Source organism: Nycticebus coucang, chromosome 17 (genome assembly GCF_027406575.1).
Source record: "Nycticebus coucang isolate mNycCou1 chromosome 17, mNycCou1.pri, whole genome shotgun sequence".
NCBI lineage: Eukaryota > Metazoa > Chordata > Mammalia > Primates > Lorisidae > Nycticebus > Nycticebus coucang.
The window spans coordinates 30,275,654-30,347,742 of NC_069796.1; the positions used below are offsets into that span (position 1 = coordinate 30,275,654).

General features: G+C 45.0%; 1 protein-coding gene across 8 annotated transcripts; it reads right to left on the reverse strand.

The window, feature by feature from the left end:
• Positions 1–9,080: 9,080 nt before the first annotated feature.
• On the reverse strand, positions 9,081–52,777 carry P4HA2 (prolyl 4-hydroxylase subunit alpha 2). Of its 8 annotated transcripts, none has more exons than XM_053566943.1 (18): positions 52,653–52,719; positions 52,000–52,127; positions 44,505–44,556; positions 44,308–44,381; positions 44,013–44,112; positions 43,259–43,355; positions 42,719–42,870; positions 38,515–38,652; positions 35,586–35,825; positions 34,071–34,264; positions 33,157–33,333; positions 29,276–29,346; positions 28,932–29,031; positions 14,511–14,564; positions 13,816–13,881; positions 11,647–11,715; positions 11,175–11,271; positions 9,081–9,555 (listed from the first exon to the last, which is right to left on the reverse strand). In XM_053566943.1, the coding sequence occupies exons 5-18, from the start codon at positions 44,107–44,109 to the stop codon at positions 9,485–9,487; spliced, it is 1,623 nt and encodes a 540-aa protein (XP_053422918.1). In that variant the 5' UTR covers positions 44,110–44,112; positions 44,308–44,381; positions 44,505–44,556; positions 52,000–52,127; positions 52,653–52,719; the 3' UTR covers positions 9,081–9,484. The 8 variants fall into 8 exon arrangements, with proteins under 8 accessions (XP_053422918.1, XP_053422919.1, XP_053422914.1 ...); XM_053566944.1 differs by having other exon boundaries at positions 44,505–45,147; XM_053566939.1 differs by lacking the exon at positions 44,308–44,381 and having other exon boundaries at positions 52,000–52,124; positions 52,653–52,777.
• Between the last annotated feature and the right edge of the window lie 19,312 nt (positions 52,778–72,089).

Genomic DNA, 72,089 nt, shown 5'->3' on the forward strand with positions numbered 1-72,089 from the left:
ATGATCTTAATTTTTTAATAACTTCAGTTTACTGATACTTATTTTGCAGGATGCTCCTGTGACTAGTATTGTTTTTAAAAAATTCTCAAGACCATTTCCAAATTTGGGTAAAACTAAGAAAAATTCATGAATCCATTTTAGAGAATCCAAATTACTGATAGTGAGTGCTATTTAAAACTACTTCAGATGAAATTTCCACAAAATTTAAGTGGTTGGACTATGTAAGAGGCAAGTCAGTGGCCACTTCTTTGTACATCAGATATATTCACAGAAAATAACTTTTCTCCAAGTAAAAATTCAAAATCTAAAGATACTTTACTTGGTTTTCATATTTCCATCTCTCAGACATCTATAATCTTTTTTTTTTTTTTTTGTAGAGACAGAGTCTCACTGTACCGCCCTCGGGTAGAGTGCCCTGGCGTCACACGGCTCACAGCAACCTCTAACTCTTGGGCTTATGCGATTCTCTTGCCTCAGCCTCCCGAGCATCTGGGACTACAGGCGCCTGCCACAACGCCCGGCTAGACACCTATAATCTCTTTAATAACTATTTGATAAATAATTCTCCCACAATAATTGACACTCATCCAGTGATTTGTACATTTCTGATTTCTTTTTTGTTCAAGTATATTCATATCTCTTGCTAAAGTTTTACTTTAATCAAATATACTCTTAGAGTTCCTTTCTCTCACCTGTTAAAAGCAAAGAGGCCTTTGATTATGCAACTTTGTTTTTTTGTTTGTTTGTTTTTGAGACAGCCTCAACCTGTCGCCCTGGGTAGATTGCCAGTGGCATCACAGCTCACAGCAACCTCCAGTTCCTGGGCTCAAGCGATTCTCCTGCCTCTGCCTCCCAGGTAACTGGGACTACAGGCACCCGCCACAATGCCCGGCTATGTTTTGGTTATAGTTGTCAACGTTCTTTGGCGGGCCCAGACTAGATTTGAAACTGCTGGCTCAGGTGTATGTGGCTGGCACCTTAGCTGCAGGCGCCGAGCCTATTATGCAACTTTGTATCATAATCATTTTTATTGTAGATATAACTTTTTCTACTTAGTTCAAAATATAATCCCGCACAGATAAATTTCATAAAAATTTGTAATCTATTAGCACCAAAATGCTTTCTACTTCAGGGTATTTATTTTGTCAATTGATTTTTCTTTTTTCTTTTTTTGCTTTTTGCCTGTGATATTAATAGTATATCTGCTTAGATGTTACATCTTTTAATATTTGACAAATATCCTTAATGTGTGAAGTGCCTTAACTATATTTGATCTTAATGCCTCTCAGGATTCATATGTGTCTTCAATGTACTTTTTAGAATAAGGATAATAGTCCATCTGCTCAGTAAATTCACAAAAAATTATATAGCCTTTGTACAATACTAAAATGATTATATTTAAATTCATAAAAGCATTTTTACATATTAATGTCATAAACTTATTTGGCATAACCATTTTTAAAATGGCTGTTACATCTTTATATACACACCTGCTAAATTTGTTTTGTTAGATCAATGGTCTCAAAGATACTTCATGTCAATAGCTTTTTCTTTTCTTTCTTTTTTTTATTGTTGGAGATTCATTGAGGGTACAAGAAATCAGGTATCTTTTTCTAATTTATTAGTAATTTCATAAGATAGTCCATATCCTTTTAAAAGTTCATTTCAATAAAATTTTTAGTGTTATAACCTTCTTATAATCATACATATTTAATCTAGTGTTACCTTATAAACAGACTTAATAATTTGACACAATTGTTCATGATAGATTATAACTGATGTCCAAAGTGTAAGGAAAAGTATTTGCTTTTTTTATTCTTAAGCCTTTCAGATCTAACATTTCGTAGTGGTATATGTGTTTTCTCAAAATTCATATGTTAAAGTCCTAACCCAATATGTGACTCTATTGGAGATAGAGTCTTAAAGATATAATTAAAGTAAAATGAGGTCATATGGGTGAGGCTTAATCCAATATAACTATTGTCTTTATAAGAGATTAGTACAGACAACACAGAGACCAAGGGGTGACCATATGAGTCAAGAAGAGAGGCCTCAGAAGAATACAACCTGTTACCACCTTGATCTTGGACTTCCAGCCTCCAGCACTATAAGAAAACAAATTTCCATTGTTTAATCCATCCAGTCTGTGGTATTTTGTTCGTCAGCACAAACACATTAATACACATGATTAATTTGAGTTTTATTAGACAAATAAGGCACAAATTAGACAAATGAGACACAAATTCCTTTTTATGATTAGCTACATGAATACAATGACTAAGTTCAACTAAATTAAGAAATGCAGTATCCGGGTTTTCAACTTTCAGAAGCAACTCACCATGGATAGTAAAACAAGGAAGTGTAACTGACTGAAGCTGGGAGGTGAAATTATATGTCATAGTTAATTTTATGTGTCAGCTTGGCTAGACTGTGGTGATCAATTGGTCAAATGCTAGTTTCACTCTTTATCTCATATACCAGAATGTCAGAAGTACCATCATAGGTTTACCAAACAAAAAAGTTTATGTTGCTAGGCAAATGAGAGGCTATAAATAATATATAAATATCAAGAAGTAGCAAAGGCAGGGGGGATTATGGGGGATCGTGAATAGGAACTAAAAAATCATCTCTCATATTTCCAAAGTGAAGTCAGGCACAGTGACTCATACCAGTAGTCCCAGCTTCTCAGGAGGCTGAGGCAAGAAGACTGCTTGAGCCCAGGATATCATGTTTTAAGTGAGCTGTTTGTGCCACTGCCCTCCAGATCCTATCTCAAAAAAAAAAGAAAGAAAATCCCCCCAAAAACAAAAACACTTAAACTTCTAAAGTGAAAAGATTAAGAAACCACACTTAGGGCGGCGCCTGTGGCTCCGTGAGTAGGGCGCCAGCCCCATATGCCGAGGGTGGCGGGTTCAAACCCAGCCCCGGCCAAACTGCAACCAAAAAATAGCCGGGCGTTGTGGCGGGCGCCTGTAGTCCCAGCTGCTCGGGAGGCTGAGGCAAGAGAATCGCGTAAGCCCAAGGGTTAAGAGGTTGCTGTGAGCCGTGTGACGCCACGGCACTCTACCCGAGGGCGGTACAGTGAGACTCTGTCTCTACAAAAAAAAAAAAAGAAACCACACTTAATAAGCAGTTGACTTATAGTCTGAAAACAAAGATAACTGAAAGAGGTTCTAGGCAGGGAGACTAGGAACAGGAGTAGTAGAGTGGTACAGAATTATTCATGGTAAGTTTCTCTGTCCTTTATTTTTTAAACCATGTGCCTGTATTTTAAACTGGGATAGCAGAGAGAGCAAATTCCTACTTGTGCTTCAAGACACAGCTCTGAAGAGGGGCCAACTCGCCTGGTCAAAGTTCACACTCACTCTACCATGCTCCTCTAGCAGTAGGTTCTGTGTTACCACATTTCACACCTGTATTTATGAGTCTCTTCATTTGGTCTGAGTTCTTTAAAGGTAAAGACAGTATTTTATTTATCTTTGCTTTCCCATCAGATCTTTAATAACTGTTGAAGGAATGAAAATATAAATTTTTCTTTTCTTTTAAAGCAAAGGTTTTGGGAAGCTCCCAGATCAGGGTTTGATTCCCAGGTCTTCCACTTACCAGCAACTAGACTTCATGTGACCTCAGATATATCATCTAACCTTTCTGAGCTTCATTTTCTTCCTTAACTATTCTGAAGAGTCGTTTCATGTGATAACAGACTATCACATCCCTGGCACAATACCAAATTCCTACTGAAACACTCAACAACTCTGTGCTGCCACAGTGAACGTGTTAATACCATGCTAAGTAAATAAGTTAATAAGGATTGCTAAAACCAGTGTCCTATCTCTAAGGCAGAAATTATCCCATCTCTGTTTCTAGGACTATGCTGAGAATAATGGACAGACACCAACACAGAGCAGATTCCTTAGTGGCTGATTTTATGTTTAATGCAGGAAATGCTCAAGATCAATATGGAATATTTCATTATACCAGATAACAAAGGGAGATATCAAATACAAGGTTTTCTGTGTTGGTATTTTATTTTACACAAGAGAGAATTGTAAAAAAAAATAAAATAAAATGGAAGACTTCAACTTCCAGCCAAGATGGAGTTGCTCGTGGCAGACCAACTTTCATACCTTCCACCTGAAAAAAAAAAAAAAAAAAAAAGCTGGATAAAATCTCTTAAAAATCTGTTTGTTTTTTTGTAGAGAGAGTGTCACTGTACTGCCCTTGGGTAGAGTGCCGTGGCGTCACACGGCTCACAGCAACCTCTAACTCTTGGGCTTACGCGATTCTCTTGCCTCAGCCTCCCGAGCAGCCGGGACTACAGGCGCCCGCCACAACGCCCAGCTATTTTTTTGTTGCAGTTTGCCCGGGGCTGGGTTTGAACCCGCCACCCTCAGCATATGGGGCCGGTGCCCTACTCACTGAGCCACAGGCACCACCCTTAAAAATCTGTTTTAAGTCACTAACAAATTGCTGAAGCAAAAAGAGCTTGAACATTAAGATCCAGGGGAAGGATAAATCTCATGTTGGTGAGCCAAAAAGTCTGCTTTTATCTTTAAATCATTTACTGATTCTAGGTATGGGGTAATAATAAGGGTCCACAGCACTGTGCAACTGCTGAGAGGCAGAGAAACCAACAGAACTTTAGCCAGTATCAGAAGGCACTGAAAAACAAAAATTAAACTGTAGCTTGTCAGAATATTGAGTAAGAGGGAGGGGTGGAGAACTTGGCCAAACACTTAGCCTGTTTACCCATTAAGACATTTTCTGAATTCTGAAGCTGTGCAGATGGAAAGTTAAAAAGCTGAGCAGAAAATTGCTTAGATTCAAAAATTCAAATTCTCTGAAAAGGTGAATACATGTTTTGGGAAGAGTCTAGGTACAGAGAATACAAGAATTAGTGTTGAAGAACTTCCAGTGGGGACAGATCCAGTGACCTGAACACTCTAAGCTCTCAACTAAAAACCCCCTAGAGGACCACTTCCTATAAGGGAGAAAAGGAGATTAAACTGAATGTAGTCTTACAAAAACTAAAACCCAGCTTACTTAAGTCAGCTAAGGCCCTAATTAGATTAATGTAGTCATTCTCCATTCTTCCCAGGAAAGGTTGAGATATTTGTCTAAAAGGTTATCACTATCCAGAGCCTGTACAATTTGTTATACACAGTGTTTATCATTTGATAAAAAATTACCAGGCATGCCAGCAGAGTGGACCAAATAACCAGAAATCAAGGGTTGTGGGTGAATGACAATAGAGAGCTGTAGAAATACTAAACCATGGAGTTATCAAACAAGAACTTTCAAGTAATTGATTTATTAGTCCAAGAAAAATAGAGAAAACAAAAGATAAATTCCCCCAGAGAATTAAAATCCATTAAAAAGAGATGAATGGATATGCTAGAACTGAAAAGTATAACAAAGGAAATGAGGAGTTCAACAGATGGGGTTAGCAGTAGAATATATAAATAAATTGGAAGACAGATCAATAGAAAATATTTAGTCTGAATCGCAAGGGGGAAAAAAGCCTGAGAGACACAAAAGAGAGAGCAGGAGATACATGAAACACAGTGAAAAGTTCTAACATCCAAATTATTAGTGTCAGAAAGAGGGAGAAAAAGAGATAGAAGTCATACTTAAAATTAAATGCCTGAGAAATTTTCGAAACTGATCTAAGGCATCAACCCACAAATTCCAAGACGCTCTGTAAAAGCCAAGCAGAAAAATAAGTACTCTAAGTACATTACAGTAAAACTATTGAAAACCAAGATGAAAAATAAAAATCTTTAAAGTAGCCAACAGGGAAGTGATGAGAGAAAAATTATTTTCAAAAGAACCATGAAGCTGACTAAGCCAGAAAAACAATTGAATTACATCTTTTAAAGTCTTTAAAAGGACCACACCTACAGTCCATCTTGTAAGGGTACATGTGAAACTTACTAAATGTAGAATATAATGTCTTAACACAATAACTAAGAAAATGCCATGAAGGCTATGTTAACCAGTGTGATGAAAATATTTCAAATTGGGCAGCGCCTGGCTCAAGGAGTAGGGTGCCAGTCCCATATGCCGGAGGTGGCAGGTTCAAACCCAGCCCTGGCCAAAAACCACAAAAAAAGAAAAGAAAATATTTCAAATTGTATATAAAATCAGCACATTGTACCCCATGATTACATTAATGTACACAACTATGATTTGATTTAAAAATAATAATGATAATAAAAAAAGGACACAACTCTTGGATTTTAGCTAAAAAAAAAAAAATGTTGCCTAAATGTATTTATTAGTAAGCTACAAGACAGCTATATATTTATACCAAAATATAGCACATATATAAAAAATATGACAGATTAAGAGACATGGATAGAATATGATATAACTTGCATTTAGTCAGAGTTCCAAAAGAAACACAGACAATATTGGAAAAGAAAATGGTTTTAAAATTTTCTAACACTGATTAAAGATACCATTGTACAGATTCAAGAAGCCCCCCAAAAATCTCAAACAGGAAAAAGAAACCACAAACAACGTAGTGTGCTAGTCACTTTTCTGTTGTTTCTCAGTTACTTCTCGTCCTGTTATACTGGAGCTGTGACTCTGCAGACTACATTTCCCAGATTCCTTTGTCAGCTGGCTTCCTGTTAGAGTCTACAAATGGAAGCCACTAGAGGGAGATGAGATAGCAGTAGATAGATTACAGTTGCCTTAGACCTGGAGGTTTTTTTAGTACAAGAGTCAGTGTTGTATATTAAGCCCCTGAGATTTAGAGTAACCATAGCAAAACTAAAACCGGGGAAAAAAATTAAAAGCAGACCCTTAACAATTCATATCATATAAAAAGATAAAACTACTGGAAAGAGACTATAATGTATCCAGAAGAGAACACAGGAAAGGTCTTCATGATAATGAGGTATAGAAGGATTTCTTACATGACACATAAAAAGCATAAGTAAAAAGGTTGATACATTTTACATAAAAATTAAGAACTTCTGTTTATCAAAAGAGAGAACCAAAAGAGTGAAAAGACAAATGATAAAACAGAATATATTTGCAAAACATATACCCAACAGTTTGTGTACATAATGTATTAAAAATTCCTGTGAGAAAGACTTGAAGGAAAAAAACCTAATAACTAATAAACACACAAAAAGCTGTTCAACATCAATAATGTTAAAATAGATAATAGATGTATTCTTACTCAGACAGAGTAAGAATACCAAAATACCATATGCTAAGTTAAATAAAACATTTATTTCTCACTGTTCCAGAGACTGGAAAATCCAAAATCAAATGTCTGAAAGCCCACTTCCTGCCTCTTGGGCAGTTACCTTCTTGCTGTGCCTTCACATGGTAGGAAGAGAGCTGAAGTATTCTCTGGGGTCTCTTTTAAAAAGGCACTAATTGATAGGGTAAAGTGGCTCACACCTATAATCCTAGCACTCTGGGAGGATAAGATGGGTGGATTGCTTGAGCTCAGGAGTTCTAGACCAGCCTGAGCAAGAACAAGACCCTGCCCCTTCTCAAAATAGAAAAACTGAGGCAAGAGGATCGCTTGAGCCCAAGAGTTTGTGGTTGCTGTGAGCTATGATGCCATGACACTCTTCCAAGAGCAACAAAGTCAGACTTTGTCTCAAAAAAGAAAAAAAAATACAAAGAAGAAAAAGGCACTAATCCCATTCATGAGAACTATGTTCTCATAACCTAATCACCTCCAAAGGCCCCCACATATTGTATCACAATATTGGGTGCAGGATTTCAATATATGAATTGGAGGGATGGGGGACACAAACATTTAGTCTATAACATGTACCAAGCTAGCTAAAATGCAAAAGTATGAAAATACCAGATATTGAAAGTTAGGGTAACAAGAACTCACATTCACTTGTGGTGAGAATGTGTACAAGTATAACCATTCTTGAATACATTATATGGTGAAGCTGAAGACTCACCTACTAAGATTTCACATTTCTACTCCTTAGATTTATATCCCATAGAAATATGTATTTATGTGTACCAGGAATTATGTATAAAAAGCTTATCACAGTATTATTTATAGTATACAAAGACTGAAACCAACTCCAACATCAAAGGTATATGGGCAGAATTAGCATGCAGTCCCACAATATATAACAAAACTGAATCAACTATAAAAAAATGAAAACACACTACAGCTACACAGCAACAAATATGGATAAATCTTAAAAATAATGTTGAACAACAGAAGTCGTACACCCAAGCACACACACTCTGATTTCATTAGTAACAAGTTCTAAATCACAGGAAACAGAAGAACTACTGATTGTAGAGATTTCATCACAAGTGGTAAAACTACACATTGAGCAAAGATGGCCACAGATCACCAAACAATGGTTACCTCCCAAGTGCTGGGGGCAGAGAAGATGTGATACAGGAAGGGCTTGCAAGAGGCTCCTGAGGTGTTCATGTGCAAATGTTCTCTTCTCTGACTTGGATGCTGATGACACCGGTGTGCCTGCTCACCTTCACATCCCTTAAAGCAGTGGTTCTCAACCTTTCTAATGCCTCCTAATGCCACGACCCTTTAATACAGTTCCTCATGTTGTGGTGACCCCCAACCATAAAATTATTTTCCTTGCTACTTCATAACTGCAATTTTGCTACTGTTACGAATTGCAATGTAAATATCTGACATGCAGCATGTATTTTCATTGTTACAAAGGGGCCACAACCCACAGGTTGAGAACCACTGCTTTGAAGTATACTTCTGTGTCATGTCATGAATAATTCTGTATGCATATCTCAAAATTTTTAAATACATTTCAAATCACAACAGCATTATAATCATGAACATACATGCTCTCTAGGTTTTCTAGGAGACAAAGAGAGACTGTTTACCCTACTTTCCTTAAGTACACTGAATCTTGGAAGAGATACAAGTATTGAAACCAGGTCTAGAATCCAACACCAGGGTTTTGCCATTAAAACACTGTCTCAAAAAAAAAAAAAAAAAAAAATTCCTTATCCAGACTCTTCCAACACAGAGGAATGCATAGGAAAAGATGAACTTCGTAAAAGTTCCCAGTCTTAAAAAATACTCCAAAAGATGCTTTTTAAGGCTTCTGGCAGGGACATTTTATTTTTTGGTTAAAGCCACAATGGACAGAGATGCCATAAAAACAAACATGTAAACAAGGTATCAGAACTTTGGTTTACTGAAACATCTCACACCTAAAACATCTGAGGTACAAAGGCACTTAGCTAGGTGCTAGACAGCCTCATTCTGCTGCAGCCACTCTGACCCTAGCCTCTGGGCCAGAGATGGCACAGGCTGACTGGAGAGGCTGAGACCCTGGTCACCTAGGACCTGTCCCAGTACGGTCTCCCTCCACTCTAGACAAACACTGATTCCTCCAAAGACACGCCTGAGAAACTGGTACAAAGTTGTCTGTCACGCTGAACTTGAAGATGACATGGGCTGAGAGGCCAGGAAGGGGAAGCACAGAAAGGGACGTCAGTCAACTTCTGTTGATCCACAAGGCCTCAAGAACTCTTGTCCTCGTTCGTGGAACCACTTATTGGAGACTGTGAACAGAAAGCAAGTATGTTACCATTTTATTGGTCAGTTCAGCAGCCAAAATAATGACTCTTTTATATGACTGTGCATTGTGCCCTGGGAATCAGACAAGAGTAAGACAGTCTCAGGCTTCAAGCTGCTTATGAATTGTCGCGGAAGATGCATGTGTAAACAGATTATTGTACAAAATTTTCCCAGGGACACAGATATATGTGTGCAGGTTGCCATAGGAATGTAGCATCTAACCATGAGAGGGAAGAAGAAATCCCAGGGCTAGAAATAAAGCTGAACAGAAGTTACCCTGGAGAGGAGATGAATACACCCAGATGGCTCTTTACCAAGAAGGTCCTAGGAAGTGGGAACAGGATGAGAAAGTCAAAGCAGAAAGCACCCTAGCATGAGTCAAGGATCTCAAGAAGCCTGATGTTACTGGGAGGTAGCAGGTGGAACTAAGAGGTAGGTGTGAGGAAGCCTATTAGCACTGTGGAAGGCTTGGACATCACCCTCAGGTGCTGGGCACAAGAACACTGTCTGCCACCTGAAACCATGTCTTCAAACACACAAGAACCATAATTCCATTTCTCAAGCACACTCTCTCATAATGAATAAAAAATATATTTCAATGTGCTATTGAAGTCATCAAGTTTTTAAAATATAATGTATCTTTCAATAATACACATATTTCATTTAAAAAATCAAGTTGTCTGCAAGGCTTAAAATGATCAACAGCCATCTCCTACTTTTTCCTACCCCAGTCCCTACTCCCAGAGAAACTTCTCTAGCTGTTCCTTCTGATAGTTAACCTCATTCTTCTAGATAACGTGCTTATAGTTCTATTTCTTGACTTTCAACTTGGAAATCTCTCATTTTACCCTTTGAAATACACACTTATTCCCTCCTGTCTTCCCAATATAGTTTTGTCACAACTTTTAAATTAACATTCAGTGTTTACATTATCATGTTACGTAAAAGTTACCCCTGAGCCATCTAGTACATTATACTTCTATGTCCTTTCTTTTACAACTTTTTTCTCCTGAAGTCAGCAACTGTCTCATTTTCCTTTTCATTTGCTTAATTTTCTGTGAACCTACTGCTATGCATCTCTTTGCCATCACTTCCTGTCGCATCCGGGCTCAAGACTCTCCATGGCTTCCCACAGCTGCTCCCAGGATAAGGTTCAAGCTTCAGCCTCAAGTCCCAGCCTTGTCTCTTGGCCCCTGTGCCACAGGCCTCCCCTTCTTCAAGAGACAAGGGCAGCCAGCTGTCACACTATAAGGCCAGCTTTAGTGTGTGCCTCATTCTATATAGACCTTGACTGCCTGGGACACTCTTTCCCCTGCTTTCAGCTCTCCCTTCTGCACTACGGTGCTATGAAGCTTTTCTCAAAGCTTCCTCAGCTTTCTGGGCATCTCTGAGTGTTCCCAAACAGCTGTCTTGGCACATAACCAGCTGGGTGGACAGCTACATGGCTGGATAGCACTACCATTGGCCGAAAGAAAATCTCAGAGAGAAGATAGTTTTGGCTTTGTGCAAATTGGGCAGCAATTTCCCAGCTCAGAATGTAAAGCCAAACATCAAAGCCCAGGCTGAGGTCACCAAACCCTACAACGCCCCTTAAGCCACTTACCCCACTTGCAGCCCACGAGCACAGGGCAGGCAGCATGTCTTGTTCGGTAGTCACCTTCTCCACTCCGCAGGAGGTTGTACCAGAATACAGCTGTACCCTGGGAAAGAGACAGACTGTCAGAATATATTCTTAGAGACCAGTGCTTGGGACCTGACCTCAAGGACCACAGAACCCCCACCCTGAGCAGAAACACCCCCACTTTCCCATGTATAGGGGATAGAGATTTGGGACTCCAGTAAGGGAGGTTTCCCAGAAAGCCCTTTCCTTTCACAGTAGTCTAGAAACCCACTTGTCCCTGAAGGCACTTCGCTCCCCACTCTTGCTCCCCAGGTAAAAGCTGGGATCACAAAGTCAGAGCCAGGTAGAAGGGGGCTAAGGCACATGATAGTGACAGTCAAGCAGGCCAGGGAACAGGATAGGGGATAAGGCTGAGATCAGCTTCCATCTCTGACCTACAAGAATTAGAACTTACCTTCTTAGGCCAAATTGCAGCCCCCAGATCAGGGAAGACAGTGGCACCACCAGCTTCTACATCACTCATCTGGGAACATAAGGCATAGAGTTTGGCCCTTCTACCCAAGACTCTCAGAGCAACTGCGTCCTAGGGATTGTGTTATTAACATGCCACAAAGGACATGACCAAGTGTACAGATCACCCTGCTGTGAGCATGAGTGACACTGCTTAGAAGCTCTGCTCCATGGCCAGGCCCGCTTTCAGTAAAGGCTCCTCCCATACCTGCTTAATTTATGTGTTTCATTAAGACAGTCTCTACATATTTGGTGCTCAAAAGCTGAAGTCTGCAGGAGAGCCACATCCAGGCTGCCCTCAGATGAGAACAACCTGAGTCTGTACTCATAAAATGCCTGTGAGCACCACCCCCCCATGAGTCCCTATCTAGTATGGGCCTTGCCTAAGCCATGGTGCCCAGTGAATTGCACTGATGGGCAGCTGCCTACTGCTTTCAGCACCGTGCATGGTCCTGGTAGGGCTCTGTCTGGCTCCAGTAGCTTGCTGTCTAGTCAGACCCTCGCCTTCCCAGAACAGCCCCTCCCAGGAGCCATCTGAGTGGACAGGTGGGACACTGGATCTCCAGAGGCTCTGTTTTCCTCCAACGGTGAGCCCTTGAACAAAACAGAATCCAAGTTCCACAGCAGCAAGGCTACTATCATGCCCACAGACTGCATCTCAATTCATGCCCAAAGCACCTCTCCTTTCACATCCAAAACTCTCACTTCAAGTTTTTTGTCCATAATAAAAATTGGGGCTAAAAAATATTTCCACAGGACACATAATAGACAGACTGGAGGGTGCTCAACAGACACGTGGAATTATAATTAAAAAATAATAAAAATAAAAAACTCTGATGGCTTCTCACAGCCCTAGGGATAAAACCCAGATTCTGTCTTTAAACCCCAAGGCCTGTCAAGCTCACTAGCCTCTACTACCAGACACACGGACTTTTTTCTATTTTTCCAACATCCCAAGCTCCTTTTTTTTAAAGGCCCAGGCAAATTCTCTCCTCTGCCAGAAACTATGTTCCGCCAGCTAATTTCCACTCTATCTTCAAGTCTCGACTGACATGTTACTTCCCAAGGGAGGCCTCCTCTGAACGCCAAGACTGGGCTACTCCTTCATAGCACCTGTCTCCATGACAACTAAATAATCATCTCTCTTGTGGTTAAAGTAAGTTTCCCATATTAGACTTAAGCACCACAAGAGAGAGAATGTATCCTGTACCGGCATGTCCACAGCACAGTCCCCAGCACACAATAAAAACTTAAAAGGAAAAAATGGATATGGCCCTATCTCTTAAGTTATCTGATAACCTCTACACCTCTTTAGGGCTGGCTCTCTCAGAAGAGGGGAGAGGAAACTGTTCCTCATGTGAAGCTAAATCTAATAGCCTATGAATGGAGCAGAGGCAGCAGGTGGGAATCAGGCCACCAAGCTTTGGGGAAAACATAGGCAGCTCTCAACAAGGAGAGCTAAGACTATCTCTTTGCTTTGATCCCAAGAAGGGAACCCTCTAGGCACCCATCTGAAAAGTCCAGTCCCATCAAAAAGGAGCCAGAATATGCTACAGCATGGATGAAAATTGAGGACATATGTAGCAGGTGCAAAAAGACAAGTATGCTGTGATTGTGTTACGTGAGTTTATACAATGTAAGTAATTGAAACCATAGAGACAGAAGATAGAATGGTGGTTGCCAAGACTCGGGGGTGGGGTGAGGGGATCTGGGATTTCTGTTTAATCAGTATAGAGTTTCAGTTTTACAAGATAAAGAGATGGAGATAGGTGTCAGCAATGCTTGTGCACTGTGAATGTATTTAATACCACTGAACTGTACACTTAAAAATGGTCAAGATGATAAATTTTATGTTGTGTGTATTTTACCACAGTTTTTAAAATTGGCAAAAATAAAACAGCTAGGGATGTGAAAGTTCTATCATGAGGTGGAGATCACATGAATGGGAACAAAAGTCAACTCTGTCTTCTCCAGCCAAGAAGGGAACTGAGGGCCAGAAAAACTTGGCCATAACTCAACAGCTGGTGGTCATCAGCCCTGACTGGGTTGGGATCTAAGATAGCTTTCTGGACCCAGGGTCCCCTTAGGGCCCACCAGCACACATCATACTCACGTAGTTTAAGAATGTGGCCACACGATTGCCCGTCCCTAAACGCTTGAAAGCATCTCGCTCATGGTTCTATAAAATTAAGTGAGAGTAAACAGGAGGTCCTGGACCCAATACTTACGTAGTTAAGAAATGTGGCTACCCTATTTCCCTCCGTTTTGAGGCCGCTGTCAAAAGGTCTCTGCAACAGACAACAACTTTCATCCAAGTTTGCAACCAACTTCACCCACTGCCCACTGGACTAGGGTAAAAAGGGACCGGGGAAGGTAGTAAGTATGTATTCCGTAAATCAGTCTGTAACGTGTGCCAAGGCTACAAAAGAAATACTGGCCAGGGTATGAGGTTGGCAGGAAGAGGAAAGGCACCAGGAATAATTTTTGCAAAGACTCAGTGAGGCCCTTTGCTTGAGAATCAAGGCAAAGAATGACAGGGTTTGGACAGGGTTGGGGAGACCCACGTCTGCAGGGGAAAAAGCCTGGGCACAGGCTCCGTGGTTCCAGACTTGGGCTTTGACAGTAACAAAGAGTTTCCTGGAGCGAGGTGGAGGTCAGTATGGGACTGGGAGGGGGAAGGAGGTGTGGGGTGAGGAGGGCTGCTGATATGGAGGCTGAAGTGCTCCTAGAAGCTCTAGCCTCCTCAGGGCCCTTAGAAAGTACCCACAATTCAAAAAAAAAAGAAAGTACCCACAATTTTCACCTTACCCTGGAGAAGTCAAAGTGAGGCTCATACTGTCCTCCCACTCCATAATTAGCCACCTGGTGGAAGTAACAGAAGTGGACCTTGTTAGCAGCATGACTAGCCCTGTAGCAGCCTGTCTCTTCAGGGAGATCATCTCTCCAGGCTTGAAAACAAGAACCCCCAAGAGCAGCCTTTCTAACATCGAGGAAAACCATGCCCTTCCATGCAGAGCAAATATCGCAAACATGTCTACACTGTGAGCAAAAGTAAGGCTGCAGCATACATGAGGTTTCCCCAACAGAACAAGATGAGCAAACTGCGGAGAAGCTCTAGCCCTTCACTGACACTCACTCAGACAGCAGCAGAGGCAGCCAGCCCTTCTTGAGGAAGACCCCAGCCTAGGCCCTATTTTGGGGGGAGATAACCCAGAGGAAAGTCAATAACATACTCAAGACTGGAATGGGGGTTAACACTAGTTTTGGAGCTACCAATGCCTGGCAGTGCTCTTGTTATCTCTGCCTGCATGAAGTACTTCTACATCCAAGTGAAGCAGGACACAGGTGGCTGGCTGTCAGATGGCCAAGAATTGCTGCACTACCTCAGCACCCACAGCGTGAGCCTTGACACATGGTAAGACCTGAGCCACCCCAGCTACAGCAACCATCAGGTATCATTAATTGGATTAGAAATTACAAATGCCGGGGCAGCACCTGTGGTTCAGTTGGTAAGGCGCCGGCCCCATATACCAAGGGTGGCAGGTTCAAACCCGCCCCCGCCAAACTGCAACCAAAAAATAGCCGGGTGTTGTGGCGGGCGCCTGTAGTCCCAGCTACTCGGGAGGCTGAGGCAAGAGAATCGCTTAAGCCCAGGAATTGGAGGTTGCTGTGAGCTGTGTGAGGCCCCGGCACTCTACTGAGGGCCATAAAGTGAGACTCTGTCTCTACAAAAAAAAAAAAAGAAATTACAAATGCCTTTGTGAAAAGACTGTCTGCACAACATAAAGTCCTAAATCACACTGATTATTTTAACTTCAGTAGATGGAGTGAGACACAAGGTTCAAGATGAAGTGCAGAATCTGATATGGAAGCTGAGGGATCAAGTGGCACCAGCAGTGTCATTCTGGGAACAGTAGGCTATTGTGTCTTCCTGGAACCACAGAAACCTCTGGGCTTTGCCATTAGTTCTCAGAAAGTGGATATTTTTTATATATTCTTTTTGGAAATTCTAACAATTAGGTGAGAAATGCTACAAAGTGGGCAATAACAGAGATCTCCAGAAATGTGAGAGAGAAAGGGAGGGCGGGCTTCACAAGAGAAGAAATCCTGTTGGAGCACAACAGGATTTGCCAAACATGAAGAAGTGCACAACTTGGGCAGCATGATTTTCAGTGTCTACCAAAATAACAATTTTGATATAAAGGATCAGTAGATGAAAATATGCGGTTGTCCCCTGCTTCAGGCTTCAAGGTTCCTGCACCAAAATTATTGGGAATCCTGTCAACAGTGCAAAGAGGCCTGGTTCAGCAGGATACCCTAAGGCTTGAGGCAAACCTAAGGTGCATCAAAGCTAACAAAGTGCTCAAGTAGGAAGCTTGTGTGCTGCACCCGCAGCTGATCAGGCGCTCCTGGGAGGGCGAGACGAGCAGAGCTGCCGGGCGCCGGAGCTGAGGCTAGTGCCACACGCAGTGCTGCTAGCTTTCCACAGAGGCTCCTGTCCAGAAGGAGAGTTAAAGGACAGAAATTTAGCAAGTAACCTGGTGGATTAGAGCTGCACCAAGAGAGAAGGTTGAAGAACGCACATCAACCAAACTGAGGCAAGCTGCGACCCCAAGGATACAAACAAAAGGTACAAAATCCATCACCAAGCGAACGGGAGTCCCCTCCCCCATGAGAATGACTCGGAGTGCCCCACAAACAAACGAGCAGAGTTCAAAGGTCCTCCCACTACACTCCACGGGAGAGACCCTCTAAAAACTGGACCTACCTCCCCTACTAGGGTGCCACGGAGTTCTCCTGCCAGGCATAAAACTATATAGAACTGTATATGTTCTCTACCTGCAATTCTGAGCTCCCAGCACTCCCCTCCACTCTCACTCTGAGGTCTGGAGGCCTGTGCCCCAGGAATCCAGATTCTTGGGTGATTTCTCGAGGGGTGTGGACAGGGCCTAGGCAGCTGCTGGTCAGTGCTGATTCTGTGGCATGGGAATGAGGAGAGGACAGTCAGCTGAGAGGGAACCACACTGGAGCGGCAGTGCCCTGAGACGCACAGCAGCAGCCACTTTTGGCAACAATAGGGCTCACTCCCAGATATTCTGAAGCCAGACTCCCTGTCTTCCTGGGCAACCAGAGGAGGCCGGGCATCTTCTCAGGTGGCAACCACCGAGGAACAGATCTGGGATGGAAACGCAGGCCTCGTAAGTAAAGGGTTTGCCTGAGGCGGTACTGGCCTGGGTGGAGCACGGGGACTAGAAACGCACACGCAGAGCTGAGAAGTTCCCAGGGCGGGGCTGACCCAGAGGACCACTTTACTGAGCCTAAGATGAACCCGGCCCTCAGGGAATCATCAGCCTATAGACAAAGGACGGCAGGAGACTAGAACTGACAGCTAACTGAACACAAACCTGCAGGAGCAAAGACAGGGCCTGCGGCGCAGGCTCTGGGAACACAAAACAGCTTCTCCTCTGCAGGGGAATTTAGCAGGGTCAGAAACAAATTCCCGCAAAATTGTTCTGTTCTGTTCTGACAGTAACATCAATCAGGGGCAGGGCTGGAACTGAGTAAACATCCCCCAGCTTCCATCAAGCACCCAAGGTTCTCAGGCCTCACCTCCCCCTGCTGGATAGAGGCAGAGCACAGTGGCCTGGCTGACCAGAAATAGATTTCCTTGTGATTCAGGCAAATGCAAATAGCTGGAATATCTGTTCACTAGAGGCAACTGGGTCACAGCCCTGAGGGGCTATCAGTGACTGGGTGTGACAGAGGTTCAAGGTGGGGAAGGAGGCATCAACCTTCCAGACTAATCTATTTGCTGGATGGGTCTTCCTGACTCCACGGAGCACCGGAGCAAGCCATATCTGAGTTGTCACCAGACCCCTGCAATTCAGTTGCCAGAGACCTTTTAAACTCTCCCACCTGAGACAGGTGCTGACTGAGACAATTGATTTGGACCTTTTGAACTGAGCCAATCGCCCGAGGACTAGTCAAGTGGTGCCCTGGGTATGTGGTTGTAGGAAGGTTTGATTTTCCTTTTCCAATTGTTGCCTGTAGGGGGCAGGGTGACTTAATTGCTGGTATTTCTCCACAGCTGAGACTTCAACCCAGAGTAACTGTTTCACTAGGGTCGAACAGAGACCAGCTGAAAACAAGACAGAACCACTTAGCCCCACCACACCAAACAGGTCCCCAGTTTCTCAGGCCATAACACTGTATGGGTCCTTGACAAAGCTCCATGGGGCGGAATCAGTGGGAAAACTCTGGTAACATGAATAACCAGAATAGATCAACCCCCCCCCCCAAGGAAAGATATGGCATATGTAACTGAAGATCCCATTCATAAATAGCTGGCCAGATGTCAGAAATCGAATTCAGAATTTGGATTGCAAACAAGATTAATAGAATGGAGGAAAATTTGGAATTAGAAATTCGAGGAACAATTCAAAAGTTGGAATTAGCAATTCTAGGAGAAATTCAAAAGTTGTCTCAAGAATTTAACGAATTTAAAGACAAAACCACCAAAGATTTTGATGCACTGAAGCAAGAATTTGCAGCCCTCAAAGATCTGAAAAATACAGTAGAATCCCTCAGTAACAGAGTGAAGCAAGCAGAAGAAAGGATTTCTGACATTGAAGACAAAGCCTTTGAACGCTCCCAAATCTCAAAGAGGAAGAGAAATGGAGAGCAAAAATGGATCATTTTCTCAGAGAGCTCTGGGATAATTTGAAGAAGGCTAATATCTGCCTCATTGGAATCCCTAAAAGTGCCTCGCAAGGCACAGAGGCCCTTCTCCATGAAATTATAAAAGAGAATGTTTCAGACACGCCAAGAAATTCTGAAATTCAGATAGCAGACAGTTTCAGAACCCCAGCACAACTCAATCCAAATAAGACATACCCCGGCATATCATACTTAACTTCACTAAAGCTAATATGAAGGAGAAAATTCTGAAAGCAGCCAGACATAAGAAATCCATTACCACAAAGAGAGGAATATTAGAATGACTGCAGATATCTCTGCTGAAACTTTTCAAGCCAGAAGAGGGTGGTCATCGACTTTTAATCTCCTAAAGCAAAATAACTTTCAACCCCGAATCCTGTATCCAGCTAAACTGAGTTTCATTCATGATGCAGGAATTAAATACTTTAATGACATTCACATGTTGAAGAAATTTGCCATAACCAAAGGAGCTCTTCAGGATATTCTCAGACCTATCCTCCATAATGACCAGACCAATCAATCCTCTACCACAAAAGTAAACTCACTCCGAAACTTTTGATCAAACTCCAACTTCCACAGTGGCGAAAGGATTAAAAATGTCTACTGGACTTTCAAAAAACTAGATACCCGGGCGGCGCCTGTGGCTCAGTTTGTAGGGCGCTGGCCCCTTATACTGAGGGTGGTGGGTTCAAACCAAGCCCCGGCCAAACTGCAACAAAAAAATAGCCGGGCGTTGTGGCAGGTGCCTATAGTCCCAGCTGCTCAGAAGGCTGAGGCAAGAGAATCACGTAAGCCCAAGATCTGGAGGTTGCTGTGAGCTGTGTGACACCATGGCACTCTACCGAGGGCAATAAAGTGAGACTCTGTCTCTACAAAAAAAAAACAAAACTAGATACCCAAAATTTTACCAGACTTATCAATATTCTCCATTAATGTGAACGGCTTAAACTGTCCTCTAAAGAGGCACAGGTTAGCTGACTGGATACAAAAACTCAGTCCAGATATTTGCTGCATACAAGAATCACATCTTACCTTAAAAGATAAATATAGACTGAGGGTAAAAGGATGGTTGCCATATTTTAGGCAAATGGTAATCAGAAAAAAGCAGGTGTTGCAATTCTATTTGTAGACACAATATGCTTTAAACCAACAAAAGTAAGGAAGGATAAGAATTGTCACTTCATATTTGTAATAATCAATATGATGAGATTTCAATTATTAATATCTATGCACCCAACCTGAATGCATCTCAATTTATAACAGAAATGCTAACAGACGTGAGCAACTTGATTTCCTACAGCTCCAGAATAGTCAGGGATTTCAACGCTCCTTTGCCAGTGTTGGATAGATCCTCCAACAAGAAGCTGAGCAAAGAAATCTTAGATTTAAACCTAACCATCCAACATTGGGATTTAGCAGACATCTACAGAACATTTCATCCCAACAAAACTGAATACACATACTTCTCATCAGCCCACGGAACATACTCTAAAATCGATCACATATTAGGTCACAAGTCTAACCTCAGTAAATTCAAAGGAATAGAAATTATTCCTTGCATCTTCTCGGACCACCATGGAATAAAAGTTGAACTCAGTAACAACAGGAATCTGCATACTCATACAAAAACATGGAAGTTAAATAACCTTATGCTGAATGATAGCTGGGTCAGAGATGAGATTAAGAAGGAAATTGCCAAATTTTTGGAACAAAACAACAATGAAGACACAAATTATCAGAACCTCTGGGATACCGCAAAGGCAGTCCTAAGAGGGAAATTTATAGCACTGCAAGCCTTCCTCAAGAGAACGGAAAGACAGGAAGTTAACAACTTAATGGGCCATCTCAAGCAACTGGAAAAGGAAGAACATTCCAACCCCAAACCCAGTAGAAGAAAAGAAATAACCAAAATTAGAGCAGAATTAAATGAAATTGAAAACAAAAGAATTATACAACAGATCAATAAATCAAAAGGTTGGTTTTTTTGAAAAGGTCAATAAAATAGATAAACCTTTGGCTAACCTAACCAAGAAAAAAAGAGTAAAATCTCTAATTTCATCAATCAGAAACAACAAAGACGAAATAACAACAGACTCCTCAGAAATCAAAAAAATCCTTAATGAATATTACAAGAAAATTTATTCTCAAAAATATGAAAATCTGAAGTAAATTGACCAATACCTGGAAGCATGTCACCTTCCAAGACGTAGCCAGAATCAAGTGGAAATGTTGAACAGGCCAATATCAAGTTCTGAAATAGCATGAACCATGCAAAATCTCCATAAAAAGAAAAGCCCGGGACCAGATGGCTTCACGTCAGAATTCTACCAAACCTTTAAAGAGGAACTAGTACCTATATTACTCAACGTGTTCCAAAACGTAGAAAAAGAAGGAAGACTACCCAACACGTTCTATGAAGCAAACATCACCCTGATCCCCAAACCAGGAAAAGACCCAACAAAAAAAGAAATTTATAGACCAATATCACTAATGAATATAGATGCAAAAGTATTCAACAAGATCCTAACAAACAGAATCCAGCAACACATCAAACAAATTTTACATCACAACCAAGTCGGTTTTATCCCAGGGTCTCAAGGCTGGTTCAATACATATAAATCTATAGGTGTAATTCAGCATATAAACAAATTAAAAAACAAAGACCATATGATTCTCTCAATTGATGCAGAAAAAGCTTTTGATAATATCCAGCATCCCTTCACGATCAGAACACTTAAGAAAACTGGTATAGAAGGGACATTTCTCAAACCGATAGAGGCCATCTACAGCAAACCCACAGCCAATATTGTATTGAATGGAGTTAAATTAAATCATTTCCACTCAGATCAGGAACCAGACAAGGCTGCCCATTGTCTCCACTGCTCTTTAACATTGTAATGGAAGTTTTACCCATCACAATTATGGAAGAAAAGGCGATCAAGGGTATCCATATAGGGTCGAAGAGATCAAACTTTCGCTCTTCGCAGATGATACGACTATATATCTGGAAAACACCAGGGATTCTACTACAAAACTCTTAGAAATGATCAAGGAATACAGCAGCGTCTCAGGTTAGAAAATCAACATTCATAAATCCATAGCCTTTATATATATACCAATAATAGTCAAGCTGAAAAAACAGCAAAGGACTCTATTCCATTCACAGTAGTGCCAAAGAAGATGAAATATTTGGGAGTTTATCTAACAAAGGACGTGAAAGATCTCTATAAAGAGAACTATGAAACTCTAAGAAAATGAGGCGGCGCCTGTGGCTCAGTGAGCAGGGCACCGGCCCCATATGCCGAGGGTGGCAGGTTCAAACCCAGCCCCGGCCGAACTGCAACAAAAAAATAGCCGGGTGTTGTGGCGGGCGCCTGTAGTCCCAGCTACTCAGGAGGCTGAGGCAAGAGAATCACCTAAGCCCAGGAGTTGGAGGTTGCTGTGAGCTGTGTGATGCCACGGCACTCTACCAAGGGCAATAAAGTGAAACTCTGTCTCCACAAAAAAAAAAAAAAAAAGAAATAGCTGAAAATGTTAACAAATGGAAAAACATACCATGCTCACGGCTGGGAAGAATCAACATTGTTAAAATGTCCATACTACCCAAAGCAATATACAATTTTAATGCAATCCCTATTAAAGCTCCACTGTCATACTTTAAAGATCTTGAAAAAATAATACTTTGTTTTATATGGAATCAGAAAAAACCTCGAATAGCCAAGACATTACTCAGAAATGAAAACAAAGCAGGAGGAATCATGCTACCAGACCTCAGACTATACTATAAATTGATAGTGATCAAAACAGCATGGTACTGGCACAAAAACAAAGAAGTAGATGTCTGGAACAGAATAGAGAACCAAGAGATGAATCCAGCTACTTACCGTTATTTGATCTTTGACAAGCCAATTAAAAACATTCAGTGGGGAAAAGATTCCCTATTTAACAAATGGTGCTGGGTGAACTGGCTGGCAACCTGTAGAAGACTGAAACTGGACCCACACCTTTCACCATTAACTAAGATAGACTCTCATTGGATTAAAGATTTAAACTTAAGACATGAAACTATAAAAATACTAGAAGACAGTGCAGGGAAAACCCTTGAAGAAATCAGTCTGGGCGAGGATTTTATGAGGAGGACCCACCCGGGCAATTGAAGCAGCTTCAAAAATATACTACTGGGACCTGATGAAACTAAAAAGCTTCTGCACAGCCAAGAACACAGTAAGTAAAGCAAGCAGACAGCCCTCAGAATGGGAGAAGATATTTGCAGGTTATGTCTCTGACAAAGGTTTCATAACCAGAATCCACAGAGAACTCAAACGTATAAGCAAGAAAAGAACAAGTGATCCCATCGCAGGTTGGGCAAGGGACTTGAAGAGAAACTTCTCTGAAGAAGACAGGCACACGGCCTACAGACATATGAACAAATGCTCATCATCCTTAATCATCAGAGAAATGCAAATCAAAACTACTTTAAGATATCATCTAACTCCAGTAAGATTAGCCCATATCACAAAATCCCAAGACCAGAGATGTTGGCGTGCATGTGGAGAAAAGGGAACACTTCTACGCTGCTGGTGGGAATGAAAATTAATACATTCCTTTTGGAAAGATGTTTGGAGAACACTTAGAGATCTAAAAATAGATCTGCCATTCAATCCTATAATTCCCCTACTAGGTATATACCCAGAAGACCAAAAATCACATTATAACTAAGATATTTGTACTAGAATGTTTATTGCAGCCCAATTCATAATTGCTAAGTCATGGAAAAAATTGCAAGTGCCCATTGATCCACAAATGGATTAATAAATTGTGGTATATGTACACCATGGAATATTATGCAGCCTTAAAGAAAGATGGAGACTTTACCTCTTTCATGTTTACATGGATGGAGCTGGAACATATTCTTCTTAGTAAAGTATCTCAAGAATGGAAGAAAAAGTATCCAATGTACTCAGCCCTACTATGAAACTAATTTATAGCTTTCACATGAAAGCTATAACCCAGTTATAACCTAAAAATAGGGGGAAGGGGGAAAGAGAGGGGAAGGAGAGGGGAGGATGGGCAGAGGGAGGGTGATTGGTGGGACTACACCTGCGGTGCATCTTACAAGGGTACATGTGAAACTTAGTAAATGTAGAATATAAATGTCTCAACACAATAACTGAGAAAATGCCAGGAAGGCTATGTTAACCAGTATGATGAAAATGTGTCAAACGGTCTATAAAACCATTGTATGGTGCCCCATGATAGCATTAATGTACACAGCTATGATTTAACAACTAAAAAAAAAAAACTAACAAAGTGCTGTTACAAATGCTTTTACAAATATAAATTTTCTTTGGATCCATTCTAGTAGAGAACTTGAAGAACATTTTAAACATGGCAGTGACTACCACACACAAGCGCTCAGGGAAATTCAATCCCTGCTTGTTGCTAGAGCTGCAAAGTATGCCTACATTTTCTAATATTTCCATTTATTGGATGGGTTGTTTAAACTTTCAGATCCCTGGTAGTGGAAGAAGCCACACTACTATAGCTGGCTCAACTTTTAACAGTTGGGAGAATTATGATCCTGATCCTGGTGCTGAAGCCATTATACCTAAACCCTTTTTTTTTTTTTTTTTTTTTTTGTAGAGACAGAGTCTCACTTTATGGCCCTTGGTAGAGTGCCGTGGCATCATACAGCTCACAGTAACCTCCAGCTCCTGGGCTCAAGCGATTCTCTTGCCTCAGCCTCCCGAGCAGCTGGGACTACAGGCACCCGCCACAACACCCAGCCATCTTTTTGTGGCAGTTTGGCCGGGGCTGGGTTTGAACCCGCCACCCACGGCATATGGGGCCGGCGCCCTACTCACTGAGCCACAGGCGCCGCCCATACCTAAACTCTTGAATACTGTCCCTAAGTAAGTATAAATATCATGGTAACATCTGGATTTGCAACAGTAGGATTCATGGTCCACGCATTCTGAAGCCCCAAGACTCACACCTTTAATAACAAGCAACTGTACATCAAAACTGATTCCTTTGAGAAGGTATTCATTTCGATCTTTAGACTTGTTACAAGAGTAGATTCAGTCATTTGTAAGACCTGTGTTTTTATGATGCTAAAGCCAGAATGAAAGCAAAAGGAAAAACAGTTAGAAATCAATTTTCTGGTGAGGCTGAGACATCTTCCAGCCTCAATCTTAGAGAATCCTACAGGTGTAGCACTTCTTCCCTTATCAGACAGGCCCTCGTCCAATTCACCAGAAAGCCTTAATTGCCCTTTTCTTCCAAATGGTCTATAAGCAGGGGTCCTCAAACTACAGCCCATGGGCCACATGCAGTGGTGTGATTGTATTTGTTTCCATTTTGTTTTTTTACTTCAAAATAAAATATATGCAGTGTGCATAGGAATTTGTTCATAGTTGTTTTTTTTTAAACTATAGTCCGGCCCTCCAGTGGTCTGAGGGACAGTGAACTGGCCCCCTGTTTAAAAGTTTGAGGACCCCTGGTCTATAGCAAACATATCGACTACAGCTGAAAGAGTACTGACAGATCCACCACCAGCTGCTTTCCAGATGCCAATGGCATTCCCAAGGGTCCCCTGGTGTCAGAGCTGTTGCCAGTGGCAAGGCATCTGTCACACTGTGAGTAGTCTATGTGGAGCAGGCACTTAGGGACAGTTGCTGAAATCCAGGTTCCTGTTCCCTGATTGTGAAGGATCAAAGCTTTCAACACTGCTGTCTGGCAAAGGAAATGCCAAGGCAGTCCCTAGAAGAATGCAAACAGAGATGGCGTCTCAGCCACTGACCATAAAAGCCCCTCCACGGAGAGGTCTGGCATTCAGATTCCAGTCACTTGAGCTACAAAACAACAAGAGACCAGTTAAGATGAACTCAGGGTTGTGGCAGAGAAGCCGGTTCATAGCCAAGAAGCTGCTGTCTTCCACGGTTGAGAGTAAGGCAGGGGGACAGAGAGAGAAGCTGGGAAGGTAGCCAGGGGAGCGGCAGAGGCACAGGTGCTGCCTCCTCGGCCCCTCGCGCCAGGGTGTGGAATCAGCCAATCAAGCAGGCTGTTGTCCTTATCAGGGCCATAGGCGTTTGGAACACCAGCTCTGATGTGGGGGAAGCAGTGGCAGATGTTTAAAAAGAAAGCTGCCTCAAGAAGATATGACTCAAGATAATGCCAAAGGATGTATCTAGTCCACCAGGAGGCTCCCGAGAGGCTGGTGCTCTCCTACACACGAGCAGGGGGAGATGTGACACAGGTCCTCTGCGGTTGTGCCTATCTGCAGAACTTATTTAAAAATTACAGAACACAGAGTTGAACTGAAAAAATTATACAAAAATCTTCAAAATACTGTTTGCAAAGTAGTTGGCATGTTTTTCAAAACTCTGGTGGGAAAACAACAACAACAACAAAAACCTCTGTGGACTTCACACAAATCCATGAAGATGATCTCCAAAATTGATTTTCCAATTGCCAGTGCAGCTAAAGAGAAACAAGTGAATGCTCATTTGTGTTGGTGTGTTCAGGCAAAAGTCCAGAGAATCTTTTCCAAATGATCTTCAGTCAATATCCTAATGAGATCTCTGGTTGACAAGACACAAACACCAAGCCTAAAGGTAAAGGTTGCTACCTTTAAATACTCAAAAACTACAACCAAACAGATCCAGGGAACTCTATAAAGATGCCAGCAGAACTTCCCTGATGGTGTCCCAGGTCAGCAGTCTACAGCAGAACCCAGAAGTTCTTAAGTCCAAAAGAGAGCATGGCTAGATAGAGCTCCATCCTGCTTCTTTTGGTGCACCTTCTTTGCAATCAACAAACCTTCAGATGAAATAGTTAGCAAAAAAGTGCAGATGAAAGTCACAGCTCTGGACAGGGAGATGTGAATGGCATGATCAAAAGGTGTGAAACCTTGACCTTGAAGAAGCCAAAAACTTTTCCCAAGGAACAAAGGAAAATATTTCCACTGGCCTGATCTGAGAGGATTGCTGCAAGTGCTTAAAAGAGAGATGTATGTCAGTGCAGAGCTGAGGGAAGCCTGCCGCCACTTGGTTTACGTGACGCTGATTCCAAGGAACAAATCAAATGTCATCATTTCTTCAGATAACAGAGAAGTGAGATCTGGCCAGGATGACTGGGACCCTGAAGAATTGATGGACAATTATGGTATCCTGGGTGCTCCACATTTCACATCAAGGAAATGGTACTGGGAGGTAGATGTGACCAATAAACGTTCTTGAATCCTGGGTGTATATGTTAAACACGGTCTCCCATTCAATGAGAAGGTTCGTAACACAGCAAATGTACGTTATCAACCTAGAAATGGCTACTGGGTTATAGGGTTAAAACATATATCTCAATATATTGCTTTTCACGATTCTAGCCCTTTTGGTCCTTTACCCCTCTCCCTGACTGTCCCTCCTAATTGTATTGGGGTTTTCCTAGACTATGCCACTGGCACTGTCTCATTTTTCAATGTCACAGACCATGGGTCTCTCATCTATAGATTCTGTATACGTTTTCAACATCGTATTAATCCATATTTCAATACTACAGCATGTCAAGTCCGCATGACTCTCTGCTGACCGAGTACCTAAACCTTATTGCATACTTGGCCACTTCTCCGCAGCACCTCTTGCTTGCCTGGGTGCATGTCATACACCTGAACTCATTGGTGCTATTTTAACCATCATTTCCTTGCCATCTTCCTTCTTTCCATTTGAACATCCTTTTCTTAGCAATAAGATGTACAAACTGCCTCATGCTATGTTCTTCTGAATATTTTCCTTACATGTCATGGCAAATTTGATTCATTATTTTCCATACTCCCAATGAAAAATGACTGAGACATAATAAAGTATGACAATGTTGAGATAATACTCCTGCCAAATCCTCATAACCCAATTCTCTCTGACACTGACTAAGAAGAAAAAGGAAAACTTTTCAACAACCTTTCTATATTATTGTGCTCACTAAAGAATGAGCTTTCCTAGCATGTACCTTATTCAACAAAGAGTTAAGGAGAAACTGTCATCAACAGCATATGCTCCAAATAGATATTTCATATCTAGAGTATCTTGAGTTCAAATCCTGTCTCTCCATACACTAGCAGTGTAATCATGATTAATATATTCATATGGCTGTGTTTATTTTCTCAAAATAATTTTGGCATTGAAGGTGTCAGCTGAAGTATTGGTGTTCTACTGCATAGTAGAATGATTAGAGTTAACAATAACATGTCGCATGTTTCAAAATAGCTAGAAGAGAGGATTTGCAATGTGCTAATCTGTAAGAAATGACAAGTGTTTAAAGTGCTGGATATACTAATTACCAAGATTTGATATTTACACAGTGTATACTTGTATGGAAAAACCACACTGTACCCCATAAATATGTAGAATTATCATATGTCAATTAAAAACAAAATAAATGTTTTGGATCATTAAAAAAAAAAAAAAAGAGAGCATGGCTAGTGAAAATTTGAACTCAATGCCTAGGAGAATACCTAATTAAGGAGCTTTACCCCAAATCTTTCAGCATGGTGCTGCCATTTTTCTTCACAATCACCTTTGAAATAAAGGAAGGAAGCCAAAGTCCCAACAGGAATTATTTTGACGAGAACATTCCACCTTCACCTGCTGACAGGTCCAGGCCTCTCACTTACTTCTACCAACATATAACAGTGTTGGGTGCCCCATTTCTCCTGCTTCTTTGTGTGTCCTGACCAAAAATCACAGAGTGGCAGGTTTTTCCCAGCAGGCTTGAACATTCCCACGCAGTGATAAAGGTAACTAAGTTATTGCCCAAAACACTGAAAGAAACTAGCCCCACTCTGAGCCAAATTCCTTAAAGCCTCACATAAAGGGCATACTCTGACCCCTTTGCTGCAGACAGACATAGATAGAACACCCCTGTTCTCTCACTATCTCTGGTGAGTACTACTGCAGCACACACTCTGAAAGTTCTCCTAATACATGCTTTGGACTGTCACCAAGCATTTAGTGCTTCTTTCTTTTGAATCCCAAGTGGCCCCATCTCAGGATGGTTTGGGAGAGTTCCTTGTGGAAACTCCTCTGGCACCACTTTGGGGGCAATCCTAGCCACAGGTTCAGTGGGACAAAACACACAAACAAATGCATTTGTCTATGACATGGAACCATGACCTCTGAAGATACTTTTAAGCTCTCTTGGAGGTGAGAGAGCTTAAAAGTATCTGGAACAATTCAGTTGAGTTTCTGTAGTCAGAAGACATGAATGAGTCTGCCACACCCACCATCAGTCCCTAGCTCCCAGCATACTTAGGTACACAGTAGATGTTCAATGGATATTTGTTGAACACTAACTATTGAATGCCAGTGACTTAATTTTGGTTTCCCAACATGTGATCACTCCATATTCACAGCATCAGGCAATTACATGATTGACTAGGCAAGTCTCCCTTCACCTGTTCCTGGGCACCCTGGGAGTCCATCTAGCCAGAAATACCCATCTCCCAACTCTCATGATCCATACCTGCAACAATTCTGCAGTTTTTACTGTTAATCCAGTGATGTGCTGCATCCGATGATTTACTCGGGCCACTACAGGGTCGTCATCCTCCTCCAGCCAGGAGCTGGGCCAAAAGAAAAGAACGGAAAAAAGTTGATGGGGAGGGCAGGCTTAGACAACATTCTGCATTCTCACTGCCAGCACTAACAGGCAGTACAGCAGGAGTGCCAGAGAAGGTGAAGAAGTGTCAGAGGCAGGCATAGCCAAGCCACCCTCCCTTGAGTAGGACCTGGGAAGCCCTCAGGAACTTGAGCTCTTTCTCCTCCTCTTCCCCTTCCTCCTCCACTAGCACCATCACCTTTGCGTACCTTTTGGAAACCCTGTAGCTGGCGACAGTGAGGACACCTGTCTTGGGATCACGAACAGTGGCTCGTGCAAGCTGGAACAAAGGAAGAGAAGGCCTTGAGTACTTTCCCAGGGAGCACTGAAACCAGATTTGCTGCCATGTTAGCAGGGAAAGAGGCTTTGCAGGCAGTGGCTTTAGCCAAGGACCCATGATCCTGCAGACCAGGTCAGGGCAGAACTCTGAGGCCTCCACATTTCCAATGTGCTATCAGACCCTGTCTGGCCACTGCCCTGCTCAGCCAGTGCTCATTCGTCCTCCACAAGGTCTGTGCTGCCTGCAGAACTATGCCTATGGAGTGTGCTTTGTCTATCTACACAGCTGCCTGGCCAGGCCCACATACCAGCCCCTCCAGAGAACAGCCTGAGCTTCGCTGCTCCCACCACATTCAGAGTGCACCATCATCCCTGAGCCTCAACCTTGTGTACTTCTCTCAACTTAGTAAACTTCCACAATCCTTCTGAACCTCAGTGGCTCCTCCACCAAGAAACCCATTCACACTCCTGCTGCACAACCTCACACCAGGTGCCCACTGCCGCAAAGAGCAAAGACAGAAGGCCCAGTTTTCATTCCTTGGGACCCTGACAAAATCAGGTGATAAATCTAAGTTAAAATAAATGAACTGCTGTCTGGAAGCCATCCACTCTCACATACATGCTCATGCATATACACACCTCTCACCTACCTCATCTCCCCCACGTCCCCACAGACAGGCTTAATGATAGTCCCAGGAGGACCATGCTGCCCAGAGACAGGCCCCATGGCAAAGGCTCACATGCTTCAGCAGTGGACTAGCCTAATGACCTTACATGGTGGAGCCACAAGCCCAGACACTCCTACCCTAACAGCACTTCTCTTTAATTTCAGTAAATATTTGATGAGTGCCTACTAGGGGCCTGGCACCTCATCCTGGTCATGAGACATGATCCCTGCCCTCATACAGCTCTGTCAAGTGGCAAAAGCAAAAAACTAGCCAGGTAACTTCAGGATGACATAGGTCAACCTAATGTCCTCCAGGAGCTTGCTTATAATAGGGTCAAAAGTGGCTTCCCAGAGGAGGGGACCTCCTAGCTGAGACTGAAAGGTAAACGTGAGCTAGCCAAATCAGGGAACATTACAGGCACAGGGAAGGTGCAGCAGTGCAGAGGCCCAGGGATAAGAGTGTGGCCCTGGCTGTGGATTAGCAGTTACGGGAAGTAGTAAGAGATGAGAGTAGAATGGAGACAACTGGGACTGGGGTCTAGATGCCACCCTGTGGCCAATGAGAAATGCAAAAGGCTTTATAGGGGAGGGGCACTCACTTGGAATGTAGGAAGGATCACTATGAACACCATACGGAGAGTTGACTAAAGAGGGGCTGGAGTGGGAATTGGGAGGTTGGTTAGGAAGCCAGGCAGAAGTCAAGGTGAGAGATGACAGCAGCCTGGGCTGGGGGTAGAGGAAGGGATGGAGGGAGGTTGGTGCACCAGAAGGTCAGTGAGGGGTGAAATCAACCGACCTGGACACTAGCAAGATGGCCAGCACACCCAGGACAGACGGCTTCCCTCACCTCCCCTCTGTGGGCCCTTCCTGAGCTCCAGCTCGCATCAGTCCCTCTCTGATGACAGTGGCAGCTAAAACAAGACCCCACCAGAACATCTGAGCCTCAGAGAAACCACAGAGAAGCTCTGGGCAGCTGTGTTTGGCCCCTGCAGATAGACAGGGCAATTCTAAAAGCAGGCCAGGGACCCACAGGCAGCTGCCAGGCATTCCCCACAGGCCAAGTTAAGCTCATTGGCCCAACTTCAAAGGCAGAACAGCATCTGTCCCTCACAGGCTCCGGAAAGGAGAGGTCAGCTCATTGTGGCCAGTCTGTCTGGCTGTTCACATGGCTTCTATTCAAAGACAAGTTTTCCCAACAATCCCTCCCTGGCCCCTGCCATACACACAAGTGCAAAGGTGTATACACACAAAGGTTCTCAGTGTCTGGGACTGAAGGCAATCTGAAGGTATGCAATCTCTCAGGAAATTCTGGCACCACAGTGGCTCCCTCACCTGGAAACTAGCAAAGGAGTTTGGTTCACTGAAGGACTTTGTTTTTTTGGTTTGTTGTTTTTTTTGTAGAGATAGAGTCTCACTTTATGGCCCTCTGTAGAGTGCTGTGGTCTCACACAGGTTACAGCAACCTCCAACTCCTGGGCTTAAGCAATTCTCTTGCCTCAGCCTCCCGAGTAGCTGGGACTACAGGTGCCCGCCACAATGCCCGGCTATCACTGAAGGACTTTGGAGCGGACCCAGGGAGTGGAAAAGGGGGTCCTGGTCCCCATTCTCCAACACACTGGCTAGAGCCAGGGGTCCTCAAACTCCACATGAGGTGGTGTGACTGTATTTGTTCCCTTTTTTTTTTTTTTTTTACTTCAAAATAAGATATGTCCCAATGTGCATAGGAATTTGTTCATTTTTTTTTAAAACTATAGTCCAGCCCTCCAGTGGTCTGAGGGACAGTGAACTGGCCCCATGTTTAAAAAGTTTGAGGACCTCTGGTCCCATCTGCCACATTAATGATACCAATAACTGACTCTAAGTTCTAGATATCCTCAGGCCAATGTTGTTCCAAAATGAAGTCCAGGGGGCAGGATAGGACCTATTTGAGGCCTCTCAATAAGCGTTGGGCCTCCCGGCCACCTTGGCCACTACAATGCTATTAGGAGCAGAGCAATAGAGAATCCAGCTAAATCTTGTCCCCAGCCATCAGTGATGAGAGCAGGGTGAGGATATGGCAGCAAGTAGTTCTTTGAAAGATGTCAAATAGGAACAAATGGGAATATGATAAAGATGAACTAGAAAAAGAACAATTTTATAACAGGACACATATACAAAATCAACAGCCAACTGCATACTTAGCAATGAAATACCAGAGGAATTTCCAGGAAATTCAGGATTGAGACAACGATGCCTATTGTATCAATGCTCCAGAAGTCTGGGCAGTTTAATACGACAACAAAAACAAAGGAACTCTAAGTACTGGGAAGGAGAAAACAAAATTTTCCTTATTGGCAGATGATAATACTATCACGCAACCCAAGAGAACTGGCTCAAAATCAAAATTGAAAAGGTAGTTCAGCCACAAGCTGTGACCTGTACAGTCTCAATTTCCTCATGGGTAAAACTAATATAGTGACATGGCCACTTAAAAGACAAAGCAGCAAATGTACGTTAGGCACTTAGAACAATCGCACTTATGAACTCAGTAAATATTAGCTACTACTATGAAATATTTTTAAATAGTTTAGCATATAATATGATAATGTAACCAGTTAAAATATAATGAGGAAGTAACAAAGTTTCATAACAAGGAAACTGCCTAGGAATAAACTTGAGAAATATGTAAGGCTGATACAAAGAAAACTTTATAAGATGGAAATAAACGGAGAATGAAAAACCGTATATCATAAAGATGTACATTCTCCTCCAAGTCCATCACTTCACTTGCAGACCTAGTCAGGGGCTGCACAGCACCCAGCTGCACAGCACGCTGTGAAATCTTCCCTACAAACTCACCCACACACCAGTCTCCCAACCAGGTGAAGTGACATTTCTCACTGCGGGCCTGCCTGTCTCCTGAGGTGACCTTCTATCATGGTACTTGGCTATCTGCATTAGTTCCCCCATTTTTCTTCCCCACAGACTATGAACCCACAAGGTCAGACTGAGTCTTCAGTATCTTGTACCTCTACAGCAGACTCATACCAGATATGAGTAAAAACTATCTGGGTACACAAACAAACTTCCTCATCGTGCCAGGGGCAGACAGGAAAGAGGATCTGCCCCTTCAGTGTGACTAGAAGGACCCGCAAAGACACCTACTTTGGGTTTTGCAATCTCCTTGATCCTCTCGATTTCCTCGTCTGACATGACATCATAGTACCTGACGATGTGTGGGCTGTCCCACTCGTCCTCCTCTTTGAAGGGGGCGATGAGCAGCTGTGGAGCCCTGTTGCCATGGTGGTACCTACAGAAGAGCCTCTTTTGCCTCCGGGGTGTCTGGGGAACACAGAAGCACAGATCCTGAGCTGAGTAAGCCCCAACCCTCAGTCCCAGTCTGCAGTACAGACACTAGTCTCTCACTGCATAGCCAGCAGCTGCTCCCGCCCACTCTTCCACAGGAGAAAACAACAGGTCCTCAGCTTGACTGGCATGAAATGACACTCCGCAAGTCACGCAATTTTTCTTCTCACCCAAGATCACTTCACACCCACAAATCCTCTGGCAGAGGGTAATTCCTAACCCCTCCCACAGAGATTTGAATAGCTTTGAAGGGCTGGGGCAGAGAGGAGCCAGTGGGAGCCAGGCAGACATGGGCATGAAGAGGCTGAGAGCTGCCTCACTTCTGCACTTCCCTGAAAAAGCACTGGGATCCCATGGCTCCCAAAGGCCAGTGACACTCAGTATGGTGGTCACCTGCCATGTCTTTACCAAACAGACTTACTCTCCACTTACACCATGACTTACTTCCCTTGGGGCACAAGGCACTCCTCCCATCATTTCCTTCACAACAAAGAGTCAAGTAGAAGCTGGGTGTGTTGGGGTAAGGAAGGGAGCTCAAAACTCTGCCTGAGGCACCCTGTCCTACTCCTCAGAGAACACCTCCATGTCAGCCCAGCAGATGCTAAGAAAAACTGGAGTGGGGAAAGTGAGAAAGCTACGTCCTCCCCAAACCATTCCCAGAGCCAGAGTCCAGGTCCACAGCCTGAGTGTCCTGACCCTGTCTCATGTCTCACCAATTTGACACCCTCCCCACGGCAGAGGCTCTCATACACCTCCCTCTCAGGCAGGTAGTCCGCAGGCCTCTCATAGATGCCTTCCTGGGTTGCCAGCTCAGCCTTTGTCTTATTTGATAACACTTTTTCTCTTTCTTCCTCCAACAAGTGCTCAAAGTACCGCAGATTCCCTCCAGCTCGTTCATGGCTTGGATCTAGAAAAAGCAAAGAACAAGAAGGAAAAGGAAACCACAAACATCTGTTAGGTCATTTAAGCAAATTATTCCGTAAGCAGTCTCTCTCCCAGCAGCTCGCTTGCATGCTGCATTCAGCCTTTCACAGCTCCTCAACAGAGTGTGCTGGTCACAGCCAAAAAGCCAACAGAGGCTCTCCTCACCTTGGCCACAGAGGAGAAAGGAGCATCACCAGAGGGGACACTTAGCCAGCCATCGAAGGGCTTCCTTCTCAGGCTTCCCTGGTGGTCTCAAGGGCCCACAGAATCAGTCCAGACTGCTTCCTCCTCATAACTTGGCCAGGTGTCCTTTACAGCCCTTTCCCAGAGTGCATCCATTACAGCTGGCCACAGCTCAAACGCAAGCTGAAACACCAGCAAAAAGAACAGCTGCATGACACTACCACACCTCTGTCTTGTGGACTTCACAATACCCAAAGAAATGTATATGGCAAGGATTTCTGTGCCACTCCTCTGGTAAGGAAGCTGAGGCCCAGAGTTCAGAGACTTAGGTTAATGTTACATAGAACAAGAATCCAGTGTTCTGACTCCCTGTCCAAAGCTCTTGCTAACTCATTTGACAGAATCTGCAAAGCTCTTTTCACATTAGACATTTATAAGCTAGCCGACATCACACTTAGGGACCCATGAAAACAGCAGCATAAGAAAGTCTTCTCTGGTCTGTGAAATTCCAGACAATGATGCTCCCAGGCATTAGTAATAAAGAGGTCTAACAGATGAGCTTTAAAGGCACAGTGCTTTGGGGCGGCGCCTATGGCTCAAGGAGTAGGGTGCCAGCCCCATATGCTGGAGGTGGCAGGTTCAAACCTGGCCCCGGCCAAAAACCGTAACAACAAAAAGAAAAGGCACAGTGCTTTTGGCCTTCTGCAGTCCAACATCACAGACACAAAAAGCACCGATACCATGACAAGTCCTACAGTTAGACCTCAGCTCGGTCACTGCAGCAACCCCTAAAATAACTTGCCTCTCGAGTTGTTCCTGATGCATTGAAGTCTCCTCCCTGCACAGTACAGATATGCCAGAGCACTGGGTCCTTACTTTAAAAAGGGAGCATGTAGCGCCATGGGTACCACAGGCCTGAGAGTATCCACTGGTGATTGGGCAAAAACTAAGGCTGGGACTGGTGAGTAAGGAGCTAGCTGGCACCTGGACTAGACCTGAAGTCAGAAAGGCACTAGCCAAACGACAGGGAAAACTGACTCAATTCCAGAAAAGAGGTCAGGTAGTGACCAGCAGAGTACAGCTCCTCTGCTAGCTGCCTAGCCCGACCAGAATCCCCTTACCGAGGGAGAGCAGGCGGCGGGTGAGCTCCAGGGCACGGTGCAGGTCACCCAGCTGGAAGACAGCGTAGCTGAGGTAGTCCAGCACCTGAGACTTGGTTGTGGTGGCCTCTTCCCCAGCATCAAGCTGCTTGAGCACCTGCTCCATCCATAGCACCGTGTGATAATAGTCCCCTTCGTTGTAGGCCGAGCGGCCCATCCCAAAGCAGTCATCTGCATTCAGCACTGCCTGGTACTTAGTTCCTACAGCAGGAGAGGAAAAGAGTGTCTGGGTTAGAGAGGGAAATTCCCACTAAGGAAAAGCCTGGGCTACTGCAACAGAGTATTATCCAAGGAGAGCCCCACGGGCTTTAGACAACATACCCTAAAGGGCCATTGCCATGGTGAGCACAGACAGATCAGCCCTGGTCCGGGATGGGGTTCACAGCCAATCTCCTAGCCTTAGACTCTCCTTCTCCTATGTGGAAAGTGACCTCATTATGGGGGAACCCAGGAAGCCCACCAAGAAGTAGTGTTGAGGAAGGGTATGAAGGCCCTGTGGGCCACAAAGAAGATGTCTGGTGGGCAGCTGCACATGAGTCTGCAGAGGTATTGCAATAATTTGAGGCCTGTTTTGCTTATCTGTGGGGTTGGATATCATGAAAATTGTGTACAGACCTTTTTTATTTTTTATTTTTTTGCTTATCAGCTTTCATTAGTGTTTATATTTTTGATCCGTGGCTAATACGACTCTTCTTCCAATGTGCCACAGGGAGAACAAAAGATTGGACACCATAGGATAGAAAAAATAGCTGAATATTATGTATACATGATCTATGTGTTTGTGACTTAATACAAAAAATAAAAAAGAAAAATTAGTTGAATATAAAAAACACAATTCAGGTGACAGCTAAGCCACGGATGAAGATAATCATGGGAAGACTGAGGATATAAGGGAGAAGGTGGCTAAGGCTAGGGCTATAGCGGGAACCTTCCCAGAAAGGACAGAGAGTAAGAAACATTGAGAAAGAAATAAGAGACAGAAGAAGAGAGGGAGTGGGAGCAGCTCTGCAAGTCTTGGGACCATGGGTCATGTGTCACAGGTGGAGTGCTGGAAAGCAACCAAGAAGACAGTTTCAAGCCAATAACAAGTGGCAGCTTTAGGGAGATGGAGGATTACAGGTGGACTCAGTTGGGTTGGACTAATGTGTATTCCTCAGAGAACAGTGAAAAAGCAGATCCTGTGGAGAGCAAGGAGGGGCTGTGACTCTACCTAGAAAACGCGAGTCTCCCCACAACACTGCTAATAGCAATCTGGGCATGGCTGACATCAAAGAACTGCCTCAGAGTGGGCTCTTTCTGCCTCACATTCAAAATGGGCCTCTTTCGGGAATGAAAGTTCTGTTGCTGTAGGCTGGCTGCTTCAGAGACCAAGATCTGCTCACCCTAGTGGCTCAGGAACCAACAATGTCAGATAGGAAGTCGGGAAGAATAAACACAAGATGGAGTTCATAGGCAGGCCAGGGATTAAGAGGTTTCTGGGGCCCTTTCGCTTCTCCACAGATCTCCTGCAGCCCTGTGAGCCCAGGAACCTGCACTGACAGAGGCAGGATACCACAGCTGACTGAAGGGGGCTGGAGCCACACAAAGCTAGGTCTGTGTGGGCCTCACCATGGCACCACCAGCTGTGTGACTACAGGCACGTTACCTAGCCTCTCCAAATCTTAGCCCCTACCTCTAAATAGAGATAACACCCTCAGTTTTAGAGAACCGCACCAAGAACTTGAGGAGATGACATAGGAAGAAGTCTCCTATGATCCTCAAGATGCTAATGACCAGAAGCTATTATCAATACATTTCCCACATGCCAAGAACATTAAGAATGGCTCCACGGCACTCAGCATCCACCCCAGAAGCCAACTTGAACATCTACTCCCTGGAGAGTGACGGCTGAGGGCTGAAGGGCACTGAGACATGGAGCAGCCCAGCTGATGTGAGCAAAGGTGTTCCTGCAGAGGCAGTGGGGTGGACAAAGGAGCTGAGTGATGGGAAAGCTGAGTACAAGGTGTTAGGAGGCCAGGGAAATGGGGTTGTGCAGGACTTTAAAGACCACACACAGGAAGAGTTTGGGTTTCGCTCTGAAAGTTAAGTGCTGGGAGCAGGAACTCATGTGAACAGATGTGTGCTGAAGACCACATGGAAGATGGTTTTAAGGAATGAGCTAGAGGTATGAGGCAAGTCCATTATTGCAATAATCCAATTGAGAAAGAAGTGATTGTGAGGCTGGAGTGGCAGATAAGTACAGAAGACGTGAGAGACGGACAATCTACAGGTCCGAAGATTTTGGTGAGGGATCAGTGAACAGACACTATGGGATGGGGAGTGCACGGGAAGCAGAGAGGGAGCGTAGATTACTCTATCCAGTAGTCCAACCAGGAGGGGAGAAGACACGGATCCACAGCAGAGACTCACAAGAGCCTGGAGTCCTAAGGGAGGCACGTCCGTACAATGAACAAGAACAGAGCCTGGGTGTGAGCAGAGAGGGAGAGCCCAGAGAGATGGACAGAGATTGTAACCAAGGGGATGAAGGACACAGGGCAGAGAATCCAGAGAGCAGCCTTGGACAAAAGGAAACTGGAAGGTAGGAGATGGAAGTGGGTCTGGATGTAGAGCTGTGTGGCCCTCTGGGGGCAGAGGCAGAGGGGGTCCTGAGCAGCAGCCTCAGCTTTCCCTGACTCACAGGAAGAGAGGGCCTCAGCTAATAATGCTAACTAGCAGAGGGAGGTGGCTGTCACGGGAATGGAAGACTGGCACCAACTGGAAACCCACAACAGGATCACCACCAGGGGTGACAGTGCACCTGAGCGTAGAGATCATAAGTTGGTGGTGGCTCCAACCTGCCTATTCATGGAAGAGACACATGCTGGAGGCAAAGAATGGAGCGGTGAATTACCTGGAAGCTCCCCTCTGGAAATTGTGTCTGGGTCCAGCCTGTATGTGTCCTGCAGTCTCATCAGGGCTTTGGCAGCCCCCATCTCGTCCTCATCAGTAGGAAAGAACTGCCGCTGCACTGAGAGGTTGGCGATGAAACCTTCCAAACAAGAGCGAGAACAGGAGTGAGCCCTGATCCAGGGAAGAATTCTACCTGGAACCAAAAAGGCAGCTGCTAGGAAAGTCTCTGGCTAGTGGCACATTCCTGACCCTTCCCTCAAAGGTGGTTTTCCCTTCCACCAGAAAGTCCTCTCTGATGGCTCTAGTCCAGGGAGACATCCTTCCTATTCCTCACTGTACCTACTGCCTGTGCTGCTCATTTGGAACTGAACAGAGACAGCCCCTACATTGGTTAACATTTGGGAGTCTAGAAGTCTTGGCTCCAGAGCACTCAGGCAGACCTGGTGGAGACAGAAGGAAAGGAGGATGGAGCGACAACTCAGAGGGGCAATGATGAACTCAAGGAGGATTTATCAACCACTCAGTGGAAAATGAATCCCATGGAAAACTTTAATACAGGATTATTGAGCTTGCCAGTAAATCCGGACTTCCAGCCCACATCTCAGGATGAGGAGCCCAAAGGACAAAGGCAATCAGTTCATGGAGCCCAGCCAGCCTCATTACTGACCACAGTCCAGGAGGGTGATGGTGACAGTACTGGAAGTGTTTGGAACTGTCCTTGACCCTCAGATTACCAGCTCAGGGACCATCTGGCCAGGCCAGGCACCAAGGTAGGACTATACCAGCCCAGCATGGTCCCCCGAGAGACCACAATGGGCTTTGTTCTGCTGTGTAGGGCACTCCCACCATTCAGACCTACAATGAGTTTAGGTCATGACCTCCCCAATCATGGTGCTCAAGACTACAACCTAGAGTCTGGGAGAGCCCACAGCCACTGGAGTACTTTTCTAGGATGCAAGCCCTGGCTGTGAAGTAAGATATGCACCTTCTACAATCCCAGGACTTCAGGTGGCCACCACCCCATGCTGTCTCAGGGCCTTTGATTCTGCCTGTGAGCTGAGGGGGAACTTCAAGGCCATTCCTTCCCTAGCCTCTTCCCAAGAGCAGCAATACCCATTACCACCACCTCTCAGGAATTCAGGCCCAAACATCCACTGTTAGCCAGTTGGACCCAGGGACCAAGAAGTCACAACTCTGTCTTCCTCACAGCTGCATGATCTGGGACTCTAACAAGTTTAGAATCTAGGAAAAAGAAAACATGCCTCCAGAAAAAGCCACACTGTCAGCATGCCCCATTCATTTCAGGGGCAAGAACTCAAAATCACAGATGAAAATAACCTATTGCTCTCTGGGCCTGTTCTATCTCTTTCCAGGTAATTATAAGGTTTTCTAAAGGCTTCAGATTTGATTTGGGGTTGGAGTGTGTGAGGGAGAACAACACTGAAGAGTAGGCACATGGGCAGGATTAGACTACTGCAGCACAGCCCATTCTAAACTATAGGCCCAGGCTGGGAAGCACGGATCCGGGAAAGGCAGCCATGGTGTCTGGAGGCACTGAACTCACTGGGCACAGCTCCAGCCTGACTGAGCTTACCAATCCCTCCCCGGAGGCCACTCTACCCCCAAGCTCAATTCAGTCTGGCCACATGGACTAAAATGTCTCAGCCAGAGAGACAGCCAGTCTGAAGTTAATCAGCACTTGCAACTCGGGGGGGGGAAAAAAGGCAGTGAGGAGCCAAGGGCATGCCTGTAGTCCCAGCCTCTCAGGAGGGCAAGGCAGGAGCATTGCTTGAGCTCAGGAGTTCAAGGCTGTAGTGCTCTATGACTGCACCTCTGAATAGCCATTGTACTCTAGCCTGGGTAACAGAGCAAGACCCTGTCTCTTTAAAAAAGAAGGGTGGTAACTGGCTTATTGTACCCTCAATGAATCCCCACAATAAAAAAAAAAGAAAAAAAAAAAAAGAATTATAGGTTTGGTACAGCAGAGTGTATAGGGATTATAAAGGAGTTTATGGCTCTCAGATCTTGTACAAATGGATAGATTCGATTCCCATCTGAATCAATTTTTTCCTTCCTTTTTCACTGGTAGAATTGGGATGTTACATGGTGAGGTGTTAAAAATGAATCCTTTCTGCTGTAAAAGGGAGTCTATTATAGGTGTCAGTTCTCATACTGCATTTCCTGAGAGAAGATATTCAGCTACTGAGGGAAAAGATTTTTTGTTTGTTTGTTTTTTAAGGAAAGGCTTACAGGTCTGCACTGAGTATTTGTCAGATATTATTTACAGGTTTTACCCAAAGACTGTGTGGGACACCCTCTAGAACAGTCTCATTAAGGGAATTAAGTCAGAATGGGTTTCCATTAAAGACAGTAAGAAGTTTGGAGTTTCATCTGAGGGCAGAAAAATAAAAATACTATTTTTATTACATTATAAGGCAGCATTCAATTTACATAACAGGTCTCTATCAAAAATGCTTGCTGCTGAAGAATCAGATATTGGAAAAGCATGGTGAGTTTTAAGAGGACCTAGAGATATAGGAGTAACCTCAGAGATAATGAAATAGGTTGTCGAGAGACTCCATTAGCTTGAATAGAATCAAAGGTGAGAGGTAGAGATAATTCTTCTGATCAAATGATAGGAAATGTCACACCAGTGTCAATCAAAAATTCCAGTTCCTCATCCTCTACTTTAAGGTTAATGGTGGGATCTGGGGGTGGGACTGAGGATCAGCTGTCCCTGTCAATCAACTGGATATTGTTGAAGGAGCTAAGAAAATTTCACCCCAAAATATTATTCCTTGGTATAAAGATTAATTTGAATTAAAGGCTATTCATAATCAGAGAACTTTAAAAAAAAAAAAAAAAAAAAAAAAAGAAGGGTGGTCACTGAGTCCAGTGAGCTCAACCAGCAAATCTTGTTGAGAGGAAAGTGGTAGAGCACAGGAAAGTACTAACACAGTAAAAACACCAAACACAGTTAAAAGCTTTAAGAAAGACCATATTCTAGGGTGGCACCTGTGGCTCAGTGAGTAGGGCAGCAGTCCCATATACTGAGGGTGGCGGGTTCAAACCGAGCCCTGGCCAAACTGCAACCCCCTCCAAAAGATAATAATAATAAAATAAAGTAAATAAGAGAGTTAAAAAAAATTTTTTTTAAAAAGTTCATATTCTAATCTGTAAATTTCACTTCTAGGAATTTATCTTTAAAAAAATAATCAGAGGTATGCACAAATATGTAAAAAATTGCCGATAATTTAGAAATAATCCCATGCCCAATGATTTGCCAAGTTTGACACAATACTGTCCAATCATTAAAATCAAGTAGCAGAAGAACACTGAATGCCATGTGGAAAGGCTGGGAAATTGAGGAAAAGAGCTTATGCTTATGTCACAAATCCACCAACAGACATGATGTACTTGTAAAAGATATGAAAGAAATGAATTTAGAGGCCTATGCTCATCTAGGCCATTTGGGGCCAGTTTGCCTTGGTCCCACCACCCAGCCCACTTGATTCATTTTTTATTAATTGATTTTCTCCCTTTGAAGCAAATGAGTTTGCATCCCCAGGTATGCAGGTATGGTTCCTTTTTTTTTTTTTTAATGTATATGCATATGCAGAAAAACTGTATTTAGTAGTATATATCACTGGGCAATTGAAATAAGAATTATAATTTTCTTATGTGAATTTTTTTTGTTTTCTAACTTTGCATAAATACATATATTTCTACAGTATAATTAGATAGCTGGGAGCAGTTGCTCACACTTGTAATCCTGGCACTTTGGGAGGAGGCCAAGGCAGGAGGATCACTTGAGCTCAGGTGTCTGAGACCAGCTTGAACAACAGCAAGAACCCATCTCTACTAAAAATAGAAAAATTAGCCTAGCACAGTGCCACAGGTGGTCTTAGCTATTTGGGAGGCAAGACAGAAGAATCACTTGAGCCTAGGAGTTTGAAGTTGCAGTGACCTATGATGACAAGCTACACTCTAGCCCAGGCATCAGAGTGAGACCTGTCTCAAAAAACAAACAAAAAAATAAACAACAAGGATAGCCAATTGCCAGGTTCCCACAGAGAAGGGAGAGAATCTAAGACCTCTTTTTACACAGCACTTGCCCACCAACCCAAGACAGGCTTAGATGCAACACCCAGGCTTAAACACGCAAATATAGGGCCTCACTCAAGCATCTGTTCACTATCCCTCACCTGCAGCTGAGTCCTGCAGGACAAGGTCTTCCAGTGCAGGCCAGTCTGTATTGAGCCTCTTCACCAGTTTGTAGGCATTCACAGGGTGAGCCAGATAGCCCTCAGGGTCAGCAGCCGACTTGCTGGTCAGGGCTTCCATCTTGTTGGCCCAGCTATGGAACCAGAGGACCAGGAAGACTAACATGGCCACCCGCATGGGTCTTGACCTATGTTAATTTCTCTGGTGAGATCCAGCACCCTTTCCATCAAGAGGTAATAAAAAATGGGTATAATAACTCCCAGATATCCATTAATCTAGATAAGAACTGGGAAGCCCAATTTAAGCATAAAGGTCTTATAATAGGAAAAAAAAAACTGACTCCTTAGTGCATGTACCAGGTACTTGGCTACGGTGGAGGACTGGCATGAAGTAACTCCAGGCCAGCTCCACACCACCCTCTCAAGGGCTTCCCCTTACAAGCACCCTGAATGGCTTCCTTTGGAGGAAGAGTGGAAAAAAGCTGACTCAGGGTGGGTATTAGGACTCGGGACACTGGATACCTCTTAATCTTGGAGAGCTTGGCTTCCTCCACAAGGATGTACTCTTTTAGAGACTGCACCAGGTCCTTCTCTGCATAAATCAGGTCAGTCATGTGTCCTGCAAGGTAAAGAAGAAAGAGCCCATAAGAAATGAATGAGGGCTGTCTAGGCCCCTCCCTTAGGGCACAGAATACCAGTGTAGAAGCAAGTCCCCCAAGCCAAGAGCATGTCACCTCTCTGGGGGTCGTGGAGACTTGGGGTTAAGGAGGCTCTGAGCATTCACATGGTCCTGGCCCCCAACTTCAGGAAGAGAGAGGCAAATGCACCAGGGGGATGTTTGGGATAAGTGCACTGGGGGACACTCAAGAAGCAGCCCACTGTTACCCAGATGGTCATGTCACTGGGGGCTCATCACATGGAAAAAAGCTTTCAATCTTCAGATCAGAGAAGAGCTGCATCGTCAGGACACAGGGTCTGCTGCTCAGAACCACTCTGTTGTCTAGGGGCAGAGAGGTCAAAAAGGCCAGAGAGGCCAAGTGCAGCCTGTGTTTCCCAGGGAGAAGGACCTAATTCCGAGTTGGCTCCCAAATTATCCACATCATCAGCATCTCAGCAGGGAAAACAGCAATTCTGCAAGCTCCACTCACTCCAGAGCTGGTCAAAACCAGTGGATAAAGGCATCCCATTCTGAATGAGAATAAGCATCAGGCAGTGACATCCCCTGGCATTTGAGCTAAGGTATGGTCAGGAAGATGACAGTTCTGTTGGCACATACCAACAGAGGTGAAGAATTCAGCCTGCACGCTACTCAGAACACCAAACCAGGCCATCAGCAACATGGACCCCTGGAGCTTCATGATCACAGGGAACATGGTCTGCAAGATAGTCAGTGACATTCACTGGATCAACATAGTAAGGAAGAGCAATTTAGGTTAAAAGACACATACACATGTGCATATATACACACACATTCACACATGCAAAAATCCTCACCCAGTACACAGAAGCTAAGGAGGACATTCAGAATCACCAGCAAAAAGAACACAGAGTGTGGAACCAGTGATACATACTCAATTCTGGTCCCTGCTCTGGGAGGCCATATGCCCTATGTACAGGGCGCATCCTCTCAATTCCTGGCAACCACCTGCACCATGAGAGGGCCAAATCATGGTAGGGTATAGTCAGCTCTGGTTCCAATCATCTGTTAGTCCAAAATTCTGGCCCACTTTCTTCTCAGTTCACAAATTGCCATTTGTTTCTATCTTACCTTCCAACACACGTGCCAACACAGTGCCAGGATCTGGGGAGTCAGCCTCTGCCTACAAGGAGGTAATAGTACAGGAGAGATGACGACAGAGAATTTGACATGATACGCCCCAGGGGACCCAACCCCAAATTGAGGTACACAAAAGGTAGCCAGAGAGGAATAGCGCTGAACCCCGTCAATCTGTGTCTGCTAGAGAGAGTGAGCCGTCAGGGGTGGTGCTCCTGGGCAGACACTGCTCTTCCTGTAGTGAGGTTTCTTGGCAGACATTGTCCTCACTGGCCAGTCCCCGACTCATTCACAAATATTTACAGAAGACCCATGCCAGGCACTGAGCTAGGCACTCAGGATATAAAAATAAATCAGCTACACATGGCCAAAAGCTCAGGCTGGGCTGCTGACATGAAAAGGCCAGCTGCTGTGTTCTCATAAGCTTAGAAATAGGCAGACCCAGCCCTGAGGGCAGCAGGCACAAGCTGAGGCAAGCTCAGCACACAACAGAAACTCCAGACATCATCTCCAGCTCAGTTGTGCAGTCCAGATTGTCCTGGAAGACCGGCACCCATCTGTATCCCAGCTCTGCCAGTCTTTCCTCTTCCTGCTCTACTTCAGCCAAATCCCACTGGAGTGCTCAAATGGAAATTTACTACAAGCAAACAAAGGAAATACAAAAAGGTAAGCCTCTCTATTCCTTTCAAATAACTTTGCTCATACCATCCATGGCCATACCTCAGACAGTACTCAGGAGAAAGCAACCAGGTTTCTTCATTACATGAATACTAGCTGTAATTTCTCTGGAATGTGTTGTCTGGAGGCAGAGCCTCAAAGAATCACAGACTGGGGTATTGGGAAATGACTTACCAAGAGTCTGCAAAGTCCTTCTCTGGCAAGAGAGGGGGATGACGACTCTGCTGGCCCAAAAAGTGCGGCACCCCCAAGCAGCTGCCAGACTGCCACATCGACCCTTCCATCTCAGGCAAGGGTATCTTGGAGTCCCACCCATTTCTCATGATCCTGTACCCCTGAACTCAAAAGGCTGCATACCAAAGGCCATCTAATTAGAGCCAAGTTTGGAGAAGGCAGCATACAGGTAGGACTGTGCCCCAGAACATGGGAAAGGTCAACTTCTACCCCATCTGATATCTGCACCGAGCTTGCTTACAACAGAGTAGGCAAGACTATGTGTTCCAGCCCACTGCTCCCACAAAGTGTCCAGCGCTGCCAAAAGCCTTCCAGTGCAGAATAGGTCTGGGTATGGACAATGTCAGACTCCCTTCTATGGGGAACAAAATGGCACCAAGCCTGAGCAGAAAACAGTATTAAGTTTTACTACATATCTGGAATGTATTCCCAAAGTTCAGAACAATGTTTGTCCAACATCAGATATACAATAAATAATACTTCACCACAGACTTGTTCAAATTAGCAAACTACAGCAACAGAAGATTTTTCTTTTTTTTTTTTTTGTAGAGACAGAGTCTCACTTTATGGCCCTCGGTAGAGTGCCATGGCATCACACAGCTCACAGCAACCTCCAACTCCTGGGCTTAAGTGATTCTCTTGCCTCAGCCTCCCAAGTAGCTGGGACTACAGGCGCCCTCCACAACGCCCAGCTATTTTTTGGTTGCAGTTCAGCCGGGGCCGGGTTTGAACCCACCACCCTCAGTATATGGGGCTGGCGCCCTACCAACTGAGCCACAGGCGCCACCCGCAACAGAAGATTTTATATTTTTCCATATAATAGGTCATTCCAGGGCATGTAAGGATAAATGTGTATAAACATGGAGCGATCAAAGAGGTATCTATAGATAAGTGAGAAAAGCAGCTGCAAGCGATATGTATTCTATAATTCCATTTTTGTAAAAAAATTAATCTGTGTATATATACATATTATATATCCAAGAAAAGAGTTGTACATCTAGTTGTATCTTGGTGACTTTATTTTTCTTTCTAGGTTTATTTGTTTTTCTAATCTTTCTACAAGGAAATTTATAAAATATTTTATAATACCCTTAAAGCATAAAGGAAACAAAGCTGGCATGTCTCAAACAGACTCCTCAGAGGTCCTGGCAGCCCCAGAGTTGGACCCCCACAGAGAGGTCCTGCCCAGCCTGCCAAAAACCTAGTGACAGTGATTCACCCACCAGGCAACTGGCATTGTTTCTAAGCACAGAGAAATTCCAAGACATACAACCAGAGGTCCCCATGAAGCCTGCTCTTTGGAAAGGACATTTACAACCTGGCCAAACAGCCATGGAAACACACTTCCAGCTGCAAACCAGCAGCGTTCTTAGCTTCTCCCCTTACCTCATCAGGCAGGACCCTCTGCCAAGCTCCCAGCTGTAACCCAAATGGAACAGCTTGAGTTTTAGCAATGTATTTAACAGCCTAGAGACAGAACATGGGCTTGCTGAGAACAAACAGGTCTTGCTTGGCATTGAACAAGAAGCTGCCTGCCTTCTGTGAAAGGGCAAAAAATGCCTGAACAGGGCTCCCAGGGCCCCACTGCAGTCTGTGACCAACTGCAGGGTGACAAAGCTGAGAAGACCTGCGCGCTCAACCTACGAGGAGCTGACCCACCAAAGCCCATGGATGTCCTCTCAGGCTCACAGCTGCTGTCATGGCTCACATCACAAGGAAGAGAGGCACCCTATGCTCCTTACCTGATGTCACTCGTCAGCCATCACACTGATCTGATCCACCCTAATCCTCCAGCAGTCATCCGGCCCCCACCACACTGTCCTTACCACATTTCATCTGTCTTCCCTCCCACCACTGCTCTATAAAGTGGCCAATGCTAGTATGGGTTACAGAAGGCCCCCTGTGGCTCTCCACTCCACAGGATAAAGTCCGAACTCCTTAGGCCTCCTTAGCCACAGGCCCTTGTGACTCTGTGCAACCTGGCCCTGCTACCTTCTGCATCAGCCTCTCACAACTCAAAGACTTAGTGTGAGAAATATTTTCCTTCACCAAGAACCTAACAAAGCCCAGATGTTCATCCACACCTACCCTTACACTTTCTCTATCTGGTACCCAAACATGCTGACTTCCAGTCCCCACAGAGGTACCATCAACATCACAAAGTCTCTTGCTTCAGTGCCCAAACAGTGAAATAGCAGTTAAAGTCAACATGGAAAAGCCAGGGTGTGTTTTTAGTCATGGTCTTGGCAGCGACTTGATAGTCTGGGTAAGACTAACTCATAAGAAGAGCTTAAACACAAAAACTAAATCCATACACCACTCTGCTGGATGCATCTATGTACTGCCTGGTACTGTCCTGTTCTCACCCGGCTCCCAGGCCCCAGGCCACCTGCTGTACCTCAGCCCAGTAGAGACTGTGCAGGCCTTGCCGGAAGCTCTGGTCCTCCCATGACTTCCAGACTCCAGGGTAGTACCACACTGCCCTCCCCAGCGGCCAAAGGGCCAAGTAGTACAATCAAGGAGAAAGGGGATGGTTAACTCTTCATGAGGCAACTCTGACCAAAGAAGGGCAGAAGATGAAAGATCTGCAAAAAATGTCTTTCTCAGCTCAGTGCCCATAGCACAGTGGTTACGGCGCTGGCCACATACACCAAGGCTGGCGGGTTCGAACTCAGACTGGGTCAGCTAAACAACAATGACAACTGCAACAAAAAAATAGCTAGGCGTTGTGGCAGACACCTGTAGTCCCAGCTACTTGGGAGGCTGAGGCAAGAGAATCACTTAAGCCCAAGAGTTTGAGGTTGCTGTGAGCCATGATACCACAGCACTCCACCAAAGGTGACATAGTAAGACTCTGTCTCAAAAAAAAAAAATTTTCTTTCTCCAGGCCTCCCATAAGAAACTGTTCCAAACATAGTTTCCACAGAGGCTTATGCACAGATGTCTGGAATGGCAGCATGGCCAGCTTGCTAAATCATCACCTTGAACTTGCTTTCCAATCTTCTCTTTCTTCACCTTGGCAGCCTTGAAATTATACCTTTTAGTAATACATTAAGTGCTTAAGCTTTGCCTCAGGCACTGTTTTCTGGGAACCTAGTCTAAGATAACCACTATTTATGTTCCAAAAATCTTCATTTCTACCATCTAATTCTCACCAAAACCTTGTAAGCTAGATAACCATCTCTACTTCAGATACAACATAGATATAAAAAACAGATAACTAGGGGGTGGTGCCTGTGGCTCAGTGGGTAGGGCACCAGCCCCATATACCGAGGGTGGCGGGTTCGAACCCAGCCCCAGCCAAACTGAAACAAAAAATAGCCAGGCATTGTGGCGGGCACCTGTTGTCCCAGCTACTTGGGAGGCTGAGGCAAGAGAATTGCCTAAGCCCAAGAGGGGAGGTTGCTGTGACTGTGACACCATGGCACTCTACTGAGGGTGACAAAGTGAGACTCTGTCTCAAAAAAACAAAAACAAAAACAGATAACTGAGGCTAAGAGAGGTTTTCCCACACACCTGACAGAAAATCAGTGACAGAACTAAGACTCAAACCCAAAATGCACTCTCTAGGATGCTGCCAACCAATCCTATCAGTAATATCTATTACCTTACAGCACAAGGGCCTACCAACCAGGGGTGCCATACTTTGCCCTGGCAGCACATGCCTCAGGACTTTATCATGGGTTACCTCAAATGTTCACAAAGCAGGCTGACATTCCTGGCTGGATGACACCAGAACAACATGGACCCAGAAAACACGGAACATGGTGCCCTGAGTTCAGGTGGGCAGTCACCTACTGCGGGCATCACAGCACTCACAAATAACCAACTGGCCAAGCCCAGGGCAAAGCAGTACAGTCTATTGGGTAGGTATACCTGCCCTGGGGTCAGACAGACCCAGAGTTAAATCCCAGCTCCACTACCACTTCCTGGCTTTATAACCTTGGACAAGTTATAGACTTTGCTGAGCCTTAGTTTCTCCATCTCTATAATGGAGATAATAGGTGTTCATGGGGCTTCTGTGAGGATTGAATGAGATAAAGGATATCAGTGGGTAGCCCAGCATCAGGCACACTTTATGCCAATCATCAGCACCTAGGGCACCGGAGAAAAACCAGTGGACCTGAAGCAGCAGCTGCCCAGCCCGAGTCAGCTGATTCCTGAGTGAGGAAGAAGGTCCAGTCTAGGAGACAGTAAAGATGCAAACAATGCAGAAATTGAGCAATCTCCATGTCCCAGGACAGCCAGAAGAGATGAAACATTTCATTTAGGAGAGACTGGATTCAGGTGCAATGCACCACACAGACCATCAGGGGATAACCCTGGAACTGGTCAATCACAAGGACTTGCAATAGGCAGGCAACTAAACCAATACTCTAGGATCTCATGTATTTCTGTGACTCTGACCTGCTCTTTCTAGGCTCCTATAAATATCAGGCCTCAGGATCTCCACCACACCCTGGTCCTCAGGAGGGCCAGGTACAGAACAGGCTACACTCTAGCAAACACTTCTTGAAAGGTCTAGAGCAGATGCTGGACTGTGACTAGGCTCAGACATTCCATCTCAGCTGGAGAACACACTACCCAAATACTTAACCCTCTACCCTGCAAGACACCAACTGAACAAAATTCTCATCTAGGGCTCCAACAAGTCTAGTCCAGACTTTCACTCTCCTCTGCTCTTTCTGAGAATAAAACTGTCCTTCTATCCCTCATTCTACACCTCCACCATAAAAACCACATACCATGGGACCCACCAGCTCTCTCTGCTCTAGGATAGGTGGATGTCCCACCATAGAGCACTTCAAAAGTCAACTGCTAGATATGAGCAATTTTTTCAAAGTTTAACTCTCACTTGCATGTCCCTGCGTCACAACTTCTCCTGCCAAACTCCATCTGCAGAAAATTAAACACTTGACAGATCCCAAGAGCCAGGAACACACCCACCAGCCCTCTGCACACTATCAGCCAGCGTGGCCACACCTCGGCCAAGGCCCTACATCCAGCCTCAGTCCCTCCAAGGATATGGGAAGGCAGACTAAAAAAAGGAGGCTTTCTCAGAAAGTGAGAAGACCCTGGATTCCCTCACCTCACTCATTCCACAGAGCTGCACCCACACAGTCTCTCCTTTTGATGAACACTCACAGCCAGGGATCCTCCCCAGCACTTGGCCAGATGCCAGTATGAAGCAGTAATCTCAGAGAGATTATGAGCTACCCACAGGCAAGAACAGCACCTCAGCCACCTCCTCCCTCATTCCAGCCCAGGCATACCCTCCGTAGAAGCCAAACACACAGGAGGTTCTCAAGGAATGAGTGAAGACCTGCTGTAACAAGTGGCAAGGTAAGCACTCTCCCAGGTACCCCTTTACGGAGCAAAGGGACTATCATGAGCCATAGACAATTAGCTTAATTGTCACCATGTCTGCCTGCTGAGCTCCCAGAAAACGAGGGTGGTCCAGTATGACAGCATCTTTGGAATGAGGCCCCCAGCCAACTCACTCCATCTTTGCTACGTGGCTTAATTGGCTGGCCACACGGTTGACCCTCTTGGCTGTGTGAGAACAAGAATGCCCTAGAAGAAAAAAATCCAAAGCCCAAACGTTCTGTGAGTGGGGAGAAGCAAACAGAGAGCCCTGAAGCTCAGAACCACAGAGAAAGGCTGCACCCTGGACACTTCAGGGCAGTTTAAGCACAAACCAAAGGAAATCCTGGTTCATTTAACAGAGAACTAAATTATAGGACCTGTTGTCTCAGACGTGATACAAGCTGAGAAGGAGCAGCAGCTTGCAAAAATGTCCTGTAAATCCTTAGGTGGACAATGGATCTCTGCAAAGTCTGGAACATTTAAGAATGCCCCAAAATGATATCCTCTAACCCTTCCTCTTAGGGCCAGGATCTCCTGCAAGACAACTGGGGCTATAAGGCCCCAGTCAGGGGTGTTCAACCTTTTGGCTTCTCTGCACCACACTAGAATTATCTTAGACCACATCTTAAATACACAAATACTAACCAAAGTTGAGCCAAAAAAAAAGAGTCAACTGCATAACTTTCAAGGTATCTACCACCACAGATAGGCAAAAAAGGCCTCACGTAATCAACTTGGGGCCTGCAGGCTGCAGGTTGGACATGCCTGATGGGTGTCACCCAGGCAAAAGACAACAGGCTTAACCTGGGGAGAGACCCCAGTGCTCTCCTGCACCATCTTACACTGTCAGATTGAAGTTGGCAGCGGCTGCCCAGCAATGCCTGACGCAGGAAGATCACTGGGCACCTTCCATGCACTCACAGGACAAGGCACTGCCCTCCCACTCTGCGCTCGTGTGGACAGGTTTCACGGGCAGCTATCCCTTAAATGTTCCCTCCCCATCACCTCTCTTCCCCTGGAGCGCCACAGAGCATGATGTCAGCCAAGGTCTGCTCTCACATAAGCTGTTCCTGTGTCCACGTCTCCTCCTGCCAGCCTTCATCTGACCCCTCCAGCTCACGTCCCACCTTCTCCGGGAAGTCCTCCCGCCTGAGGCATCCAGTCCTCCACCACGTCTCACGGCCCTGCTCCCTTCCAACACAGCACTCACCGCACTGCTCTGGGCCCGGCCTTTGGGGTCTTCTGTCCTGCTGTCCCACCGGGCTAGCAACTCCCTCAGTTTCGGGCGCGCGGTCCGCCTATTGTTGGTTAACTAGTCGTCACTGGTGTCTGCAGCTGCTGAGGAGAAACAGCGCAGGTTCTATGGGGAGGTTCCGACCCCACAGCCTCCCAATGGGCACCAAACTGGACCCTGCCTGGCTAAGTCCTCGGGAGGGAGGAGCGTGGGCCTCGCTCACATCCAGCGGTCTCTCGGGGCCAGGCCTGGGCCGACGCCCACACCCCGAGCGCGGGCGGCCCCGGGGTCAGACCCCCCTTCCCAGGAAGCCTGACAGGGAGGGGCGGCCAAGTTCCCAGCCCCGCCCGGCCCGGCCGCCGCGGAGACCGGCAGGAAGGGCGCCGCTGCTGCCCTCACCATCCGGAGTTCGGGAAGGACGCAGACGGCGGGACGGGACCCCAGACCGGTGCAGAAACAGCACGGGGGCGCGGGGCTGCGGCCCGGACCGCGCTGAGGGCGGCGGGCGGCGCGACCCCGGCTTCGGTCCCCAGCTCGTGGCCCCGCGCGGGCAGAACGCACCACCCGGCGACCCCAGCCCGCAACCCAGCCCCGCGGCCGCCCAGGCGCAGAGCCGGCAGGGAACTCACCTGGACACGCGCCGCTCCCGGCGTTTCCAGAACCTCCCGCGGCTGTGCCCGGCCGGCCCGGCGCCTCCTCCCCTGCGGCTCCGCCTCCCGCTGCGGCCGGCTCCGCCCGCTTGAGCCGCCGCCACGTCCCGTCCGCGCGTCCCTGGGGCCGGAGGGGGCCGTGGCCCGGCTCTCCGAGAACTCAGGCCCAGGGCGCCGGCGACCTCTACGAAGGCCCAGGCCGCCCGGGAGCGGGGACGGGAGCCCCAGCGGCAGCCGGAGCGGGCCTCGGGCCAGGCGGGAGCCAGCCACCCGCGCCTTCATGCCACCCGCCGCTGGCCGCACGTACGCCGTGCTCCACCTGTGGGACTCGGCCGGACCTCCTCTCCGGGCCCCACGGCGCGAGAGTGTCCGCGGGTGCTGGGCTCCCTCCTTGCTCCAGCACATGCCCGTGTGCGTCGGAGGCCCGGCTGGGCACACGAGCCCCTTTGACGTGCCCTCTCCCCTCCAACCGGGATTACCACCACCAGGTTGCAGGAGGCTGCCATCACCCAGAGAGAAGCCAGCTAGCAGGGGAGGGGGCAGATCAGCAGAAAAGGCTAGCGACCTGGGGCCTAGCCCCTGGAGAAGCCCATTCTCAGGGCCCAGCTCTCAGAGGTTGAGACAGTCCTGGTAGTTGAGGAGGGGGGCGAGGGTTGATGAGAAGGGAGCCCATCAAAAAACTTGGTCGGGGGGAGCAGCGTGGAGCCAACGGGGACCAACTCTTGGTTTCCCCAAACCCTTATAACAGCCCCCAAAGAGTGGACACCTCGAGTCCAGAGGGAATGAAGACAAGGATGTGACAAACCTCAGCTTGAGCCGGAGGCTGCCCTGGAGGCCAAGCAGGTTCCCACGCCTGCTCTGTGAACCTTCCTCCTCATGAATGAGGAGAAACTAGGTCTGAGAATCTCATCAGGGAGCGAAGCCCAGAGCGGGAGATGCCCAGCCCAGCGTGGATACTCCCCGTGGCACACTGGCCAGGCAGGCGGCCCAGACCTGAAGAGCAACAGAAATACACACAGACACATAAAATGCGGACGAGCCCCTGTTCTGCCTGCATCAGCCAACAACCAGAGCTCAGCTAAACCACACAGAGACTTTCCTGGTTCTGCTACATCCTTTTATGCCACAGAAGCCTTGCTCTGTCACCCAGATCTCCCCATCCTCTCCCCCTTCTCAGGAGCTTGCCCCCTGGATTATTCCTTCTCTGAATGTTCAACCTCCCCCCTCAGTTGGATCTTTCCTGTTGACCTATAAATATGTTCAGGCCTCTACTATAGAGACAGAATACTTCACTGGACACTGACTTCTGGATGTCTGTCTCCTCTGTCTATTTGTCCTGGCCTCTCTCCCATCCCTCAGACCCAGCAGCAAGCCAGCCAACAACACCAAAACAGGTCTCCATAAGCTCTCTATAACCCCCAAATCTCTAAATTCAACAGTTGATCTTCAGTCCTCATCTGCCAAGTCCCTGAGCAGTGTTTGACACCCCAGCAGTGACACTCACTTCCCTTGGTTTCCCAGGCTGCTTCCTCAGCAGTCTCCTCTGCCCACTTCAGTAAAGGTTAGGGGTCCCTTAAAGCTCAGGCCTAGGCTGTCTATTTTCCTCTTCTCTTTCTACAATTTTTAGCTACACACAGATGACTCACAAATTTCTCTTTACCCTTGTCCTCACTCCTGAGTTCCAGATTCATATGAGTGACTAGCCAGCCTACATCTCCATAAGCACCTCAGTGGCATAAGCACCTCAGTGGCAACCCTGAGTCCCTATTTCCCAACTTCCCCCCACTCCATACCCATATTCCCTGCTGCACCAAGGGAACTACCTCCCATCAGTTACCTGATGAGGAGCTTGAGAGTCACACTTAGCATTTCCCTCTTCCTCACCCCCACACCCATCCATCTTCCAAGTATGTTCAACTCTACAACCTAAATCTCTCTCTAATCCATGCATATCTCTCCATACTCTTTCATATGAATGATGGCAACACTTTCCTGACTGGCTGCCCCTCCATTTTTATTCCTTCCTATCTCTCCTCCACACTGCAACCATAAGGATCTCCTCCAAATGCAGACCTGAGCCCATCCCTTGCAGCTGAGAAAATTGCACTGATATTAAGGAAAATCCTAAAAGTGGTCTATAAGGCCCTGCATGGTTTGGCCCCTACTCAATTCTCTGGCCACACTGACCTTCCTCCAGTCCCTCTAACTCAGTGGTTCTCAACCTTCCTAATGCCACGACCCTTTAATACAGTTCCTCATGTTATGGTGACCCCCAACCATAATGGTCATTACCCCTCCCCACCTCACCCCTTACCTGACCTTTACACATGCTATTCTTTCTGTCCCCCTCCCCAATTAAATCTTTCAGAATCCTTCAGATCCCTTTAGAGGTAAAGAGATTTTCTCATATCACTGACCAGTTCAAAACCTCCCGTTAAACTTCTCACGTCCCTGTCTGCTTCATGACACTGGCCACAGTTGATAGAGCTGAATGATTGCTCAGTTAACATCTTCCCCCACTGGCCCTGGAGCTCCAAGGGTATGTAAACTGTGCGCATCTTTGTCCAGCACCATGTTCTCAGCATCTACCAGAACTAGACTCAATATTATTTGCACAGTACATGAAGGGATGCATCTCTCTCCTCACTACCTTGCTCCACACAGTAGACTTTGGTAGCTAAAGGTATGAGTAAGGCCTCCACGGGGGCCCTGGAAGCTCAGGACCCTATCACCAGGCAGATACCCGCCTAGGGGGTATCTGAGGCCTTGAGTGGAGGCAGGACCTGCTGAGGCTCACGTTCCTTGGTCTTCTGCCTTGAAGAAGGTGGCCATTCATCTATTTGTATATACCTGTATCTCTACTGGTCCTAGATAGATGCCATCTCTGACCTTGGCCTTGGTAGTCTCACTTCCTCCACCCAGCCCTCCACATAAGGCCCTCACACTCCATGTGGGCTCCTGAGGTGTTCATTTCCCAAGGCTGCTGTAACATGTTGCTACCAACTAGGCAGCTAAAATCAACAGAATTGTATTCTCTCTCTGTTCTGGAGGCCAGACATCTGAAATCAAAATGTTGATAGGGCTGTGCTCCTTTGAAATCCTCTAGGGGAGAATCCTTCCTTGCCTCTGCCCGCTTCTGGTGGCTGCATGCCACTAACTCTACCTCCAGCTCCTCATAGCCTTCCCCTCATTATCTACGTCTTCTCCTCCTTTGTTCCTTATAAAGATAATTGTCATTGGATATGGGGTCAACCCTGGTATTCCAGGATGATTTCATCTCATGACCTATAAATCTACAAAATCCCTTTTTCCAGATCAGGTGATATGCACAGGGTCCAGGTATTAGGACAGGGGTGTATCTTTTGGGAAGGGTGCACCTTTCAGCCCATTATGCGTGACACATCCTCATGCCCTGCAGGTCTGCTGGACCTGTGCCAATTCATCACTCTCAGTTCTGAATCCATAGCCTAGGCACGCTCCAGACATACAGAGTCAACAGCCCCTTGTTGTGGCCACTCAGTAAACAAATTCATTATCTTCTGTAGGATCCCCCCAGGGTCTCCTACTTTTTTCTCTGTCCTAACTAAGAAACACAAAAAAAGTGCCTTGACTACTCTATGACCCAGCCAGCTGTATGTTTTTTCCTACAGGCTTAAACCCCACACTAGGGCCTTTAACATTCCCAGGCACTGATAAAGGTGTTTAGGGTATTATCCAAAACACTGGCAGAAACCAGCTTGGGTTACTAACCAGAGCTCTACCTTCAGGAACAGCCATGGCCCAGCAGATGACAATACAGCTGCTGCTCATTCCAGGGTGGGTGACTACGCTAGGGGGTGCCTGGCACAGAAATACTTGGACCAGGACTGAGCTTTTTGACATCTGTGTGGACGCCAAGCACCACAAGGAAAAGCCAGGCTGCAAAGACAACTTGCATGATTAGTGCACTCCTTGGAAGAAGAGAGCCTGCTCCTCCACCGAGACCAGCCTGAAGCCCATAAGGATAATTCCTACCTCTATGACTTCAACTGGGACCCCGATGGAGTGATGAAGCCTGCCTGCAAACGACATTTCATCCATGACACCTGCCTCTACAAGTACTCCCATGACTTGGGGCACTGGATACAGCAGGTGGACTGGAGCTGAGGAAAAGAGTGGGTCCTGAACGTGCCCCTGTGCAGAATACTGTGAGCGCTGCTGGGAGGATTGTCGCTCCTCGTACACCTGCAAGAGCAACTGGCACAAGGGCTGGAAATGGACCTTGGGGTTTAGCCAGTGCCCAGTGAAAGCTGTCTGCTACCCCTTCCATTTCTACTTCCCCACATATGCTGCTCTGTGCAGTGAAAACTCCTACAGAGTTGGCAATGACAGTGAGGGAGAGGCGGTTGTATCCACATGTGGTATGGCCTGAACCAGGAAAGGTGGTGAGGTTCTATACTGAGGCCATGAGTGGGGCTGGGCTCCGTGGGGCCTGGTTTCCCCTGCTCAACCTGGCCCTAATGCTCCTCTTGCTGATCTCCTGACCTCTCTTTGCCTTCTGTTACCTGGACATCTCTGCCCCTTTTGGCACCATAGCTCCCAGCTATTCCATTCCTGCTCGATGGTGGTACCTCTGACAGCTAGTATAAATGAACCAAACTCAAGAGAGAAAGAAAAAAAGAAAGAAGGAAGGGAGGAACGGAGGGAGGGAAGGAGGGAAACTAGCCTGGCCCTGGATCAACTTTCTTAAGCCCTCATATAAACTTCATACCCCAAGTTCCTCATGGCAGAACATCCTGTTTCACTGCCTGCCTCAAGGATGCTCTGCAGCCCCTCTGTAAGTTCTCCTGATAAATGGTTTGGATGGACCACTCAGGCATTTAGTGTGCCTTTCTTTGGAATCTCAACTGGCCTCATTTAAGATAGTTTGGGACAGTCCCTTGTGGGAACTCCCCTGCCACAGCTTTCAGGACATCTCCAGCCATAGGTTTGGCTAGGACAAAACACCTCCCCATACCCCATTCCACACTTCCCAAACTGCTTCTGCTCCAGAATTTCCTATATGTCAGGAAATGATATTGCCATGTTCTTCCTACTCCATCCCGCCACTGGAATCTCAGCTGGTGGATCTCTCTCCATTCACTTCTCTCCATCTCTGCTGTCACAGATCACATTCAGAACACCACCACCTCTCACCTGGATAATCCATCCTGGCTCATTGCTTCCACTCAGCTTCCTTGATCCTTACTCCAGTTCATAATGTGATTTGGTTGTGTCATTTCCAAATACAGAACCCCTCAAGGGTATTCCATGGACCGAAGCATAGACAGAATTCTCACCAAGGCTACCAATCTCCTTTATCCAGCTCTGCTGGCCTCTCTTTCTTTTATTTATTTATTTATTTTTTTTTTTTTTTGAGACTAGATCTTGCTGTTACCCAGCCTCAAGTGCAGTGGTAGGATCATAGCCCACTGCAACCTCAAACTCCTGGGCTCAGACAATCCTCCTGCCTCAGGCTATTGAAGGTGCTATTCCTCTTGCATGGAAAACTCTCTTCTCAAAGTTGTTTCTTTCAAAATCTTTCTCTAGGCCCAGCCTAAGCTGGGTCTTGTTACAGGCTCATAGCTCATCATGGATTAATTCTATGCATGCTACCTGACATCATTCAACATCTACTCCTTCACCATTTTGCCCTTCTGAGGATGAGGACTGCCTCTGTTCTATGCATTACTTAATCTCCAGCTCTAGGGTAGAGCCTGGCACCCAGAGCCTGGCCAGGAAGTAGTGAACAAAAAAAATATGAATGAATTAGTGGACACCGTCTGCTATTATGGCTTCTAGAAGTCCTCACTGAGAATGTGTGTCACTTAATGAATCCACAACCATCTTGTTCAGCCACACATTATAGCATGTTACAGACATTCACACCCTGCCCTCCAAATCCATTGCATGAACAAAGCCATACCGTAATAGCTATTCTGTAATGGCTCTGTTGTGTTGATTTATGCATTCACTCAACAAACATTTGCTGATCATTAGTTGAGGCTCGGGCTGAGAATTCAGGGACCACAAATATCAAAGAGGCTCTTTCTAGTGTGGAAAACTGGTAGGTTAGCAGGGGCCCACACAAATTATTTCAGGAGGGAAAAGTCTAAGCCTTTCCAGCTGGTGACGCCCCCTAGTAGGAGGCCTGCCTGCCTATACCTAGTCTTAGAGATTCTCCTCAAGATTGACATCAAGCATGGCCTGTGCCCTTTGACCCCAGCATAGCCAGGACACTGCCAAATGAGGCTCTACCCACCCCCTCCCCAAGCTATCCCTAAGCAACATCACTGGCCAATGATTCTTTGAAGCAGGCTGGTCTTGTCTGCCCACCCCACCTCCCAAGGGAAGGGCTTGGTGTGTCCCCAGAAGGGATGGCAAAACATCTGTGCTGGGTAGACAGGTAACTGAACAGATAGGAGGGTAGGGGCCACCCCAGCCCACCCTAAACCTGCCCCAGCTTCCCCAGCATGCCCTGCCTGGGAAAGGAGAGGGAATAAGCTCCACTGCTTGGTGCTGAAACTTCCCTGAATGCTGATGACTCTTGCAGGCCCTGGCAACCACTGTAGCAGCTGGAGACTTGGTCAGGGTTTATGAGCCACCTGGTCCTCCATGAAATTTCCCAGGGGAGGGCCCCCACAATCAACCAGTATTCCAGAGGGCATTGTATATATTGACACACATCTGTACTTTTCAGTACATTCAGCACACAGCTGTCCCCTGGACCCTGGATCCAATCCTGGACCCATCCCTTAGGATCTAAGCAAAGACTGGGTGTGTTCTCCTTGGTTAGCCCTTTGACTCAAGGCCAGAGACAGAGGGCAGGAGGTGCAGCTTGAACGGAGCCACCTAGTGGTGGCCCTGCTGCTTTACAGAAACAGAACCCACTCCCTGGTCTGGTCTTACCGCCCGGTGTGGAACCCTGGGGAAGAGAAATAGAGTCTGGCAGAAACTGCCCGGCTTTGGCAGGACCATGTGGGTTCCTAGAGAGTGCACCCCTCAGTCCCTGAACTCATTCAGTGTGTGTAAAAGCCAAAGTAAGCCCCGACAATGGCTACAAGTCTCCTGCCAGTTTGTTTCACCCAAGGACCCCTGCAACCTGAGACAGCAGAGCCATCCCAGGCTAAGCCAGAGGTAGAGAACCTGAGGCCCTAAGGCCACATGTGACCTTCTAGGTTCTGAAGTGTGGCCTTTTGACTGAATTCAATTTTTTTTTTTTTTTTTTTTTAGAGACAAAGTCTCACTTTGTCGCCCTTGGTAGAGTGCTATGACATCACAGCCAGCTCTTGGGCTTAGGCGATTCTCTTGCCTCAGCCTCCCAAGTAGCTGGGACTATAGGTGCCTGCCACAATGCCCAGCTATTTTTTGTTGCAGTTTGGCCAGGGCCAGGGCTGGGGCCCCTTGGGATATGGGGTCAGCGCCCTATTCGCTGAGCAACAGGTGCCACCTGAATCCAAATTTTATAGAACAAATCCTTTTATTTTTATCAATACATTTTGTTCACCTTTTATATTTTTAATTTTTTAATGAACATATTTAAAATACCAAAGAATAAAAAAAGTTTCAACATCCTCCCAGGTTGACTGGCATAATTAGAACAATAGTAAGCCATAAGGGTCAACTTGATGGCTGCTTTGCTCCTAATTTCTAAGTTCCCCTGCTTGACTGGCACCACTACAGCACAAGGCTGTTTGGCAAAAGTTTATGGAATTCGAGTCTACCAGTCTTTTATCAGCTTTTGACAATGTTGCAGTGTTTCTGTCTGAAGTGGAATTTGTGAATAGTTGCATAGTTCCACAGTATTTTTTAATTCTGTTTGGTTAACAGCCCATCATGTCAAAGAAGGCTAAGAGAATTCTAGAAGAAACCAGATTTTTTAAATGAGGATGGGGAAGTGCAATATCATCTTGTTTCTGCTAAAGATAAGATGATTTGCTTGCTTTGTGATAATACAATAGCAACATTAAAGAAATTCAGTGCTCATCAGGAAGAGGCACAAAAAGTTGTATTGCAGAAATTAAAAGATGAAAAGCAAACACAAAGATAATTCTTTCAAGCAGCACTGGAAATAATGCCACTGAAGCAATTTATAAAGTAGCATATATACTCAGGGGGAAAGCGAAGTCATTCAGTGATATAGAAATTGGGAAAGAATGCATTGTCAAAGTTCTAGGACGCTTGGACCTCAAAAATGTTTCAAAATACAAACAATGCCTCTTTGAAGGAGAACCATAAATGATCAGCAGCATGATTTAGCCTTCAACCTAACAGAATAACTTCATGTAATACTTCCAAAGGAAAATATATATTATTCAATCACCTTGGATGTATCCACTGATACTACTGACTTGGCACAGGTTTTATACTTCATTCAGGCCATAACAGATTTTCTTTGCTATGAAGAGTTACTTGCTTTGGACACTCTAGCAGATAGAGTATGGGGAATAGATCTCTTCAGTAACTTTCAAGATAAATGTTGTGAAGTTGGACTGAATTTGGTAAATTTAGTGAGTTTATGTAGAGGCAGTGCACTTTCCATGACAGGAAAACATGAAGGGTTTATTGCACAGATTAAAAAAAAAATTAACAAGACAGCACCTGTGGCTCAAAGGAGTAGGGCACTGGCCCCATATGCTGGAGATGGTGGGTTCAAACCCAGCCCTGGCCAAAAACTGCAAAAAAAAAAATTTTTAACAGATCCAGATACACCCATTTCTTTTCATTGTATCTTGTACCAGCAAAATCTCTGTGCTAAAGCTATTTTAAGTGACATTTTGCAAATTATAAGTATTATTAACTATTGTCCTGGAACTGTAACATGGCATGGTCAGTTTTATATCATGCTAAAGTTGAACAATGAGCTGAATGTATATCATTCTAAAATACATTAGCTATCACAGGGGCAGGTGTTATCCAAAATTTTATCTCTGCAAGAACAGACAGGTAAATCTTATGAAGACCAGAATTATTGAAAAATTACCATAGGAATGTAGTATTTCTGTGTGATATGTCAAATCAAAATGACTTGAATATTCTTTGCAAGGTAAAACTAAGTCTATATATGATATGTGGCAAAAAAAAAAATCCAAGCATTAAAAAAAAAGCTATCTTTTTTCAAAACATTTCTTCAAAAGAAAATTTTGGATGAACATTTTCCCCAATTAGCAAATGTCACTGATGAGCAGAATGATATATGTAAATCATGTGAAGAATATACAGGGGCGGTGCCTGTGGCTCAAGGAGTAGGGTGCTGGCCCCATATACCGGAGGTGGCTGGTTCAAACCCGGCCCCAGCCAAACTGCAACAAAAAAAATAGCTGGGTGTTGTGGCGGGCGCCTGTAGTCCCAGCTACCCAGCTACTGAGGCAAGAGAATCGCCTAAGCCCAAGAGCTGGAGGTTGCTGTGAGCTGTGACGCCACAGCACTCTACTGAGGGCCACAGAGTGAGACGCTGTCTAAGGAAAAAAAAAAAAAGAAAGAATATACAGCTGTTAGAGACCTATTATGGAGAATACAATGAAAATTTCACTGACTTTGAAAATCATAGCATCACATGCAAATTAGCATTTCAGCCTCACCTAGTTGATATTACCAAGTCACCTAAACAACTACGGATGGAATTGATAGAACTCTCAGTAGATGATATTTTAAAGTCATTGTTTAATCCTAAGAAGATCCAATTGAAATATGGAAAAATGCAGAATACTCATGCCTTTGGCAACATGCGTGTAAAATTACTTTTCAACCACTTATTTCTTCAAATCTACATTTTCCTACTGAGATGCCCTCAAGTTCACAAATGACTGATACCCATCCAAAGGATCAGCTGAAACTGCAGACCTCCGTGCTGCAACCAAATACTCAAATGTTTTCCAACAAAAAGCAGACACACAAAGTCATTAAAAGGTTAATTAACTTTAAAATTAACAAGTTGTTTTCTTTTTTTTCAATTATTAGGTACATAGTAGTTAGATTTTTACAAAATAATATTCCTTTTTACATATACTCTGTATCTAATTGAAATTTCTTGAACGTGGCCTTATTTGATTACAACTAAACTAATGCGGCCTCCCAGCCCCTTCCTCACCCTGAGCTAAGCTGTCATTACATGCATTGCATTCAGAAACTGTAATCACACAGCAATACGCATGGCAGGCCCCCATGGTATAGAGAGTTAGCTTAGACTTCAGCTTCCCTCCTCACTACACCTCCATCTTGGACAAAAGGCTTTGGACTGGTACAAATGCCCAGCAGGGCCAGGAGTTAGGCAGGTATATTGTTTACAAGCAGGGCCAGGAGTTAGGCAGGTATATTGTTTACAAATACTGATATTTTGATGCATAAAATGTAAAACTCGCTTTTTAAAATATTATTTAAGTTGGGCGGCGCCTGTGGCTCAGTGAGTAGGGCGCTGGCCCCATATGCCGAGGGTGGTGGGTTCAAACCCAGCCCCGGCCAAACTGCAACAACAAAAAAATAGCTGGGCGTTGTGGCGGGCACCTGTAGTCCCAGCTGCTTGGGAGGCTGAGGCAAGAGAATTACATAAGCCCAGGAGCTGGAGGTTGCTGTGAGCCGTGTGATGCCACGGCACTCTACCGAGGGCAGTAAAGTGAGACTCTGTCTCTACAAAAAAAAAAAAAAATATATATATATATATTATTTAAGTTATGGCCCAGCAGCCCCCCATCTTTCTTCCCTCACCTCTAAGCCTGTATTGGGGCTGGGTGGGGATTAGGGAAGGGTGAAGATGAGGTGAGGATTGAGGGTGGCGCCTGTGGCCCAAGGAGTAGGGCGCCGGCTCCATATACCAGGGGTGGGTGTTCAAGCCTGGCCCTGGCCAAAACTGAAAAAAAAAAAAAAAAAAGACAGCTATTGAGCATCTGATTTAACTACTATTTAAAAAGCTGTGGCTCAGTGAGTAGGGCGCCGGCCCCATATGCCGAGGGTGGCAGGTTTGGACCCAGCCCTGGCCAAACTGCAACAGAAAAATAGCCGGGCGTTGTGGCGGGCGCCTGTAGTCCCAGCTGTTCGGGAGGCTGAGGCAAGAGAATCGCGTAAGCCCAAGAGTTAGAGGTTGCTGTGAGCCGTGTGACGCCACAGCACTCTACCCGAGGGCGGTACAGTGAGACTCTGTCTCTACAAAAAAAAAAAATAAATAAAATAAAAAGCTGAAAGTTCAGTGGTTCTAATATTTTTTCCAGTAGAGCAAAGGGTGGGAGAGTAGTAAGAGTAAAGCTGCAGATGTCCACGGGGCAGATCACCTGGGACCACGAGGACCACAAAAAAGGATTTGGATGTGATGCTAAGGGCAGGGAGCAGACATCCCAGAACAAAGGCAAGAGAGGAGCAGGATCAGATTTTGGATCTACAAAGAGCACCTTATCCACTGTGGAGGAGAGAGGGAGAAAGAGGAACAGAGCCTGACTAGGGAGGGGCTGGTGCAATTAGGTGACAGCTGATAATAACCTGAACTGGGGGTGGGGAGTGGGGGGTGGCGGCAATGCATATAGAGAGATGTGGACAGACTTAAGAATTAATGAGGGGGGTGGCGCCTGTGGCTCAGTGCATAGGGCGCCGGCCCCATATACCAAGGATGGCGTGTTTAAACCTGGTCCCAGCCAAACTGCAATAAAAAAATAGCCAGGCGTTGTGGCAGGTGCCTATGGTCTCAGCTATTCGGGAGGCTGAGGCAAGAGAATCACCTAAGCCCTGGAGTTGGATGTTGCTGTGACCTGTGATACCATGGCACTCTACCGAGGGCCATAAAGTGAGACTCTGTCTCTACAATAAAAAAAAAAAAAAAGAATTAATGAGGAAAGGCGGTGCCTGTGGCTCAGAGGAGTAGGGTGCCGGCCCCATATGCTGGAGGTGGTGGGTTCAAACCCAGCCCCGGCCAAAAACTGCAAAAAGTAATAATAATGTAATAAATAAAATAATTAATGAGGAAGTAAAATGGCAAGTGCTATGTTCATTCATTCCTTTGTTTGACAAATATTGATTAAATGCCTTACTCCCCATTTTTAGCTCCCTTTGGGGGCTGAGGTCCTACTTCTCATCCAGGCTCCTTTAGCCCTGTCACCCTAGAGCAAGCTGTGGGAAAGGAAATCAGTGACAGCCTCCAGGCAGTACAAGAATGGGGAGTAAAATGTTAGCTACCTCCAGAGAACACACCAGCACCCTTCTAGGTTTCAGGCTGACATGGAATCCTAAGCACAGCGTCTGGTTTCCTCAATTGCTAGAGTCCATCCATTGTAAGGTAACCACCCATTCAATGACAGCTTCAGCACTAACTCCCCTTGTACCACCCTTCCTCTCTCAGCTCCTCATTTCCCCCTCCTATTTTTAAATGAATGCACTTCATCTTGCTGTATTGAAACATGCTTTTAAGGCACTTTACATCCTTTTAAGAGTGAGACTGGTACCATCGAATCCATCTACGGATGACCATGGACCAATCAAATGCACAAATAGCATATGTACTGGGCAAGCCTGGGACTCCATTCCTATCACGGACATGGTAGATTTGCATATTCATTACAACAAGTTTCCAGTAGACGGAAATAAAGTAATTGAAAAAGGAGTGTCTTTTGCTAATGTAAAAAATATCACCACATGGGCTATCAGTGGCTAGCCCCAGTCCCAATCTAGTGCCACATAACCAAAGGAACCTAAGTCACTAGTGTGGCTGAGGCCTGCTCACACCTGCTTCAAGGACCCCGGTGGCCTCTCTTCTGCCCTAAAAACTGTCCTGCTGGTATCAGCTCTAGTTGTAGCTCTGACTCTTTCCCTGTCCCTTCAGTAGACAGCACCATCTGAACTTGTTGGTCAGCCCTGCCCTCTGCCCCTGCAGCACACTGCCCCAGGGCTCTTACCCATGACAAGGAGGCTCTCTCATTCCTCTAGAGCAGTGGTTCTCAACCTTCCTAATGCCTACTTCAGCAACGAAAATAATTTTATGGTTGGGGGTCACCACAACGTGAGGAACTGTATTAAAGAGTCATGGCATTAGGAAGGTTGAGAACCATTGCTCTAGAGAGACTGACAATCTCACATCACATCAAACATATTCCAATACATCCACATCCCACATAAGTACATTTTATACTAAACCTTATAAGAACATGGCTGATCTTTAGTTGACGGGTTTCTATGATAATACTGTTACATTTGCTATTTAGTATTTAGTATTGATATCTTCCTTTTTGAGGTTTTCTACACTTTTTATTTCTCAGATATTTGCATAAACCTGATTTTCTCTGGACTCCCTCCCAGGGTGTGAGCAGATATTTGTGTCCCAGAGCAATGATATTTCCGGCCTTTGCGGAGGATCCTTTGGGGGACTTCTCAACTGCTCCCTTCTTGACCCTAGCCGTAGCTGCAAAAACAAGGATGGCCACCAGAGGGCGCGTGGAGCCCACTATAGGACACGGTTAAAGGCGTAGCATCCGCCTTGCTCAAAAAACCACTCCTGCCCAATTCAGTGCCTCACCCTTCCAACCTGCCAAGGTTTAACTGATACCCCTGTCTAGACTTGTATAAATATGAGCAATTGGGCCAGATCTGGTGGTTCACACCTGTAATCCTAGCACTGTGGAAGGCCGAGGCAGGTGGATTGCTTGAGCTCAGGAGTTCGAGACAAGCCTGAGCAATGGCCAGACTCTGTCTCTACTAAAAATAGAAAAACTGAGATAAGAGGATCTCTTGAGCCCAAGAACTTGAGGTTGGTGTGAACTGTAATGCCATGGCACTTTAGTCAGAGCGCCAGAGTAAGACTCTGTCTCAAAAACAAAACAAAACAAAACAAAAAGAAGCAAAGAAACATGAGCAACTGGGCAGACGGAGATATTTTCCAGGCCCTAAGGAGTGACCTCTAGAAGTGGAGAAGGCAGGAAGAATGTTGGGAAGGCCTGAAATCCTTTGCTCAGCCTGTGGTGATCAGGGCCCTTCAAAGCCAGCCAAGTTGACCTGCAGCCCTGGGGCAGCATAAAGCCATAGGAGCCAGAAGTCCTAAAGAAAATCCAAGGACCAGTGTGCAGTGAAGTTAGGAAAGGAGATGGGAAGGACATTGACAGGACTCTGGACATACACAGAATATCCTGGCTCCATTAACATGGTGACTAATGATGTTGGGCACCTTTTCTTGTGTTTACTGGTTATTTCTTGTGACACGTCTGTTCAAGTCTTTGTCCATTTTTCTATTGGGTTTTCTGCATTTTTCTCAATGAATTTTAGGAGTCTATATATTTTCTGGAGGTGAGTTCTTTGTTGCATATATGTATTACAAACATTCCCTTTTAATCTGTGGTTTAATTTCATTCTTTAATAGTGTCTTTTCCAAGGCAGGTAGATTGCCTGAGATTATGAGTTCAAGACCAGCCTAAGCCAGAGCGACTCCCTATCTCTGAAAAATAGCCAGGCATTGTGGCAGGTGCCTGTAGTCCCAGCTACTTGGGAGGCTGAGGCAAGAGAATCAATCACTTAAGTTCAAGAATTTGAGGTTGCTGTGAGCTGTGACCGCACAGCACTCTACTGAGGGTGACAAAGACTCTGTCTCAAATATATATATATATATAAAATGTCTTTTGACAAATAAAAGTTCTTAATTTTTACCAATCAAATTTGTTAGTCTTTTATACTTTGATCAGTACTTTCCATATCCCTTTTAAGAAATATTTGCCTACCATGCTTCTACGGTTTTCTTAAGAGGCCTGGTTGTTTCATACTTAAATCTATAATCCATTTTGAATCAATTTCGTATGTTTTGTAATGAGGAATCAAGGTTCAAATGCATGTCCAATCAACCCGAAACTATTTACTGAAAAGATCATCCTTACCTCACGGAAATGTAGTGGTGCTTTTGTTGTATGTCAGTGGACTAGATATATGGGAGTTTTTCTATCATTTTTTCTTCACTTCGCCTCTTAATTAAGCATTCTTTTTTATTCTTCTAGCATTTTTCCTAGAGATTTCAATAAGTGAACTTAACTTATTATAGTCCATATTAAATGAGAACTTAAAACTTTCATAGTTGTCTAAACAATGTAAGAAACTTAACGATAGTTTAACTCTATTTAACCCCCTTCATAGTACACATTTAAATTCTACTTATGTACTTTAATATGCCATCATTTTAAACAGTCAATATTCACTTATTTTACCTGTATCTTTGTCCTCTCTGATGTCATTCATTCCTTCCTACAATTGTTTCCTTATGGGATTATTTTCTTTTAGCCTAACAAAATTTGTTCAAAATTTCTTACAGTGAAGTTCTGCTAGTGACAAATTCAGCATTGGTTTGTCAGACATTTCTTTATTTTACCTTCATTTTAAAGGATATTTTCAGATTTCATGATGAAGACTTTAGCAACAATTGCAACGACAACTAAAATAAACAAATAGGACTTAATTAAGCTGAAAAACTTCTGCACAGCTAAGGACACAACAAGTAAAGCAAAAAGACAACCTTCAGAATGGGAAAAGATATTTGTATGGTGTGAATCTAGCAAAGAGTTGATAACTAAAATCTACAGAGAATTCAAATTAACAGATAAAGAGCAAACAATCCCATTTACCACAGGACAAGAGATATGAACAGAACCTTCTCTGAGGAAGATAGATGAATGGCTAACAAACATGAAAAAATGCTCATCATCCCTAATCATCAGAGAAATGCTGATCAAAACCACCCTGAGATATCATCCAACTCCAGTGAGAAAAGCCCACATCACAAAGTCTCAAAGCAGATGCTGGCATGGATGTGGAGAGAAGTGAACACCGTTACACTGTTGGTGGGACTGCAAACTAATACAACCTCTTCGGAAGGAAGCATGGAGAATTCTCAAAGAATTCAATTTAGACCTCACATTTTATCCTGAAATCTACCTAGAAGAAAAAAAATTATTTTATCATAAGGACATTTGCAGTTGATTGTTGCAGCTCAGTTTATAATTGCCAAAAGGTGGAAACAACTTAAATGCCCACCAACCCAAGAATGGATTAACAAACTGGTATATGTATACCATGGAATACTATTCAGCCATTTAAAAAAATGGAGACTTTACATCTTTTTGTTAACCTGGATAGTGTTGAAACACATTCTTTCTAGTATAGTATCACAAAAATGGAGAAGCAAGAACTCAATGTACTCAGTTCTAATATGAAGGCAGTAGATGATCTAATACATACCCACATAAGAGGAAAAACTCAAATCAATTCAAGATGGGGGGCAGGAGAACAAGAGAGTAGGAAGAGAGGAGAAGGGAGGGGGATGAGTGTGCTTGCACTTAATAGGCACAATGTTAGGGTGTACGGCACACCTCTTAGGGGTGAGACACAATTATAAGAGACTCTACCTAATAAATGCAAACATTGTAACCTAATTCTTTTGTACTCTGAAATTAACCTGAAACAATAATTAAAAAAATGATATTTTCACTGAGTACAGAATGTATGTTGGTGGGGTTTTTCTTTTTTCTATAACTTAAGGATGTCATTTCACTGTCCACATTTCTGTTAAAAAGAGATTTGACAATCTTTTTTTTTTTTTTTGAGACAGAGTCTCACCTTGTCGCCCTAGGTAGAGTGCCATGGTGTCACAACTCACAGCAACCTCCAGCTCTTGGGCCCAGGTGATTCTCTTGCCTCAGCCTCCCGAGTAGCTGGGACTACAGGCGCTCGCCACAACGCCCGGCTATTGAGATTTGACAATCTTATTCACTGAAAATAATATGCCTGATTACCCCACTCTGCATTTAAGATTTTCCTTTGTTTTTCAGCAGTTCGACTATAATCTGCTGACATGTTCTCTTTGTATTTATCCTACTCAAGATTTGTGTTTTTCTTTTTAGCTTTTTGAATCTATGGGGGTATGTCTTTTATTGATTTTTAGAAAATTCTTGATCATTACCTCTTCTAATATTGGTGTCATTCTTTGTCTCATTTCCTTCTTGGATACTAATTATACAAATGTTAATCTGTTTGACAATGTCTCACGTTTCTGTTATTCTATCTTCCATTTTTTTTCTTTTTCTTTTTTTTGTTGTTGTTTGTTTGTTTTTTGGCTGGGGCCGGGTTTGAACCCACCACCTCCAGTATATGGGGCCAGTGCCCTACTCCTCTGAGCCACAGGTGCTGCCCTTCTTTTATTTTGTTTTCATCTGTGTGCTTTAGATTGGATATTTTCTAGTTTACTTATCCTATCTTCTGCTATGTCCACTTTGCTGTTATATTATGCTGCTACATTGTGAGTTCTTAATTTCGGGTATTATATTTTTCTGTTCTATATGTGCATTGGATTATTTTTATATATCTTATAATTCTATTTTTAAGTTCTCCAGCTTTTGTTCTGGTTTTTTTTTTTTTTACCTTCCCTCTATTTTATCAAATATTTTCATAATAATTATTTGAAGGCCCTCATTTCTGAAATACCTGTGGGTCTGTTTCCATTGTCTGCTTTTTCTCTTGATTTTCTGTCTTTTGGTCCTACTTTTTAGCAGGTCTAATAATTTTCTATTGGATGATACACCTTTTTGATGAAAAGTTGGAAAGGCTCTTAGGTTATGTTATAATCATCCAGAAAAAGAGGATTAAGCATCTTTTGGCAGGCAGGTAGTTTACTGAATGATCAGTTTCTGCCTTTCAAGGCTTGATTGTTATGCTGTATTTTGACTATTGCAGTTCACCTAGAGCAGGCGTCCTCAAACTTTTTAAACAGGGGGCCAATTCACTGTCCCTCAGACTGTTGGAGGGTTGGACTATAGTTTTAAAAAAAAAAACTATGAACAAATTCCTATGCACACTGCACATATCATATTTTGAAGTAAAAAACAAAAGGGAACAAATACAATTCACACCACCTCATGTGGCCTGCGGGCCGTAGTTTGAGGACCCCTGACCTAGAGCATAACTCTTATTTCTAGGATGTTACCTGCCTGGAGTCTCAGCCAAGAGTCCTTTGGTAAAGCTAGATATTTACCAAAGTCTCTCTACCTTTATAAATTTGAATGCCAATTTGTCTCCCCAATGCTTTATGGCTGCTAAAATTTTCTCTGTTCTATAGCCTCCAAGCTATTGAAAAGTAGGCCAGTATGGCCAGGTGTGGTGGCTCAGACCTGTAATCCCAAGACTCTGGGAGGCCCAGGTAGGAGAATTGCTTGAGGCCAGCAATTTGAGACCAGCCTGAGCAAGGGAGAGAAATTAGCCATGTGTGGTGTTACACACCTGTAGCCCCAGCTACTTGGGAAGATTCCTTAAGCCTAGGAGTTTGAGGTTGCAGAGAGCTGTGGTGAAACCACTGCATTCTAGCCTAGGCTACAGAGCAAGACCCTGTCTCAAAAATTAAATTAAATTAAAATGAATAATAAAAAATTAAAGCAAGCCAGCTTGGCACCTGTGGCTCAAGTGGCTAAGGCACCAGCCACGTACACCTGAGCTGGCAGGTTCAAATCCAGCCCAGGGCCCACCAAACAACAATGACGGCTGCAACCAAAAAATAGCTGGGCGTTGTGGCGGGTGCCTGTAGTCCCAGCTACTTGGGAGGTGGAGGCAAGAGAATCGCTTGAGCCCAGGAGTTGGAGGTTGCTGTGAGCTGTGATGACACCGTACTCTACCCAGGGCAACAGCTTGAGGCTCTGTCAAAAAAAAAAAAAAAAAAAAATGAAAGCAAGCCAATAAATTCAGAGGAATTTGTATACAATTGTTAAGCCCCTTGTCTATTTTTTCCTCCTTTCTGTAATTTTCCTTCTTAATTTCCAACCTCTTTGGCATCCCTGAGCTCTGATCTCTGTAGCCTCAGTCTAGTAAGATTGATACTTTCCTCCCCACCTCTCTCCTCCTCCTCTCTTCCTGTCTCTTTTTTTTTCTTTTTTTTTTTTTTAGAGACAGAGTCTCACTGTACTGCCCTCGGGTAGAGTGTCATGAGGTCACACAGCTCACAGCAACCTCCAACTCTTGGGCTTACGCGATTCTCCTGTCTCAGCCTCCGGAACAGCTGGGACTACAGGCGCCTGCCACAACGCCCGGCTATTTTTTTGTTGCAGTTTGGCCGGGGCCGGGTTTGAACCCGCCACCCTCGGTATATGGGGCCGGCGCCCTACTCACTGAGCCACAGGCGCCACCTTCCTGTCTCTCTCAGTCTCGCCTCTCACCCCCTCTCCTTTTCCTCTCTCTCTTTTCTCCTCTCTGTCTTCGTTTCTCTCCTCCTTGGTGCTGCTCTGCAGCATCCCTCCCTCTCTAATAAAAACCTTTCGTACAAGCCTTGGTGGTCTGTGAGATCTTTGCCGCTCCTGGGAGCTCCCTATCCTCTTCTCGCACTACCGGCACCACCGCATCGGCTTGTGTCCATCCACCAAAGCTCTCTAACCAGCACCCAACACCGGCCTCATCCAAACTTGAAAT

Coding starts and splice junctions, on each gene's coding strand:
- P4HA2 (XM_053566939.1), bottom strand. CDS start 44,109: ATGTTCCCTGTGATCATGAAGCTCCAGGGGTCCATGTTGCTGATGGCC. Junction 42,871..43,258: donor AAGCTCTCCAAGATTAAGAG/GTATCCAGTGTC, acceptor CTGGTTCCATAG/CTGGGCCAACAAGATGGAAG. Junction 11,272..11,646: donor CTGCAATTTGGCCTAAGAAG/GTAAGTTCTAAT, acceptor TCTCTTTCCCAG/GGTACAGCTGTATTCTGGTA.